Source organism: Zingiber officinale, chromosome 4A, assembly GCF_018446385.1.
Source record: "Zingiber officinale cultivar Zhangliang chromosome 4A, Zo_v1.1, whole genome shotgun sequence".
Lineage (NCBI taxonomy): Eukaryota > Viridiplantae > Streptophyta > Magnoliopsida > Zingiberales > Zingiberaceae > Zingiber > Zingiber officinale.
The window spans coordinates 88,421,218-88,493,306 of record NC_055992.1 but is presented as its reverse complement, the minus strand read 5'-3'; the positions used below and the strand labels follow the sequence as shown (position 1 = coordinate 88,493,306).

General features: G+C 40.2%; 3 protein-coding genes across 3 annotated transcripts; 2 read left to right on the top strand and 1 right to left on the bottom strand.

The window, feature by feature from the left end:
- Positions 1-31,943: 31,943 nt before the first annotated feature.
- On the top strand, positions 31,944-40,962 carry LOC121970102. The gene is made up of 4 exons (XM_042520554.1): positions 31,944-32,316; positions 38,422-38,683; positions 40,257-40,324; positions 40,522-40,962. The coding sequence occupies exons 1-4, from the start codon at positions 32,182-32,184 to the stop codon at positions 40,795-40,797; spliced, it is 741 nt and encodes a 246-aa protein (XP_042376488.1). The 5' UTR covers positions 31,944-32,181; the 3' UTR covers positions 40,798-40,962.
- Positions 40,963-41,531: 569 nt separating this feature from the next.
- On the top strand, positions 41,532-42,356 carry LOC121972482 (zinc finger protein ZAT3-like). The gene has a single exon (XM_042524146.1). The coding sequence runs from the start codon at positions 41,532-41,534 to the stop codon at positions 42,354-42,356; it is 825 nt and encodes a 274-aa protein (XP_042380080.1).
- A 4,369-nt stretch (positions 42,357-46,725) lies between these two features.
- LOC121973423 (40S ribosomal protein S5-like) lies at positions 46,726-47,947 on the bottom strand. The gene is made up of 2 exons (XM_042524861.1): positions 47,880-47,947; positions 46,726-47,238 (listed from the first exon to the last, which is right to left on the bottom strand). Exons 1-2 carry the CDS (start codon positions 47,937-47,939, stop codon positions 46,963-46,965), a joined length of 336 nt encoding a protein of 111 aa, XP_042380795.1. The 5' UTR covers positions 47,940-47,947; the 3' UTR covers positions 46,726-46,962.
- Positions 47,948-72,089: the final 24,142 nt, after the last annotated feature.

Genomic DNA, 72,089 nt, shown 5'->3' with positions numbered 1-72,089 from the left:
ATTACCTAGTGGCATGAAGGAAGTTGAGGCTATGGGAATTAGCCTAACTTAAATGAGGTATTGTCAAACATCAAAAAAGGGGAGATTGTTGGTGCAATATCCCTCAGGTCAAGGTTGACCTGGTTGACCTGGTTGACCAAGCTTGAGTCTTGATTTGGGTTTCGATGTTTGACAATAGAAGGTTGATTGAAGAAGAGTCAAATAGGTTAAGGATTAACCGGATACTTGACTGGGAAGTCCTAACTGGGATGTTAGGCGAAAAGAGAAGTCCTGGTGAGTGAAGCCAGGTAGAAGAGAAGTCCTAGTGAGTGAAGCAAGGCAGATTGGAAGTCCTGGTGAGTGAAGCCAGGCATGATGAAGAAAAGTCCAAGTAGGTCAAAGGGATTGACCGGATACTTGGCACAAAGAAAAGTCCAAGTAGGTCAAAGGGATTGACCGAATACTTGGCACAAAGAAAAGTCCAAGTAGGTCAAAGGGATTGACCGGATACTTGGCACAAAGAAAAGTCCAAGTGGGTCAAAGGGATTGACCGGACACTTGGTGAGCGAGTCCTAGCAGGTCAAGGAAGTGACTAGATGCTAGGCATGACGTACCGACAGGTTAAGGTTGACCGAATGTTGGTTTGGGAGACTTGGGACTTGGTTTTAGGTAAAAATCAAGAGCTGGATCGATCAATGGATCGATCAGTGGATCGATCCAGGCAGTTTACCAACACACAGAAAGCCTCTAGATCGATCAGTAGATCGATCCAGAGGTCCCAATCGATCAGTGGATCGATTGGGACGCTGCTGCTTCACGCGATAAGCGCTGGATCGATCCGTGGATCGATCCAGGCGTTTTTCCAGAGCACAGAGGTGCTCTGGATCGATCCAGAGCCTCCCCGATCGATTGGGAGCATTCCAATCGATCGGGATTCGACCGTTAGCGTCGATTTAAGCCGCAGGCGTTCATTTCCTTCGGCATCGCTTCCACGACAGACCTCAGATCTTCACCAGCGACTCCACAGAGCTCTCCACGCCAGTTCTTGAAGTTCTTGGAGGTTCTTCCAAGTCAAGAGGTGGATCTATTGCAAGAGGAAGAAAGCTAGGGTTAGGGTTTTCTTGTACTCATTGTAAGCTTTGTGCTTGTATTTTGTATCCTTTCCCCTTCTTCTTGTAGTGTGAACTTGTAGGGCTTCTCCGCCTTCAGTAGTTACCGAAAATGAGAGTTTTATTAGTGGAGGGTGCGTGAGTAGGTGTGGATCCTTGGACTAGTCACCTCTTGTGAGGTGGATACCAAGTAAACCAACCTTGTTAGCGTTGTGTGGTTTGTTTCTTGTGTTTCCGCTGTGCATCTTTGAAGAAACAAGCAACGCCAATCACGAAGCACGCGACGAGCTATTCACCCCCCCCCCCCTCTAGCTACTTTTCGGTCCCAACACTTTGGACGTCACCTAGGAGGTTAGAGGTTGCCCGTTAGACTTTGACAACATGATACTTACGGTAGATCTTTTAGTATGATAAATGGTCGAGTTCGATATTATTCTTGGCATGGATTGGTTGTCAGCATATCATGCCACTGTTGATTGCCAGACGAGGGTGGTCACATTTCGGCCTCCGAACCAACCCCATGGAATTTCACTGGCATCAGAGATGACGGTATATCAACTATTTCGGTGGCTCAGGCTCAGAAGCTGTCGTCACATGGCTGTCAGGGTTTTATATTATCTTTGATTCATACTAAAGATGACAATAGTTCTCAACTCTCTGACGTTCCAGTAGTCTGAGAGTATCCGGATGTATTTCCAGAGGAGCTATCAGGTTTGCCTCCCAAAAGGTAAGTGGAGGTTGCTATTGAGTTGATTCTAGGAACCGTGCCGGCATCGAAAGCTCCTTACCATATGACATCAAAAGAGTTGAACGAACTGAAGGTTCAACTCTAAGAGCTTTTAGATAGGGAATTTATACGCCCTAGTGCTTCTCCGTGGGGTTCTCCAGTATTATTTGTCAAGAAAAAAGATGGTACTCTAAGATTGTGCATAGATTATAGACAGCTGAATGCAGTGACCGTCAGAAATAAGTACCCCTTACCTCGAATTGAGGATTTATTTGATCGGCTCAGAGGTACATCAGTGTATTCTAAGATTGATCTATGGTCCGTATATCATCAGCTGAGAGTCAAAGAATCTGATATTCATAAGACAGTATTCCGTACCAGATACGGCCATATGAGTTTTTGGTAATGTCGTTTGGGCTTACCAATGCTCCCACGGTATTTATGGATTTGATGAACCGCGTCTTCCTGGAGTATCTTGATTAGTTTGTTATCATTTCCATTGATGACATATTAGTCTACTCGCGTTCTGAGGAGGAACATGCACAGCATCTTCGCACAGTCTTGAAGACTCTTCGATGACATCAGCTATACGCGAAGTTCAGTAAGTGTGCTTTCTGACTATCTTCAGTCGGTTTTCTGGGACACGTGGTCTCTAGATGAGGTATTTTAGTATACCCTCAAAAGATCGAGGTTGTCACCAGCTGGGAGCAACCGAAATCAGTACAGAAGATCCGTAGTTTTTTGGGACTGGCAGGATATTACAGACGTTTTGTCGAGGGTTTCTCTCTCATAGCTATGCCACTGACACGCCTAACTAGGAAAGGCATGAAGTTCACGTGGTTCGAGGCCTGTGAGACCAGCTTCTAGGAGCTGAAGCGGAGATTAGTGTCGGCTCCAGTTTTGGTTTTGCCCGTTGGAGAGGATGGATTCGTACTTTACGTTGACACATCTCTTCAGGGTTTGGGCGTTGTTCTGATGCAGCACGGCAGAGTAGTCTCTTATGCTTCTCGTCAGTTGAAGGACCATGAGAAGAACTACCCAGTGCATGATCTGGAGCTAGCTGTCATCATCTTTGCTTTAAAGATTTGGCGGCATCATCTGTACGACATTATCTTTGAGATTCTCACGGATCATAAGAGTCTTAAATATATTTTCACCCAGAAGGAACTTAATCTCCGACAGAGGAGATGGATGGAGTTCCTGAAGGATTATGATTGTATCATTAGCTATCACCTAGGGAAAGCTAATGTGGTTGCCGATGCGCTTAGCCGGAAGTCCAAAGGGACTTTAGCTTGTCACAGGGTTTTAGTCACGGACTTGATTCAGGATTTATTCAAATTAGGCCTTGAGGAGCAGGGACAGACATAGCAGAGTATTCTTGTTACCATGGTTGCTCAGTCGTCGATCAGGACGAGGATCCGAGGGGCCCAGGCTGGTGATTAGCATTTTCAGTTCATTGGAAGCCAAATAGCTTCCGGGCAGCAGACAGGGTTCACCCAAGATGATGTGGGCATTATATATTTCCGAGGTCGATTATGTGTACCTCCATCTCACCCGGTCAGGGAGGGGTTACTTCAGGAGGCTCATCGCTCCCGATTTGCTATCCACCTAGGCGGGACTCGTATGTATCGAGATTTGAGGCGTTCTTACTGGTGGAACGATATGAAGAAAGACATCGCGGAATTCGTAGCAAGATTTCTTGTTTGTTAGCAGGTGAAGGCGGAGCACCAGAGACCTGTCCGATTACTTCAGTGGATTCCTATTCCTGAGTGGAAATGGGAACACATTACCATGGATTTTGTGGTGGGTTTGCCTAGGACACGACGAGGTCATAACGCGATTTGGGTAATCGTTGATCGATTAACCCAATTCGCTCACTTCTTAACAATCCAGAAGGCTGATTCCCTGGATCGATTGACAGATCTGTATTGCCGAGAGATCATCATATTACATGGTGTTCCTTTGAGTATTATTTCGGATAGAGACCCTCGGATCACATCCCGATTCTGGCAAAGTCTGCAGCAGGCTTTGGGTACTCAGCTCCGTTTTAGTACAGCTTTCCATCCGCAGACAGATGAACAGTCAGAGCGGACCATTCAGACTCTAGAGGACTTGTTGAGGTCTTGTGTATTAGATTTCGGAAGTAGTTGGGAGGACCATTTGTCATTGGTAGAGTTCGCCTACAACAACAACTTTCATTCGGTTATCCAGATGGCACCATTTGAAGCGTTGTATGGTAAGCCTTGTCAGACACCCACCCTCTGGGAGGAGGTTGGGGAGGCCCAACTGCTAGAACCTCATAGAGCTCAGCAGGAGGCAGAGTTGGTCCATACTATTAGACGGACGATGTTAGAGGCGCAGGACCGCCAGAAGAGTTTTGCTGATCAGAGACGGAGACCCCTGGAGTTCTCTACTGGTGACCATGTTTTTCTGCGAGTCTCACCCACGAAAGGGGTGAGGATATTTAGCCTCAAAGGTAAGCTAGCTCCGCGATACATTGGACCTTTCTAGATCTTCGAGAGGATTGGAGCGGTAGCTTATCGTCTGACACTACCACCATCCCTGGCAGGCGTTCACGACATATTCCATGTGTCTATGCTAAGGAGATATATATCCGACCCGGCACATGTGCTGACAGATATCTCAGTTTCTATTTAGCCTGACGTTACCTACAAGAAGGTTCCGGTAAGGATTCTGGACCAGAAAGAGTGTCAGCTACGGAACAAGACTATCGGACTGGTTAAAGTCGGATGACAGTATCATTCCGACGAGGAGGCGACCTGCGAGCTCGAGGATATGATTCGAGCTCGATACCCCCATCTTTTCACTTGAGGTATGTGGGTTAAATTTACCGTTCAACATTTATATTCTTTATCTGTTGCTAATATTTGCTGATGGTAATAACGAAATTTGGGGATCAGATTTTTATTAGTGCGGGAGAATGTAAAATACCAAAAATGGGTGAATCACCATAACAAAATTTTTTGAAATTTTTAGAAATTTGCTGAGAATTTTTCGGAAATTGTATGGTGTTTGTTATGGGGATAAATATTGGGCCCCGGGAAAGCCTGTTTAGGCTACCCCATTTAAGCGAGGAAAAGTTTGCTTTTTCTTTTCTTTTTCCTTTTCTTTTTTGTATTTTCCTCCACCGAACCTGTGCCCTAGCCCTTCAAGCCGTCTCCCCTCTTCCTCGCGCCAAGCCTCCTCTCCGCCTGATCTTTACCATTTCTCCCCAAACTGCATGCGACGGTTTCGCCCCCTTGCAATTAAAGCCATCGGCCAACGGAAGCTTCGCCTCTTCCTCTTGCCTCTGCCCAACATCGTTAATCGCCTCTCGCGTTGCCCCGGTCGCCACAGCCAACGCCGCTTCGATCTCCGACGCCATTGATCGTCGGGTGCTGCTCCTCCTCAGCCCTAGCCCCGACCGATTTCTCCTCTTCCCTAGATTTGTCCCTCTCTACCACCCCTCTGCACAGCGTCGCCCGCCTCCACACTGTGCCCTAGTTTCCAGATGCTGAGTTCTTCCTCTCACTGATCTGGAATAGAGGTAGGTCATGATCTCGTTTTTAGTTTCTGTTGTGGAGGGATTATTACTTACTTAGTTTTGGTTTATATGGCAGATTAGAGTTTTTAATCTATTGTGACTGATCTTGATTCAGCCGAGAGTTTTTAAGGAGGCGTTGACTTAGTTTAAGTGGTTGGCATTTGGATAGATAATGTTGCTGCTAGATTGTGATAGTAAATAAACTTCATGGTTGCTTCCTTGATCCTCTTTTACCAGGGCAGTGCGGAGGTATCCAACAAGAATAGTGGTGTTTTTTCGAGGATTTTCGTTAAGTTTTTACTATTATACTGCGTGGTTGTTGTATGGTTATGTTGTAGGAAAGTTTCAGATTGTCATCCGTACAGGGGAGATGCTGCCGAAATTTCTTCTGACAGGGACTCCCCCGGGATGTGACACCCCATGCATTTGTTCACGTCATCAATGCATGTGAATTAATATAAATCAACCAATATGCCTTGAAATTTTCAATGTGGGACTAATGTCTTATTCTCAATGAAGCTTCATGCCTCTTCCACCTCTTCTCCATTCACATATATCTAACAATCCTTTTACTTTTATAAATATGTTTGGCAGACCTTTTTAAAATTTGTTTGATAACTATTTGGAAAATGTTTCCAAAATTATTTTGCTTAGATAAATTTCTTTGAAAATACTTTAAAAATATTTTAAAAAGATAATTTGTAGAACTTTTTAAAAGTTGTCTTGAACAATTGATACTCTAAAAATTACTTTGCAACAAATTTTTTTTTTTGAAAAGTGTTTTGAAATCTATCTTAAAAAATAGTTTGTAAAATTCGGCTTTGCAAAATGGTTTGTTTATGCAAATTCAAGTTTCAAAATTTTGAAAACCTCTTGTAAATTTTGAAAATTCTTTTCAAAATATTTTAGAAATTTTTCTTAACTCCTCCCTACGATAAACCTATAAGTTTTTATGCTTACTTTAAAAAATCTATTACTTAACTTGTGTATTTACATTTTTCGTACTTTGATACTTATATGCATGTTTTTTGATGAATGCTAAAGGGAGAGGGTTAGAGTTTAAGTAAAAAAAGCTAGAGAAAATCTAAAAAACTTAAACCTAAAAATTATTAAGAGAATAAACCTTAACTATTTTATTTTAGATTTATCTTAAAATCATTTTATATATATATATATATATATATATGTGTGTGTGTGTGTGTGCATGTTTTTTTCTAACTTTAACCCAAGTTGTCATTACATCAAAAAAGGAGAGATTGTTGATGCAATTAATACCAATGATCAAACCTGAGTTTTGATGAATAACAAGATTAAAGTTAGATGTGTCATTGATCTAACCTTATTACCGAGTGTGCAGGATTGACTAACTTGATGGGTCAAGAGGACCAGACACCAAGCAGGAAGTCCAGATGTGAGATTCTGACAGAAGGTAAGGATGTTCGATTCTCGATGGGTTGAAGTCCGGATGTTCAATTCTGGCAGGAGATCGGGATGTTCGATTCCCTATTGGCAAAATACAGATGTGTGATTATGGCAGGAAGACCTAGTGGGTCAAATTGGACGTCAGGAGATAACTCGACACTTAGTAAGTGAAGGTAAGTTACTGGAGGAGAGTGATTCAGTGAAGACGCGTCTTGGTTAAGAGGACAGTAGACATCAGTCCAATTTATGTCCATTTCAAAAACTTAAATTGAGACCCTGACTCGATCCTAATCTTAAGGAGACAGGATCTAATTGCTAATTAATACTATTTTTATTGTGCTAACTCTATTTTACAAGTTATTATTTATTTTGAGCTAACATGAACTTGCAGGACAAAAGGAGCACAAGTTGTCTCGAGTGAACAGAAACTGAGGCGCCTTCCAGGCAACGGAAGGAGCCTTCCAAGCGACAGAAGGCACCTTGAGTACTGTTTATGGAAGGCGCCTTCAGTCGGATAACGCAAAAAAGCTCATCGACGATAAGATCCGGCTTTTAAGGGATAGAAGTTGTAGTTGAAGGAGCATTCAGTTCTATGGAAGTCGCCTTCCATCCCTTATAAAAGAGGCATTCAACCAAGGCTTTCATAACACTCTTCTACAAGCTTCTACACGTCCATTTGGCATCCCAACTACTCCGAATTTCTACTGCTGCCCTACTATGACTCTACTATGCCTAACTACTACTAAGGAGCTGTCCAACACCTAGTTTGAGCTGACTGTCTACAAAGAGTGTTGGGTAACGAAGTTTAATTTATGTACTTAATTACTGCAGAAAAGGAAAGTGTAGCTTGTTACAATTTTTCTATTTTTTATTTTGTACTCAATCCCCTCTTCCAGCAGTTCCAAAAGAGGTTATTAGTGGATTACCCATCGATAGGTGTGCGGGACCTATGTCTTGGAATAGGAGTTGGCAAAGGCTTTGAACTAAGTAAAATCGACCGAGTTTCTATTTTCGTACTTAGTTTTTTTGTTGCACACTTTATTTTCAAAACCGAAAAGAAAAAATTTTAAAACCACGTGATTCACCTCCCTCTCATGTGCATCTCGATCCAACAGACTTCTTGCCCGGTTTCACGATCTACTGAAACTTCTCTTGCCTAGTATCGGGTCCAACTGACCTACTAGGACTTTCTAAGTTGAGCATCCTGCACACTGGATCTCTGGGCGTTTGATGTCCTAAACTCGCTATCTCATTTCGACAGCGAATTTTCCACCCTTCGGACAACGGTTACAAGGCGGTTGTTCTCTTCGTATTGTACCATTTGGTTGCGTAAGTCGACAAATACCGAAGTGATTTGTTTACCTCCGCGTTTGGTATCGTCTAGTTGCTAACGTTGTCGGATACTGAACCATCGGAGTGGTCTCTCTCAGAAGACTTGTCTCTGTATGTCAGCTAGTACCAAAGATGAACTTGAGGCTTGTGACTTGGTGAAGTTGTCTCAACGATCGCTTAACGTGGATACAGATAGAGGTGAGACTCGATAGTGTCACTTGGTTGATGTCATTTCCTCTTTGTATCATCTGTCTGGTATAACTAGAATAAATGTTATTCCATAAAATTTCATATTATGATTATGTCTGCACAAATGTAACTTTATATACGTGTGATGTATGTGATATAATAATTAGTTATTATATTTGTTTTTTTTTTTTGCTTCCGTTGCATGTTTACGAAATTTGTTTTAGCACACACCGACCGCATTGGGCTCTCTATTCCCCAACACCAAGCGTCGAGGTTGTCCGAATGAATCAGCAAGTGCTAGGGATGGACGCTAGAGCCTAAGAGCAAGATTTGTGAGTTGCATCGCTTGATTAATAAAAATGTCGAGTTCTACAACAAAGTAATCTTCTTAAAATAAATTCATTCCCTCCAGGAGTAATACGAGGTCACGTTAGACGTCTATTTCCTAAGATAAAATGGCAAAACAATAATCACAATATAGCGTAGGTTGTCATGACAGACTGAACATATACCTGAACACTATCAAAGATGTTTGTCAGGCAAAAGATTGCACGATATAGAGAAAGAAAAAAGAAACGAGGGAATCAAAAGTGGAAGGATCTCCTCTTTTGCTTATATCAGAATTCTCTTCGAATTCCTCTCGAAACTACTCTCTTTACTCAAGATCAACCCTCCTATATATAGAGCTTCAACCTTCCTTGAGCTTCAGCCCTTTGAGGGGTCTCTTGACTGAGATATTGTCTTGGCAGACCTCTTATTAATATAGTGGTACCGTGCCTCTAAAAAATCCGTTAGGGGGTTTTTTGATATAAGACAGTTTTGGCGGTAGGGCCAGTCACTATAAAAATTTTATCTGAACAATTTTAGTAGTCGAAGTGACTTATCCCAAGTGGTAAGCATGGAGACATGTGTTGCCTGGGTTCCGAGTTTGAATTCCCTTAGCAACAAATAAATCCTCCTTTGAAGGGATCTATTAACTGAGGTGTTATCTTGACTCAACACAGTAGTACCGTGCCTAAAAAAAATCCCTTAGGGGTTTTCTGATATGGGGTTGTTTTGGCGATGGGGCCGGTCACTATAAAAAGTTTACCCGGACAGTTTTAGTCCCCGGGGCCATAGTACCGCAGTAGGATATCCAGGTTGTCATCTAAACACTCACGGTTCGAACCCCAGCTACAACGTATTTGCAGGAATGAATTTTTCCTCTAAATGAGGGGCGTAACCAAAGGATGTTGGGCTTCTGGGCTGACCACCAATGCGCTTCCTGATTTACCTTGGTGGCCAGTGGGAAACTTTTGTAAGACCGGACCGGTCATTCTTATAATAATCAATGAGATTAATTGGAATTATTATTTTCTTAAGATGAATTGGCAGGATGTTAAGGGCAAGTATAGTTGCCTTTTACCACCTTTGTAGTAAGTAAAAACACGTGGCAAAACACTAGCTGAGCCATATGTGTTTGAGCACCTAAAAGAAAATAGTGGTAAACACTGGTTTATACATATGAACCCACTGTAAAGAGAGCAGATCTCCTGGACTATTTTTTTGTGATCCAGAGGACGGACCACTCATATTTACGGTCAGATCGTGATCGCGATCCAGTCACAATTAATTGCGATTCATTCCTGGGTTCACCGTCCCCATCAGGTTATAGTTTGGTTCAGAGTGGGCGGTCGGAGGCCACCCGGTGGCCACCCTCGCTCGGTGCCTAGCAACCTGACCACTTGTCCACCACCGATGGCCTCCGAGCGGCCTCCAGGCAACCTTCGGGCGGCCTCTGGCCGTCCGCTCCGAACCAAACTATAACCTGGTGGGGACGATGAACCCAGAAAGGGATTGCAACTAATTGTGACCAGATCTTGGCTACGATCTAGTCATAAATATGAGTGGTTCATCTCCTAAACCACAAAAAGTGGTCCAAGAAATCCTGCCTCATGTTCCGACTAGTCCACTACAAATAATACCGTTCACATCAAAATCATTTGGATAGGTGCAATCCATATCTTGAATCCACACTTCTCCCCTTTCTAAATTATCAATTTTAATGTGACTCAACTCCTAATATAAGACTTATGTTACACTGGAGTCTATTTTTCATTCACCATTATTTTTTATTCATATTTTTTTTCTAACACCAATGACATATATATAAAGAAAAAAAAAATTAAGATTTAATAAATGAATGCTCTTGCCGATTGAGGAAACATGTTAGGTTTGTAAAAATTATCTTCATCAAAATATATAGAATATTTTGATGGTCTCCGATCAAAAAAAAATGTGGAAGAAGAAAATTAAAGATGTAAATTGCCTCAATGATGAAGACACGATTAAAAAAACAAAAACCTTTCCTTTATAGTTATAAATGTTTCGAATTCGTCCTCTTAAATACAATTCATAAAAATAATCTAAATGCTCCTATAAATTGACTCATTGACGCCGTTTGTATTTATATGGATATGTATTATAATGAATTTATTTTGGAGTTAATTCCCGGCCAATATTAAAATACCTCGTTGGTACTTAACATTCGTATAAAAAGTTATTATGTTAGGATAAATACCTCTGCAACTTATTTTTTTTTTTTTTATATGTAACGTCGTTCTAAAGGGACGTTAAAACGATGACTTTCACTTTTTTAAAGAATATATAATTTAGGCTTTTTTTTTTAATGAAGTAGTTAATAATTGAAAATATAAACTATAAAAAAAGTAAAAAATATTCAATTTTATTAAAGTTTCAATTGTGGTAAAAGATGAATATGTTCGTCAGTGCCCTTGTCAATCTATTCCAGGATCAACACGGAGAAAATAAATCACTGACGATTTCAAATAAATACAAGGTGATGCATTTGAAAAGTTATTAAGCCGAAAAATTAACATTGGTAAGGGTAGTTTATAGCCAAGTCATGAAAAGATTCTATTAAGAGCTCAATGGAGAATGCTTTCGAATTGAGAAGATAATCATGAAAAAAAAATGATTAATGGTAACGTCGACCTTAAAGTGATTAATTCAGTTCTATGAAAATTTCTGACTGAAATTACTCATGGCGGACGGTCTAAAAGCTCAGTATCCCTTAGTTGTAAGTTTTATTTGGAGGAAAAATCCTTATAAATACGTTATAGCTGAGAATCAAACTATCGACAACTAAAAGACAATTGGATACTCTTATCACTATACCATAACCTCGAGAACTGAGAAGATAATCATGAAAGACTAGCTGCAGAGTGTTTATAATGAATTGTTTGAAAGAATTAGATTTCTAGATTAAAAAAACCTTCTGAATTGATTCCACTCAATTTATATTTTATTATATTTTATTATATTTTCAAATTTGTGATATAAACATCAAAATGAACTATAAATCACATAATCCCCAACGCTCTTATTCTACTAATAAAGAATATAATATTTTTAACTGTAAAAATTGGATGGCAAATTTTTAAAGGGCATACTTCAAATTTGGTTTTGACAAAAAAAAAAAATAACACACGAATCCAAGTTTTATTATTCCTAAAAGACATGGATGGCAAATTTTTAAAGGGCATACTTCAAATTTGGTTTTGACCAAAAAAAACCCTAAAAGACATGATTGATTACAATTTTACCCCCTCCATTCACTTTTTATATTTTATTTTTTCTCTTTCATTTACATTTCATTTACATGCAACATTTAATTAATCCATTCTCTTTCCTCTCTCCTAATTTTTCTTTATTCTCTTTCTTTTAAAATTAATTTAAACATTCTAAATTTATTTATTTTTTTATTTTAAAACTTTAAAAATAATTAATAAAACATCGAAAATATTTTTTAATATTTAAGTATAAAATAATAATAAAATAAAATTAATAAAGCTGATTCTATTAATTAAAATAACAAAAAAAATAAAATTAAAATTACTTTGATACTAATTGATATGGGTAAGGTTTCGTGGGTCCCCGATAAGAAAAAGAAAGGAGGGGATGAAACCAAGGAGATAAGCTAATATCGGTCGGGACATACCTCAATAAGAGGTAAGGCTATATCGACCGAAATATACTTCCCAGAAGGAAGATCTATATACCTCAAAGGAGGTAGGCTAATATCGGTCGGGACATACCTCAATAAGAGGTAAGGCTATATCGACCGAAATATACTTCCCAGGAGGAGGATCTATATACCTCAAAGGAGGTAGGCTAACATCGGTCGGGACATACCTCGATAAGATGTAAGGCTATATCGACCGAAATATACTTCCCAGGAGGAAGATCTATATACCTCAAAGGAGGTAAGCTAATATCGGCCGGGACATACCTCGATAAGAGGTAAGGCTATATCGACCGAAATATACTTCCCAGGAGGAAGATCTATATACCTCCGAAGCTAACGGTCGGGACATACCTCGATAAGAGGTAAGGCTATATCGACCGAAATATACTTCCCAGGAGGAAGATCTATATACCTCAAAGGAGGAATGCTAATATCGGTCGGGACATACCTCAATAAGAGGTAAGGCTATATCGACCGAAATATACTTCCCAGGAGGAAGATCTATATACCTCAAAGGAGGTAGACTAAAATCGGCCGGGAGATACTTCTGAAAGCATGTAGAATAGTATCGATTGCGACATGCCCTGAAGAAAGAAGATTAATATCAGCCAGGTCGACCAACACCTTGGAAAAATACCTGATAAAATATGACTTATTGCTAGGTAGGATAAATAACATAGAAGGGCGCAGACAGAAGCCTCATGAGGAATAATAGAGATAAATATTTCAAATAAGTTAATTAATAAAGATATCCACAATACATGACTCTAGTGTTATATATTTTGGCGGGAAATGTGTTGTTATATTATTTTCAGGTACTAAATGACAAAGAAGGTACATCTGGGGTACAAAAAAGATTCCTTAAAAGTCATTTACCACAAGTACATAGCTGATGTCATCTCATAACAAACTCTAACAAACCGGGGTCCACTTCATGACTACGGAGGTTATATGAAGTGGTATAAAAAGGGAAATCCTCTCCGTTGGCAGGGTAAGTTCACATTATCGCGCACACTCATAACCCTATTTTTTGCGGACTACTTCTTCTTCCTTCTTCCACACTTAGAGAGATCACTGACTTGAGCGTCGGAGGGCCTAGCCAGGGATTCCCACCCCGGTCTTAGGTCACTGACGATAGTGTTGGTTGGTCTCTTATGCGCAGGAAGTCTTGGAAGCTTCAAATCTGGGTTTCTTCTCTTCAGATTTAGATTTCTTCTTCGTCATCGGGTCTTCGTGCGAGGAAAACCTCCGATGACTCTATTTTTTTCCCGATCCGCTTTGGATTTCTCGGATCGGTATTCTGCGGACATTATTCTTCATCAGCAAGGTGGGTTTCTTTCTTCCGGATCTTCGTCGTGTCCAGCTTCTCAGACAGGATCAAATTTGGCGCCGTCTGTGGGAACTTCACCTGAATCTGAGACTACAGGATGGAAGAAGCCGGAAAATCAAACCTACTCACTATCAGTCGTGAGGATTGGATTTCCTCATCAATTCTCATGTTTAGAAAGCCTTACAACAGCAGCAACAACAACTTCAAGCCCACACCAGAGCTACTCTACCAACAGCTCATCATCCAGCAATATCGACCACCGAGCATCGGAAAGGAAAGGAGCTGGAAGAAGAAGAACATGCGTATTTTCCTCCAGCTGCTGCTTCTCCGACAAGGCGTCCACGAGCCTTTCTTCGCACTCCCATGGATCAAGGGGGCAAGAGGCCCGTGTTCCAAGAGTCCTCTGGTGAAGCACCAAATAGAGAAAAGCGTAAGATCAAAATGATAACTAGTGATAGCTCACCAGAGAAGGTCATCTCCCCATTATCTCAAAGTGTACTAGATGATCCGCTTCCTAAGCGATATCAAAATCTTCAGATCGGGGAATACACTGGAACAACAGATCCAGAAGATCATCTATTGAAATTCGAGAACGTAGCATTATTACAACAATTCTCTGACGGGGTGAAGTGTCGGATGTTTCTCACTACCCTTGGAGGAGCTGCACACCGCTGGTTCAAGAGATTGCCAGAGAAGTCTATTCGGAAATTTAAAGACTTCAAGAAAGTCTTTCTACACCATTTCTCCAGCAACAAAAGGTATCATAAGACTCCTTGGAGCTTGTTTTCAATTAAGCAAGCATCTAAAGAATCTATCCGAGCATACATCAAAAGATTCAATCAGGTAGCTATTGATGTACCTAATGCTACCACTGAAATATTAGTTAGCGCTTTCTCTCAAGGTTTAAATGCTAATGATTTCTTTAAAGATTTAGTGAGGAATCCTCCTGTTAATTTTGATTCCTTGATTGAGCGTGCCACCGAGTTCATTAATGTGGAAGAAGCTCAAGCTGCTCGTAGAAAGGAGGGTGTTACCTCTTCTCCTACCCAGGTTAAGGAGAAAGCTCCGGCCCCTGTGCCTCCACCAAGAGGTCCTAGAATAACTCATCCCCCCCCCCATCGACAACCAGAGTATCGTCCACAAGCTGTACAACATGTGGAGATACAGTCAGAGGCACCAAGGAGATGGTGCACTTATCATAAAACTAGCAGTCATCATACTGAAGACTGTTTTGTTTTAAGAAATAAACGAGCTAATCGGGAGCGTTATCAGAGGCAGAACTATTATCGACAGCAGTACCCCAGGCAGCAAAGTCCACTCAAACTGGAATATCGCCCGGTCGAGCCTCGGCAGGAGGCAATACCAGTCCCGGTCGGTACCAGCCAAGTGTCAGAGAAAGCACCTTCTGAAGCTGTGACGACTCGGCAGGAAGAAAACAGGAGCAATGCTACTCGGGGCAATATCAATATGATTACGGGCGGACTCGCTGATGGGGATTCTAATAGAGCCAGAAAGGCACATGCCCGAAGACTGGAAATCCATGCTGTGGGATGTAGTAGGGAACGAGCGGCCGGTCCCGAAATAAGTTTCGGGCCCAGAGATCTCGAGGGGGTAGAAATACCCCATGATGATGCCCTGATCATCAAATCTGTGATAGCCAACTACGCCATTGCTCGTACCTTCATAGACACGGGTAGTTCTGTCAATATTATATTCAAGAAGGCTTTCGATCAACTGCAAATTGATCCGAGTGAACTTCAACAGATCGTTACTCCTCTATATGGATTCACAGGCAACGAAGTACAACCGTTAGGTAAAAATAAAGTTGGCCATATCTCTGGGAGAAAAGCATCTGATGAGAACAAGAAGATCTTATTTCATGGTAGTAGATGCTCCGCCTCTTATAACGTGATACTGGGTCAACCCGCCTTAAACGAGTTTAGGGCGGTCGTTTCTACTTTTTGTCAGAAGATTAAATTTTCGGTAGATGACCAAGTCGGGGAGGTGCGAGGTGATCAGAAGACAGCCCAAAAATGTTACGTAGAAGTAATTCGAACTGAAGCTAACACCGCCTGAAAGATTCAAAGAATGGAGGTTAATGTCATTCGGGAAAAGCAGCCCGTCTTGGTTTATAAGAGAAGGAAGAAGTTCAGATCCAGGCCGGTCGACCTGAAGCTACTACATATATTGCGGCTGATCTTGAGCCTGCTCTGAAAGCCGAATTAGTGCAATACCTGAAGAAGAATAATGATGTATTTGCCTAGACTCCCAAAGAAGTCTCGGGCGTTTCTCCTACAGTCATGGAGCATTCCTTGCATGTCTTCCCAGATGCCCGCCCGGTCATGCAAAGAAAAAGGAGTTTTAGCGCGGAACAAAACCAGATCATCAATGAAGAAATAACTAAACTCATGGAAGCCGGTTACATCAGGGAAGTACAATTTCCAAGCTGGCTAGCTAATGTGGTGTTAGTCTCCAAGCCTGGAAACAAATGGCAAGTATGTATTGATTTCCAGGATCTCAACAAAGCTTGCCCAAAAGACTATTATCCATTACCCAGGATCGATCAATTGGTAGACTCCATTGCGGGATGCGAATACATCTCTATGCTGGACGCTTATTAAGGCTATCATCAGGTTCCCTTAGCCAAAGAAGATCAAGAAAATGTCAGTTTTATAACATCTGAAGGTACTTATTGTTATAATGTTATGCCTTTCGGACTAAAAAATACAGGAGCAACCTATCAAAGGCTTATGAATAAGGTCTTCTAAAAGCAGATTGGTAGAAATATGGAAGTATATGTTGATGACATCTTAATTAAGTCTCTTCAAACTGCTGATCTATGCAAGGATGTAGAAGAGACCTGCAAAACATTAAGGCAATATGGGCTCAAATTAAATCCGAGCAAATGTTTATTCGGCGCGAAAGGGGAGAAGTTCCTGGGATATATGGTATCCGAACGAGGGATAGAGGCTAACCCGAGCAAGGTCAAAGCACTGCAAACATGGAGCCACCACGCAACATGAGAGAAGCTCAGAGACTGACGGGCCGAATTATAGCCTTGTCTAGATTAATTTCTAGGTCGGCTGATCGTAGCTTCCATTTCTTTAAAATACTTAGAAGGGCCAATAAATTTCAGTGGAATGAGGAATGTGATAAGGCTTTCCAAGAATTGAAAAATTATTTGTTTACTCTCCCTGTATTGGCTAAACCTATAGTAGGAGAAACTCTTTGGGTATAATTGTCGGCTAATGAAAACGCTGTGGGCTCTGTATTAGTCAGACAAGAAGGAAAGGAACAATAACTTGTATATTTTTCTAGCCATTTATTAAAAGGAGCTGAGTGTAGATACACTACACTAGAAAAATTAGCTTATGCCCTAGTGTTGACCGCTCGAAGGTTGCGCCCATATTTCTTAGCAGATGAGATTATTGTATTAACCAACAGTACTCTTGGACGGGTGTTACTCAATCCATAGGCGTCAAGTCGGCTGATCAAATGGACAATTGAACTTGGGGAATATGACATTCAATATCAACCTCACTCAACTATTAAAGCACAAGCCCTAGCAGACTTCATCATAGAAGTTCAAAGCCCTGAGGAAGAAGACATTTGGAAAGTTTATATAGATGGTTCTTCAACTAGACAAGACAGCGGAATTGGTGTTCTTCTTATATCTCCAAGGGAAGACAGACTTCAACTCTCCATCAGATTGAACTACAGAGCTACCAACAATGAAGCAGAATATGAAGCCCTGATAGCAGGATTGCAGACCGCTCGACATATAGGGGTGGCTCGAGTCCTTATCTATTCTGATTCTCAGTTAGCAGCTCAACAACTATCAGGTAATTTTGAAATTAATAATGACAGACTTAAGTTATATACTGAAGCATTTGATAAGTTGAAGTCCCAGTTTCAAGAAGTAAATATACAAAAGGTTCCTAGATCTGAAAATCAAGTAGCAGATGAATTGGCTAAATTGGCCTCTGCTATAGTGCCATGGAGTCTAGATCGGCCCGTAGAACAAACTCTGTTAGTATCTTGTATTGAAAGACATGCTGAAGCAGAAATTCAAAGTGATTGGAGGGCTCAAATCATATTATATTTGCAGCAAGGTATTCTTCCCAGTGATATAGAACAGGCAAGGGTATTTAAGAAGAGAGCTGCTCAATACACTATGGTAGGAGAACATTTATATAAAAGAGTTTTTTCTAGACCTTTGCTCAAGTGTATTGTCACAGAAGATATACAGTTTATTTTACGAGAAGTTCATCAAGGTTCATGTGGTAGTCATATAAGAGGGAGATCTTTGGCTCGCAAAATTCTGCTAGCAGGATATTTTTAGTCTACTTTACATGAAGATGCTAACAAGTTGGTAAGAACTTGTATTTCTTGTCAAAAATATCAAAATATCTTACATCATCCTACACAGTTATTGAGAACCTCTATAGTTGCATGTCTCTTCGATCAATGGGGCATGGACATAGTAGGTCCATTTCCTATGGCAGCTGCACAGAGAAGGTTTTTATTGGTAGCGGTGGATTATTTTTCTAAATGGGTGGAGGCAGAACCACTTGCTCGAATTACTGAAGATGCAGTTATTAAATTTTTATGAAAAAATATAATCTGCAGATTTGGCATCCCTCATAAATTAGTCTCTGATAATGAAAGACAATTCCAAGGGGATAGAATCTTAGACTGGTGCAACAGTTACGACATTACTCAGGCCTTCACCTCTGTGGCTTATCCGCAGAGTAATGGTCATGCAGAAGTAACCAATAAGGAAATCATAAGAGGTTTAAAGACCAAACTGGATCATGTCAGCGGTAGCTGAGTAGATGAATTACCCAGCGTTCTTTGGGCATATCGTACTACGCCTCGAGAGGCTATAGGAATCACTTCCTTTCAATTAGTTTATGGAGGAGAAGCAATAATTCCCATCGAAGTGGGAGTAGAATCTGACAGAAGACAATTATATGATGGGGACAATGAAGGTCGGCGACTCATGGAGCTAGATTTAATAGAGGAGATTAGAGATAAAGCTGCTACTCGTCTGGCATCATATCGACAACGGATGAGACAAAACTATAACAAAAGAGTCATTCCCAGATTTTTCCAAGTAGGAGATTTGGTATGGAAGCGAATTAAATCTGTCGGAGATGTCAGTAAGTTAGCACCACAATGGGGAGGACCTTACAAAGTAATAGAAAAACTCACATCAGGTTCATATTATCTCCAAGATACTGAAGGAAGAATTCTAGAGCGTCCCTGGAGTGCAAATCACTTACAGCCTTATCGAACCTAATTGCATCATACTACTCAAGAATGTGTCTGGAGAAACAAATCACAATTATTTGAGGTCCTTGGTGACTGAGGACAAGTATACCTACAGCTTATGTACTCTATTTCTTTTAATAAAAGTCAAGCGAGACAAATACCGCCACGGAAATAAGTATGATTCATACAGATTGATAAATATCAAGAGGACTTTCATTATCTATTTCAAGCAATCTACAAGGGGGAACCCTAAAGGCCTACACAGCTCCCCTCAAGAACCTAGAAACTTTAAAAAACTGTCACAAGGTTAGTACAAACCTCATATTTTTACATAAAATGCAGTCGATTGGGAAATCCCATGAAATAACTCGGACGGGTCTTCATGGGAGGAACCGGAGACTCTAAACCATCACAGAACATAAGTCGATCAGGAAATCCCATAAAGTAACTCGGAAGGGTCTTCATGAGAGGAACCGAAGACTCTAAACCATCACAGAACATAAGTCGATCGGGAAATCCCATGAAGTAACTCGGACGGGTCTTCATGGGAGGAACCGAAGACTCTAAACCATCACAGAACATAAGTCGATCGGGAAATCCCATGAAGTAACTCGGAAGGGTCTTCATGGGAGGAACTGGAGACTCTAAACCATCACAGAACATAAGTCGATCGGAAAATCCCATGAAGTAACTCGGACGGGTCTTCATGGGAGGAACCGGAGACTCTAAACCATCACAGAACATAAGTCGATCGGGAAATCCCATGAAGTAACTCGGACGGGTCTTCATGGGAGGAACCGGTTGACTCTAAACCATCACAGAACATGAGTTGATCGGGAAATCCCATGAAATAACTCGGACGGGTCTTCATGGGAGGAACCGGAGACTCTAAACCATCACAGAACATCAATCGATCGGGAAATCCATGAAGTAACTCGGACAGGTCTTCATGGGAGGAACCGGAGACTCTAAACCATCACAAGACACAATTGATCAAGAAATCTCATAATTTCAAAGACTAATCGACCGGGGTTATACAGACATGAAGCCAGGATTCAAAAGGGGATTCTATGCATATGATACATTATTCATCTGGAAACTCATCTATTTGGAAGTCTTCACTTAAAAATCGCCTGGAGTAGTGCATTCAGCTCGGAACTCAGGAATTTTATACAGTTCTTTGTCTAGAAATCAATTGAAATTATATATTTTTTTTAGAAATATGAAGCACACTAGATGCTATCTGCAGAAGGATTCATCAAGACGAGGCTTAACTTCACGAGATGAGCAAGGAATTCTTGAATAAAGTTTATACTTAATGCTCGAAAGCATTTCAAATGGAGTGTTCTTAAATCAACATAGCAAAGAAGCAAGTAAGTATCAACAATTTCTTATACATCGCAAATACTTAATTACCAAGCTTTAATTACACTTCTTTTCATTACTAGTTTTTCTATTACAAGTCTTTTATGAACAAATCTCTTTAGACATTTGGAAAAGGACCTTTTAAATCGGCGGACAGTTCTTCGTTAAGCCTGCGTCAATTTATAAAAGAAAGAGGAGGTTCCTTGGGTAGATAGCCACCCTCTCTTAATTATCGAAGAACTCCCGATACGGAATGATTCAAAGCACCCACTATCCTGCGGACAAATTCTTGGGCAAAGGCTGAAGACTTTAAATAAGCCAGTCGCCACTCTTCCCATTGACTCTTCTCTTGCTCCTTATAGCTTTGGAAATCAGCTTGCAGCTTTGTGTTTTGATCTTTCAAAGCATCCTTCTCTGATTTAAGCTGCTCCAATTCCTTCTGTAGCAGTGACAATTCGACATCTTGAGCTTTCCTTTGTTCTTATTCCTGTAGGATAGTGAAATCATGAGAAGCTAGGTCTTGAGCTTGGTCATAAAGACAGGCATTATGAAGCTTCTCTACTTTCTCTAAAAGGAGACTTTTATGAGAAGCATCCGAGATAACTTTCTCTTTTAAAGCCATCTCTAGTCGAAGACCAGAATGTAGCCGATCCACCTGTAATTCTAAAGTTCTTCTGGCAAGCTCTTTATCTTTCAATAATTGCTGACACTCCTCCAATTCTTGTTTCAAGGTCCCCAACTATTGATTTTGTAAGGCCACTTTCTCTTGCAACTGAGTCATATCGCTGTTGGAAGAAGGTGAAGTAGCCTTCAATGTCTCCAGTTGAGCTTGTAATTTATTGTTCTCATGGTCCTTAGCTGTAAGTAGCTGGTCGATATGTAGACTTGAGGTAAGAAACTAAACAAAAGGATGATGTAAGTTAAAGATGAAGGTACAAAGTTGATAATATATAACTAGAAATACTTACAGCCACTGCTTGACGATTATGGTGATCAGCTCGAAGTGGAAGACTAAGGCCTCTTAGTTGTTCGTAACCCCACATCCAAGATTCAGCTAATAGACCTTGTAATTGCAGAGAGCCATAGCTAGGTGGACTCGAGGGTTGTCCCAATTGAGAAGGTAAACCCGCAGCCTGTTTAAATAAAGGACGAGGAAGGGAGGAGGAAGGAGGCGAAGAAGAAGAAGATGCAATAGAAGGGAAAGGAATAGTAGAAACAAGAGGAGCAGAGGAAGAGCTAGATGGAATAGAAGGTGATAGTGTAAGGGGAGCTGATGCAGTTGTGGGAACACTAACAGTCGAGGGAATGACACCTGGAGAAGATCTCCGGCAAGGTGTCTGTTTTGCTCGAGGCCTAGAAGCCAAGGGAGGCAAGGCCAATGGCAAAGATGCAGAGGACACAGAAGGGATAACGGCCGTCTCAGAAGTAGAGGCAGAGGGAGCTGAAATAATAGAAGAAGAAGGGATAAGTAGACCGGGTCTCATCATCCTAAGAGCAGGATTAGAGATAATATGGGTTGGAGTTATCGGTGCCTTACCTCTCTCGAAAGAAATGGGCGCCGGGACAAGAGGAGCTTGCACAAAAGTACCAAAGAAATCACTAAAGGGAGAAGCCTCAGTAAGATTTGGCTTTTTAACTAAGGTAACAAAGGGTTCTTCTTCTTCCTCTTCCATGGCTGCAACAGCCTCTGCCCGTCGTTCTTCTTCAGATAATAAACCCAAGGTGGAAAAATTAGGATCCGATCGGTGGTCGCGTAACCATTCTTCTCTAAGGTTATTCACAAAAGACTTAGTCATGGCAGGATTCTTGTACATAAAGGCTGGAAGAAGAACATCAGCTGAAACATAGGAATTAAACACCGTTATAAAAGAGATGTATTAATCAGTAAATATGGATTGAGATGTTTTTTACATACCAAAGGATCCATCCAAAGGGGTGTCAATCTTGCCTATGCCAAAAGGAAACATTAAACCCTCCACAATTAGATGCGGCAAGCTGAATTTTACTCCCCTCAGTTTAGGTAGAGCAGAAGCAACAGAGGGATCGTCAAGAAGATCATGGGTGCTAAGAAGTGGAGGTAAGTCATGTATCAATTGAATAGGAAACGGAGGGGGAGAAGGGAGATGCATATAGAAAAATGAGGAGGAATGCGGTTGAACAAAATAGCCTTGGGACGAGATTGAAATTTAAAAACACCAACATCCACTCGATGAGGAATGAAGAAGTGATGAAAAAGACGTGGAGACAAGGGGAAATCTAACAGTTTAGATACCCCAATAAAACCCATAAGAATGGAAAAGGATTGAGGGACAAACTGGTTGAGTGGGATATTAAAATAACGACTGATATTACAGAAAAAAGGGTGAAGAGGAAAGCGAAAACCCTGTAGGACTTGGTCTCGAAAGATAGATATACACCCTAAAGGAGGAAGATGCGGACCCTCATGAGGAGCGGGACGGATTATATAAGAAGGAAAACCATAGGTCGCCTGCAAGTCCACTTCTTCTGTATCTATAAGGTTGGAAACACACGAGAGAAACCATGCGGGAGGAGAAACGGCCATAGAGTGATGATAAAATGAAAGAGGAATCAAGGAAGAGGGCAATAGATGAAGGAAAGCGGAAGAAAACTTCGTAAACCCTTGTTTCTCTTTTGGCCTTGTGCTAAAACCCCCAAACAGAAACAACAGAAGGAAAAAGGAAAGTAAAAGGTACTTAGAATGCCAATAGTCATAAATGAGTAATAATATTAAAGAATAAAATCAAGAGGAAGAAATAAAGTTAAGTAATCTACCTCGAAAAATGTGTGAAATTTCCCTAGAAGTAATTCTTAAGAGAGCCTGACAAGTACAGAGAAAAATTAGTCCAGTAATTATAAGTTTAGGGTATGAGTGTAATAAAATAAAAGTTGAGCACCAGATATTAGTTAACAGACGAGACTTGGTTAAAGGATACCTGATGAGGTCTGTAGATATGAATCGGACGGTTCTGATAGATCGACCGAGACAAAGATCACCTAAATGTATTGACCAAAGGCTTATCATAATGAGTCAAATAATATACACTATGATAAAACCATATAAGACTCGATTAATACGTAAAAAGGACATATGAAGACATAGGGGTAAACCGATCAAATGAAATAAATCGACTGATATTAGGGACATCATGATAAAACTGTGTCAAATTAGGCGAGACATAACTACGCTATGAAATATCGGGTGATATTTATCAATCTTGATATATATCGTCCGGTCATAAGGAAACGATCTAAGACGTGACAACCTGTTGGGAAAAGGTTGTATGGTGACAAACCGAGCAACATTGGACACATTTATATAAAACAGATAACTATCATGAGAAAGAGTAAAATTAACAACAAAAAAGAGAATAATCAGCGTTACGTGAGATCGTCATTACATAGTTTCTGCCCCCTCTTTACAAGAATTTGAATTTAAGTCAAAGTCAGCTTAGGGTACAGATCAGGGGGTTTGTTCTCAATGAGTCTGCGTCGATTTAAGAAATTGGGAGGAGGGTCACGAGATAAGTAGCTCTCCTCTCTTAATTGCTGAATCGCCCCTTGAGCTCCCGCAGTAAAAGCTGACAAGATGGACTTCACGATCGGCCTATTGAATTCAGGAGATTAGATCATGGCAGTGGCCCACTCCCTGTAACGAGTATCTTCGTTATCCTTGTAAACCACCAAAGCCATTTGAGAAGTCTTCAATTCAGCTTCTTTTGTAGAAACCTCGGTCTTGACTGAGTTAAGGGAGGTGTTCAAGGAAGTTATTTCATCTTCCTTCAGCTGCAGGGCTTTGAGTTTTTCAGTTAATTCTGCTTCATAATTATCCTTTAGTTCGCCAAGTTTGGAAGTCAATTCTTGGTTAACGTCCGTAGCCGATTTAAATTTTGTCTGAAGACTTTCAATTTGTGCTTCGAGTTGTTTCTTGGCAGCAGCAGAAAACGCAACAGAAGATAACTCAGCAACATCTTGTTTTAGCTTATCATTTTCAGATCTCAACCTCTTGTTCTCAGTATATAAGTTGTGCAGTAGTCGAGAAAAACTCATATTTTCTATCCATCGCTGGAAGTATAATGAAAAGCCATAAGATAACAGTTGAGAAATAGAAAGCAGACATTAGTAAGCACACCTAATTCTCCTTATGAGAGAAGCGATCAACTGCCTCAGGAATAGAGAGTTCTTCAAAAAGGGGACGAATTTCATCCCAAGCGCCAGCAAAGGAACCTCCTAGAAGTATGGGGAGAACAGGAATAGTAGAAGAACCAGTAGAAAAGGAGGAAGTAGGAATAGATGGAGGAGCAAAGACTAAATAAGAAGAAGGTGAGGAAGGCAAAGACCCAAAAGTTGGAATAGATAGGGGAAAAGTGAAAGATACATCACCGGAAGCGCTGGCATTAGAGAAGGGTGAGACAGGAAAACTAAGGGAAGGATAGAGTTCCGCCAATGTCGGCTCATCAGAAGGAAGGTCAGCCGAAGCAAAACCTTCTGAAACTAGCTCGTCAGCAGGGAGGGTGAGCCTCCTTTTTGATGGGGGAGCTCTAGTAAGTTTGCGCCCTGGGCGTTTATCCTTAGAAAGTTCAGTTATCGATTGACCAGAGCTACCAGGAGACATGAGCTCAATGAGGGGAAGAGGGGCAGATGAGGAGACAGCAGCAGCCGCTGGAGAAGTAACAGCGGGTAAAGAACTGGCAAGGATCTCTGCGGAAGGACCTTCAGGAGCTTCAAGAATGCCCAAAGAACTGGGTGCTTCAGCTAAAGGGGCTGGTTCTTCGATTAGAGGGGGAAGAACAATAGCAGCCAGAAGTTCGGCTTCTTTGGCGCGAATAACATCCTCTTCCAGATGTAGTTCTTCGTCAATCAAAGCATCATAGAAGCTATCCACTACATAGAGAAGAAAAATAGTTTAGTTAGTTAAAAATAAGAAAGAAATAAATAAGGTGTTACCTAAAGGAACACGAGTATCAGGTCTGACAGGGCTTAAGCCAAACAGGTATAGGAGATCAACCCGTAGCCACTTAAGAATAGAAAGTCGATGATTTAACAATTTCTCACAATAGATAGGGAAAGAAGGATGAAGATGAAACTCCTTGACGTCGGACAAGGGGGGCAAGAAAGATTTTCAAGCATGAGACCAAGGAATGGGTCCTGGAAACTTTAAGAAGAAAAAATGAGATTTCTAAGCTTTGAGAGACGAGGGCATATCCTCAAAAAGAACCATTTTAGTCCGTGAATGAAATAAGAAAACACCCGGTTCTGAACATTTGGGATAAGAGAACATGAAGAAATTTTGAGGAGTAGGAGGAATATCCCGCAAACGAAACAGCATGTAAGTATCGCATAGGTAACGAAATGCGTTGGGGGCAAACTGTTGCAAAGGAATATCAAAATACTGACTTATTTCAATCAAGAAAGGAGGAATAGGAAACCTTAAACCTCTTATCAACTGATCCTTAAAAAAGGTTACACAATTATCAGGGGGACGATGAGGACGATCAGTTGATTTTGGGATTATGATACCGTATTCCCGGGGGATTTCATACTGACGACGGATAGCTAGCCTCGCATTTTTATCAAAGGAAGAAGACATATGGACATACCAAGGAGCAATTGCTTCCTCAGCCATGGACAAAAGTATAGGCTAGTGAAGTAATAGATTACTTACTGAAGACAAGAAAGGAGATCGTCGAGAAACGGTGAGCCCAGGGTTTGGTTGAAGGCAGCAACAAAAAAAAGAACTCTAGAGAAGAAAAAAGAAGGGACAAAGTTTAAAAGGAGACGAAGGGTTTAGGGTTTGAAAAGCACACAACTGTCGTCAGATCAAAACACTTTTATCTCAGCAGACGCTGAGGATCACAATAGAAAGGCAAAAGACCTACGTGACGTGGCGGTCAGAAAAAGTATGTGTCATACCATCATAAAAATATTTATATCGGATGTGATAGGTCGGATCACGCTGGGGTTGGTAGCATCTCGGGGTACGCTTCTAACATTCTCTCACCTGAAGAAGAGCCAATCACTAGCTAGGAAGCTTCGAAAGAAGACGTAATTAACTGGACATGATAAAGTGAAAAGGACTGATTTTCTTGACTAAAGTCCAAGCTAAGGACAAAAACATTTAAGGATGGAGATTTAGGCGAATGACAGATTTTGAATTAACGTCCTTATGAAATACAAACTAATATTGATCAAAATAATTTTATATTAGTCGATATAACTTTGGTTATGCTAGGTAGGTATAATATTGATGTCAATCAATGAAATAATGTTGGCTGGCATAATATTAGCCATGATATAGAAGTATGCCAACAGTTAAGATAGCCTCAGCCATGATAAATGACACGTAGGATATGTAGAGAGGTAATGAATACAACATCACATTTATTCTTGTAAATTACAGAAGGACTCCATAGAATCATTTAATTCAATATAAGAGTTTGTTGTTACACTTAGAATCTGATCAAGTACATAATATTACATTTTGCCTCAGAACAGTAAACCTCAGATAGATAACAAAGTTTACAAACACAAGCTCTTGAAACGCTTAGAAAATTTTAATCCCACTGGATTCAAACTTACCATGGAGCAGAGATGGAAACATTTTACCTTGCCCAAGCTTGTCAAGGCACATAATTGGCAATATTCTGCCCGGGATGAAGAAAGCAACAAAGTAGAAAAACTCAAGGGTAGGGGGAAGGAGAAAGGTCCATACAGACCATAATAGAAAAGTAAATGTAAAAACCACTTCCCCTCTCAAACCCTAGAGCTCTACAAGTGGAGCAACCAAGCATAACCCAAGGGTAACATGTGTTGTGCCCTTCACACAGCACCCATGGGTCATTTGGCTGCCCCTCTATGAGTAGCAAAAATCTCTCTGAAGTTTCTTGAGTCCTTCAGAGCATCGACATCTTTGGATGAAAAGTCTGAATTGTGAAGCTTCATCTCTTAAGACAATCCCTTGAACCCTAGAGGTAGCCGGAGCAAAAATCCCAATAAACTCATATATAGATATCACCTTGTCCGAAAAAAGTCGCCCCCAAAGAGGAGGATCCGAGACCATAACCTTAGCAATAAAAGGTGGCAAGGAAGGAAAAGAACTGAGATGGGTGGTGGATGAAGAGAGGGTTGTAACCCTATTTAAAGGATCAAAAGACTCACAGGATCACTATACTTGGTTTAGTGGGACAGTTGTACACAAAATCTGTGAGGTCATTTCAATATCTGGAGCAGAGTCACGGGTAGGAAAAGACAAAACCAGGCTTATGTCTAGTCAGTAGTTTACACCTCCTTCGACTAGACTTGAAGGGAAGGCTAGTGATATGGGTAAGGTTTCATGGGTCCCCGATAAGGAAAGGAAAGGAGGGGATGAAACCAAGGAGATAGGTTAATATCGGCCGGGACATACCTCAATAAGAGGTAAGGCTATATCGACCGAAATATACTTCCCAGGAGGAAGATCTATATACCTCAAAGGAGGTAGGCTAATATCGGCCGGGACATACCTCAATAAGAGGTAAGGCTATATCGACCGAAATATACTTCCCAGGAGGAAGATCTATATACCTCAAAGGAGGTAGGCTAATATCGGCCGGGACATACCTCGATAAGAGGTAAGGCTATATCGACCGAAATATACTTCCCAGGAGTAAGATCTATATACCTCAAAGGAGGTAGGCTAATATCGGTCGGGACATACCTCGATAAGAGGTAAGGCTATATCGACCGAAATATACTTCCCAGGAGGAAGATCTATATACCTCAAAGGAGGTAGGCTAATATCGGCCGGGACATACCTTGATAAGAGGTAAGGTTATATCGACCAAAATATACTTCCTAGGAGGAAGATCTATATACCTCAAATGAGGTAGGCTAATATCGGCCGGGACATACCTCAATAAGAGGTAAGGCTATATCGACCGAAATATACTTCCTAGGAGGAAGATCTATATACCTCAAAGGAGGTAGACTAATATCGGCCGGGACATACCTCGATAAAAGGTAAGGCTTTATCGACTGAAATATACTTCCCAGGAGGAAGATCTATATACCTCAAAGGAGGAAGACTAATATCGGTCGGGACATACCTCAATAAGAGGTAAGGCTATATCGACCGAAATATACTTCCCAGGAGGAAGATCTATATACCTCAAAGGAGGTAGGCTAAAATCGACCGGGAGATACTTCTGAAAGCATGTAGAATAGTATCGATTGCGACATGCCCTGAAGAAAGAAGATTAATATCAGCCAGGTCGACCAACACCTTGGAAAAATACCTGATAAAATATGGCTTATTGTTAGGTAGGCTAAATAACATAGAAGGGCGCAGACAGAAGCCTCATAAGGAAGAATAGAGATAAATATTTCAAATAAGTTAATTAATAAAGATATCCACAATACATGACTCTATGACAGGTATTATATATTTTGGCAGGAAATGTGTTGTTATATTGTTTTCAGGTACTAAACGACAAAGAAGGTACATCTGGGGTACAAAAAAGATTTCTTAAAAGTCATTTACCACAAGTACATAGCTGATGTCATCTCATAACAAACTCTAACAAACCGGGGTCCACTTCATGACTACAGAGGTTATATAAAGTGGTATAAAAAGGGGAATCCTCTCCGTTGGCAGGGTAAGTTCACATTATCGCGCACACTCATAACCCTATTTTTTGCGGACTACTTCTTCTTCCTTCTTCCACACTTAGACAGATCACTGACTTGAGCATCGGAGGGCCTAGCCAGGGATTCCCACCCCGGTCTTAGGTCACTGACGATAGTGTTGGTTGGTCTCTTGTGCACAGGAAGTCTTGGAAGCTTCGGATCTGGATTTCTTCTCTTCAGATTTGGATTTTTTCTTCATCATCGGGTCTTCGTGCGAGGAAAACCTCTAGTGACTCTATTTTTTCCCGATCCGCTTTGGATTTCTCGGATCGGTATTCTGCGGACATTATTCTTCATCAGCACGGTGAGTTTCTTTCTTCCGAATATCCGTTGTGTCCAGCTTCTTAGACAGGATCACTAATCTTCAAAAACTAGCACCATAGCTTCAATACAAACATCACTATGCTATCGAAAATCAACACCATAGTGTTACGAAAGTTTTAAATCATTTTAAACATTGTTGGGAGGATCTTAAAATAGTAAACGATGGTTTATTTAGAGTCAAATTCATCTAATAAACACATAGGAGTTGGAATGACTTCGATTAGAGCTCTCTAAGTACATCAATGAGTTTTGACTAAAATTTATTAATGAAGCTAGGGGACTCAGATTTCTAAAAACTTGAAAATGAGATGGAAGAGATAAGTGTGTAGAAAGGAGATATGGTGAGAAATCATAGTATTGAGTCTCTTACATGAAGTTATAGACCCGTGCCAATTGACACAATGTTTAAAACTTTCTAAACCTTCTTAGCAATATTGGGAATCTTTTACGATGATAACGAAGGGTGCCCTTGAACTCTAGGGCACTGCAAAAACTCATAGGAGTTGGAATGAGTCCGATCAAAGCTCTCTAGCTAGGTCCATCAATAAATTTTAACCAAAATACATTAATAGATCTAAATGACTTGGATTTCTGAATTTTTATAATGAGATAAAAGTGTGAAGTATCCAGAAGGTAAATATGGTGAGAAATTTTAGTTTTGAGCCTCTTATATAAAGTTATAGGCCCATGTCATTTAGTATAGTTTGAAACTTTCTAAATCTTCTGAGCAATATTGAGAATCTTTTACGATGATAATGGAAAACACCCTTGGACTCCAAGGAATTGTAGAAACCTACAAAAGTTGGAATGAGTCTAATCAAAACTCTCTAAATCTATCAATGAGTTTTGATCGAAACTCATTACTGAACTAGACGACTTAGATTTTTAAAATTTTACAATGATATGGAAGTATGAAGTGTGTAGAATATATATATGATGTCCAATCTTGGTCCTAATACACGTAGGTGAAGTTATGATCGCATGTCAGCTAACATAAATTGTGGTGTTGGTTTCTCAAGAACTACACCATAGTGATGCTGATTCGAAGACCAGCGCCATAGTGTTGCTGATTTCTAAAGACCAACACTATGGTGTGGGTTTCTGAAGACTAGCACCACTATGGTGTTGGTCTTTTGAAACTAACACCATATTCTATGCTAGTTGGTATATGATCATAACTTTACCTACGTATATTAGGACCACAATTAAACAATATATATACCTTCTACATACTCCACACTTCTATCTCATTGTAAAATTTTAAAAATCAAAGTCATCTAGGTCCATTAATAGATTTTGGTCAAAATCTATTGATAGACTTGGAGAGCTCTGATCAGACTCATTCCATTTCTTATAGGTTTCTATAGCTCTTTGGAGTCCAAGGGTGCTCTGTGTTATCATCGTAAAGGATTTTTAACATTACTTAGAATGTTTAGAAAGTTTCAGACTTTGTGTCAATTGACACGAGCCTATAATTTCATGTAGGAAACTCAGAACCAATATTTCTCACTATATCTATCTTCTGCACACTTCACACTTCCATCTCATTACAAAAATTTAGAATTCAAGTCATCTAGGTCTATCAATGGATTTTGATCAAAACTCATTGATGGACCTAGAAAATTCTGATCGAACTCTTTCCAACTCCTGTAGCTTTTTGTAATGCTCTAGAGTTCAAAGGTGCCCTCATTATCATCATAAAAGATTCTCAACATTAGTCGGAAGGTTTAAAAAGTTCCAGACTTTGTATCAATTGATACAGATCTATAACTTCGTGTAAGAGATTCAAAATCATTATTTTTCACCATATCTCCCTTCTAGACACACATTTCTTTTATTTCATTTTAATTTTTTAAAAATCCGAATCCCCTATGTCCATCAATGAATTTTGGACAACACCCAATGATTAACTTAGAGAGCACTGATCAAACTCATTCTAACTCCTATGTATTCATTAGGTGAACCTACGCCTAAATAAATCATCATTTACTATTTTAAGGTTCTTCCACTAATGCTTAAAATGGTTTGAAGCTTTCATAATATTATAGTACTGATCTTCAAAAACTATCACTATAGCGATGTTGGTATTTAAGCTATAGTATTAATTTTTGGAGATCCGCACCAAAATAAATTTTATTTTATTATTTCTATTAATAAAATCAGCTTTATTTATTTTATTATTCTTTTATAATTATATATTAAACAATTGAAAAAATATTTTTGATGTTTTATTAATGTTATTTTATATTTTTTAAATTTTTATTAAAGTTTTAAAAATAAAAAAATAAATAAAGTGTTTAAATTAATTTTAGAGGAAAGAGAAGGGGAGAAGGGGGGAAAATCAGAAGAGGGCGAAGAAAGTGAATAGATTAATTAGATGTATATAGTTGTCTGGGTAAAATTGAAATTAAGTGTTTTGGGGAAGAATAAAAATTTAGATGCGTCTGTTGGACAAAATCAAAATTGAAGTGATAAATAAAAAATAGTATGAAATATATATATTTTTAATTTCATCATTTATTTTACTGTTTTTTCTTTCCAAAAGTGCCAACCAACGAATCATTTGCAGCTTATATTTAATTTTTAAAAGAAAATAAAATAATAAAAATACAAGGAAAGGCGTCACCGCTCCCAGCGTTGTTGTTGCTGCTTCGGATTGCTTCAATACTTCTTCTTCCCGTCGCGCTTCGATCCTCTTCCTCCTTCTCCCCTGTTGCTTCTCGGAGCGGAAGGGAAGGGAGGGGAAGGGGAAGGGGTAGGGGTAAGGGAAGGTCGACTTATGTGTCTTGGTAGAGAAAGGAGAGGGCAAGAGAGAAAGGAAAGGAGGCTTGCGGAAAAAGGAAAACAAAGAGGGAAGAGAAGCGTGAATTTTGTAGGATGAAGGAGGTAGTGCTGCACGTTTACGACGTGACCAACAGCGGATCGGAGAAGACGAACAACACCATCCTCCAGATTAACCGCATCTTTAAGGATCGTATCGGACTGGGAGGCATCTTCCACAGCGCCATTCAGGTCCCTTTCTTCTTTTCCCCCTCGTTTGTTGTTCTCGCTCTTCTTTACCTTCTGGCACCTTTGGTTAGGCAAACCAAGAAAGTGTTTTCTGGATTCGAACTCTCAAGATCTGGAAGGGTTTTAGCCTCTTAGGTCCTTCAGTACTTTGATTGATTCTCAGTTATTGGGTATTATTTTTTTTTAACTGAATTTCTATTTCCTGGCCGCTTCGGAGGAGCCCTAAAATGCGTGCAAATTTGATCGACAACTTCAGATGTGAAAGTGACTAACTTTAGCTTCTTTCTATGTGTTTGAAGTCGAACCATACGAGAATGAAACTGATTGCTCGGTGCAGAGACTATTCCTGTGATATTTTTGGTGATGTTTAGAATGTGATTTAGCAGAATTTTTATTTTCTCAAGTTAGGAGTTTCAGCACAAATTGATAGTGTTCATCCAGGTTAAGTATCATACATCTTTGTGTTGGTGGAAGTTCTGCCTCCAAAAATTAAAATAGAACTCCTAAAATGATCACTATTCATAAGAAACTTGGAAGCTTAGTGCAAATCATGGGTATGATTGCAAGAGATCTCTATCACATATGCCATTGATCAGCAGGAATTTAAAAGGGTATTATATTTAATGGGTCATAAGAAAATGACAGCTAAATTGCTAGAGATCTATGTCATGTTCTAAGTCACATAAACTAATTGGTTTTCTCAACTGATTGGACTTTTAGTCTATAGTAGGGCTGTTGATGAAAGAGTAACACTACTATTGATGGTTCATCGAATCCTCTCTGGTGGCTTTGAGCGATCAGATTTCTTCCTTTAAGAGCATGTAATATACCTAATCATTATGGACTTACGCATAGTTACCCAACTTTTATATGGGGAAGAAACTTGAAGCTCTCCAGGGTTCATTTTCTCAATATAAATGCTTTTCTTATTTTAAACATAAGTAAAAAAAAATTTCTGAACTCCTCTCATTTATCATGAAACTTGCTAATCTTTATTTAGTGTGTCAACTTAATGTAATCTGATGTTTGGGTTATTCACTGACAGGATTTCTTCTTGTTACTGATGAGAAAGTTCATTGAAAAATCAGAGTTACTCTTGGAATCTTGCTATTTTTTAGTCAACCAAATAGATGTTCTTATATCTGCGCTCAGTAAATGCTCATTTATGGTCACTTTTGTCTTTTCAACTGATCAATGTTTCTTAAAATGCAAATTCACGTCATGCATAGTTTGGATAGGAAAAAATTAGAGACAGGAAAAGAGAAGAATACAATCCTTTCCTTGTTTGCTTTTGGTCAGAAAATATGAAAAAGGTTTGCAAAGTTTTCTTGTTTGGGTAAATAACATGGGAAGGAAAGGGCGGAGGAGGAGATAATTCACTTGCCTGCATATTCAGAAGTTTTTCTTCTGAAATTCCGATGGAAGGGGAGACAAAAGACTAAATAGAGATGATAAGTGATAACAAATTACTATTCCAATATGATCCTACCGCCACATTCAACTGGTGGCTGGGTGATCTTCTAGCTGTTAGGATGATAAGTTTAAATTCACCTCATGTTGCATTGGTTGTTCAGTTCAATATATTTAACGTGACCAAGGTAAATTCTCAAATAAGTAGAGCTGGAAGTCTAATGGCATTAAATGCCAGAACAATGTTTCTTCCTTTCCTTTCTATTCTTAACCAAATAAGTGAAAAACTATTGTTTCTTCTCATCTGCTACATACAAACATGTGAACTGGAAAAAGAAAGCTACTTATGCACTTCCCTTCCTTTCTTTTTCTTTTATTTTTTTTTTCTTTCTAAACTACTACACTCTTTCTACCCTCTTCACTTTTCATATGCAAAGATAGCCTTAGCGTTTAGTTATAGCTCAAAATAAGTAAGGAATCCCTATGATCTTATTACTTCACTTTACTTCACTTTTGTCATCACATCGGGATGTGATTGCTTGATTAACTCTTAAATTTCATATCTATTGGGTGTTAGCTATGTTCTTTTTAGTAGAGTTTCCACATACTGTGCAATTACTTCACAAGTTTAGTCACCAACAACATACTGGGCCAGCGATGCCTTTCTGATTCTGTTGAAGAAATTGGACATCCTATGATAGCATTCACTTGAGAGACTAAAGTGGATAGAACCAGCACAGGTCTGTTTGAATGAACATTCTATGTCAATCATAGGGCAGTTAAAACTGACATAGATTATCTTATTGGCTGCTTTTCTGAAATTTTAGTTGCTCTAGTAATTTTCTAGTGAATTATAGTGTGATGTTTTCAAACTAAACAAAAAGAGATGCAAAGATGGTGAAATAGGTAGAATAGTGGAAAGCAGAAAAGTGGAGAATGAAAAATTAGGAAGAAGAGTGGAAGGTAAGTGAGAGAATAGATGTATAGCACCGAGACAATCCATGACTACCCTTGACATTGTTAGTTTCTCACTGTCACTATTGTCTCTTTGTTTAATGCTATCAAATTCTTGCATGATCTTCTTAGGATTTGAGTAAGAAGACTCTCTGAAGCATTAAGTTCTCTGATGTTGATATTTGTATTTAGTAGGTAAAAATTCATATCAGAGCATCAGCAAGATAGTCTAGAATAACAGGTTGTCATGACGTTAGGGATAGCAATAATAGGTAATCCAAATAAATAATAAGTAAGATGTATGAAATAATTGCTAAGAATGTAAGGTACCTCATTCTTAGTCATCTACAGAAAAATGGGCAAATCCAACCAATCTTACTTACACAATGGAAAGAGTCACCAGCTAAAGGCTTCTCTCTCCGTCTATCAAATTAGCCAAAGGTGTGCATTCATGACCCTTGCCAAAGTTCTAATTAGTTCCCATCAATATTCATGCCAAGAAATTATGAACATAAATCCAGTAGTCCAAAGGACCAGATGTCCAAAATCCAAATAAGAACATCCAAACCCATATGGATAAACTATTAATTCCAAAAGGCTATTATTAAAGTACTATAAAATATAGATAATTGTTAAATACTACTTTCATATGGCTTCTTATGAAATAATATATCATATGTGCTGTTATTTTATGGACAAAAGTGTGGCACATAATGAAAATATTTTGCTAATTTAACTACTTGGGAACAAACACATGATTAGACCTTTTTTGCGGGTTGCTTAGCAACAATTTTTAGTAAGACATTTAACCTTGATTTAAGTTAATACTGCTTAGTTATAAAAAATATTAATGTACTTAAGAGAGATTGTACAAGAAAATTGAGAACAAAAGATAGTAAAGAAATCAATATCGAACATAAATTTACTATGAATAGGTTATAATAGTTTAACTTCATATAACATTAGGCTTAATTACTATAAAAAATTTCAGTATTAACATATTATCATAACCTTTCATTTTAGATATATATCATATCCTATTGATTTTATAACATCAATTTTGTTGCCATCCAATTGTTGTGAAATGGATGGCCTGAATCCAAAATTACAACTCAAGCCAAAACTCCTAAATTCTCATTTATGTTTTTGTTTTATTTTTAAATCTTTGTTGTTATTTTGTTTTTTGGCATGATACATAACATGGATTTGTATTTGGGATCCATTAACAGTTGGATGGAAAAGTTAAATAAAGATATATCTGTGAAAACAAAGAGAATAGGTTTGGATAAATTTGTTATGTCAGAATAGATATATTAAAATTGAAAGGATTATTTTTGTTAAAACTCTGAGCAAACATAATATTTTCATTAAATAAACCTAGATGGCAAATATAAATGTTGAGATTTTTGACAGATAAAGAAATTGAACACAAGCAAACAAGTGAATTCAAGAAATATACTTTATATTTGGAATTTTGCAATATATGTATATGAAAGATATTATAATAAACATATATACTTCTAAGAATGTTTAGCAAAGTATAGATCATGAATCATATATTATTAGATTTAGACATTTAGTAGCGTAAATGTTAATGTAGCGTGCAAAGAAAATAATATAGTATCTAGCAATATAACTGCTTTATACTAATACTCTTGTGGATTGCTTCATTTTTTAAGTTTTGTATCTTTGATTTAAAAGTGTATGGCTGTTCTAATTCCTTTCTTTATTAAGAGTATTTGCTTGATTTTGTATTTTAATTGCGAAAAATATTATTCCTATTAGCAGGACAGCCCATAAAGCCCTGTTCTGTGATTTACTTTTGGTCTCTCATTCTTATATTTGGAAACAAGTGACCTTACATTTTATTGTATGATTGTATCTTGATCACTAAATACTGGAGCTAATTTGTGTGCTGAACTAGGTTGTTCACCATCTGTATCCAATCTTTGTGTTCCTGGACTGGAACACATATTAATCAATTACATCAGGTATGGACTACAGTGACATGCCAACTAGAATGAAGGGATTAGCTCCTTGCTCAAGGATGTACACTTACCTCCTCATTTGACTTCTAGTTGTCATTCTGGTTTGACATTAATGCCTGCTGCAGTATTTGTCAAATGACTGGTTTGCTCCAATAAGACATAGGAACTGGATAAGGCTAATGAGGCAAGCCTTGTACTGCATTGCAGGGAGTAGCAATGGTATCCCTCAGGGGATACCACTTTTTCTGAGATATAGTGCATTTCTCTTTCTTGAATTTCCCTTCCACTTGCTTTCGACCCTGCATATCCAGGCAACCTGGTTGCTGATACTGAGCTAGAGACTTGCCATTCCTGAGATAAATACTAAATTTCTGAACCATACAATGGATCATGATTTTTAAAAGTGGCTGATACTACTGCCGATCACCTAAGTTGGATAGGTATCGGCTACGGCCAATCCAATGTTTCCTAAAAAATTGATCATCTTATGTAGATTGACGAAGAAGTTTAAGGAACATAGAAACTCAAAGAAGTTTCCTAAAAATGAATTAATTTTATTAGAAAATAACTGAAATTGATTGATAGCTCATCAAATCATGAAGGAGACGATGGAATCATTTGCCCCTAGGGCAATGGTGCAACGGCAGGACTCCTTTTTCCCAGGCATCTAAGGATTGAGTCCCAACCTTGGTGAATTAACGGATGGATTTTCCTTAATGAGCGATTAACCTAAGAACACTAGACTGATGAGTCACCCGCTGTGAGCACTTCCCGATTTACCTGGGTGGCCGATGATAAATTTCCGTGGAGTCGGGCCGGTCATCTTAGGATTAGTCAGCGTAAGCTGGACACTTGGTGCCAACTAAAAAAAAAAAATTAAATGAAGGAAACGATGGAAGCTGTTAGAGTTTTGTCAAACTAAATTCTTATTTAGTAACTTCTTTAATAATAAATGCAATAGTATTTGTTGATCTATTTTGGATTATTGATTTTAATAAAATATGATTTATTATCCAATAGATATTTAAGTAATAATATAGTATTATATGATATTCTAGAATAATATTTTATAATATTATATGAAATCAAACCCTTTTTTTTTTTTTTGAAATGATAGCTATGAGAGGCCTCAAGCACTCACATTTAGGCGAAGTTGGGTCTCAAACCCAAACCTTGGCAACAACTTTAGAGTCCTTACCAGCTGAGCTAGTTGGCACCCTCAACCAAACTAATTTAAGTAATTAATTCTGTGAATCTATATTGGGTTACCATGCTATTTCATGACACACATCATTTGTCATCTTTGTTATCAAATTATACAATTTTCACTTTTTTTTCCTCGACAAGTCCGATTTCACCAGTTTTGCTGATCTGATACAAGTATACAATCAATACTGTAGATTTTTTTTGAGCATCTGATTCTGATAACCATGCTATGCAAGCATGATGTTGGAATATGAGTGATTTTTTTTCTTGAAGCAACAAGAATATAATTATTGCTGTCATTTGATCCTAATTTAGTAATTTGGTCTAATTTAAAATATTGCTTGTTCCTAGACAGTTTTTTTTACAGTTGGAAGAATGCTTAATCAGGAATTGAAACTTTTCTATCTCTCTTTTATATTGTATTAATTTTATTTTTACCCCTATCCGTACACAGTATTTCTGTGTTCCTAAACTCATCATTGTATCTTAACTCAGGAGAAACTGCAATTTGAATCTTGCTTAGTTAATCATGTTATTGTTATTCTGACAGGTTTATGGAGATGAGGAATGGTCATTTGGATTTTGTGAACAAGGCTCTGGAGTTTTCAGTTGTCCACCATCTAGAAATCCTATGTATACCTACCGTGAGAGAATTGTTCTGGGGGAAACAGATTGCTCCATTTTTGATGTAAATATGATGCTGAGAGAGCTTAGTCAAGCATGGCCTGGGCAGTCATATGACCTTTTAGCAAAGAATTGCAATCACTTCTGTGACACATTTTGTGAAAGGCTAGGTGTCCCAAAACTTCCTGGTAATATGATTATCCTTTTTGTGACAGCAAAATTTTTAATTTTTGGAATTGTTATTCTTTGATGAGAGTTTCTTCAAGAATAGCTTCAGAAAGCATAATTTGAATTGTAGAGATAAGTGTAAGAATCAAAGCTTTAAGCTGAACAAAACTATGATTGAATACTGGAAATATGATTTCAAATTTGAGCACTAGAAAATAAAGTTGGAAAGATTGAGAACTCTGGCAAGCATTTTTAAGTCAAATGTTTTGGTATTCTGGATATGTTATATATTGGTTGTTTCTTCATAGGTCAAAGGAGCAACTTTATAAGATTGTGCTACTGTAATCCACAAAATTAAGAAACCATAGAGTTTATAGGTGAGATGATTGAGATGATTACATGGGATTACTAGATAAAACAAGAAATGTTACTATCAATAAGAATGTGGGTACAAGGTTTAAAGCATTTTTGTGTCAAAATTTCATGCTTGATTGGATCAGTATGGTGTTGGTATTATAGGATGCCAACACACACGTGTTTTGGCATGCTCAAGAGTGTGCTAAGTTGGTTATGTGGGACTAGGTTCCAACCTCTAATTTGCTTTCACCTGGCTTGTTTGCTTTAAAAACTAATCCAATAATTTGATAAATGAATTGAAATTTGTATGTTTAATTGTTTTAAATATTTAATATTAATTCAGAAGTTAATTAATATATACTTAAATTTAACTATAATAGATTTTTCATTATCTACACACCACATAATATATGGCTTAACAAATTAACTAATATTATTTAACCATAGATTTAAAAAGTATATCGTATATAATTCTAGTTATTTAAATTCAACCATAATTAACTTAAGCCAATGATAACTTATAAAGAATTAAAATGTTGATATTAAATTTAAGAAAGCATGTCCTGGTACTTAATGTTTGGGTTGGCCTGCGGAATTAAAAGTTTCGTTTGGTTTTATTCTGTTGGCTGACCTAAATAGCATGAAAATATAAATCATGGCTAGGTATAGCTCTAGTTGATGGGAAAAATGAGAAAATAAGTTAAAATATGCGTCCTATATATACAAGAGAAATTGATTAAACTTATTTGTGTTTGAGATGTAAAGGAGTCCATTGAAAACTCTTGTTCTCTATTTATTGAACCAGTGTAGAGACAACAATCTTGAGACTGTAAAGAAAAGTTTTTAGCCAAAACTGAATTTATGCTCCAATCATCATCAGTTCAGTAAACTGCATCTGCTCCATCCATTATTTGAACAAGCCAGAGCATTAAAAGAAAAAAGAACTCACTCTAATAAGCATTTAATTCTTAGTTTTCAAATAAACATATCAATATAAACATATGTTCTCCGGCATGTGCCATGTGTCTAAATATCTAAAAGAAAATTCTTCTCTATGGCCTTTTGGTACGGGGAGTATGACATTTCTAGTTCTGTTTCTCTTGTAAATTGGGATAGTTATCAATGGCAATGCTAATTGTTCTTGTTGCTAGGATGAGTTGGATTAACATATACTGATCCTATTTTGTCCGCATTGAAGTTTATCTATTGAGTATTTCTCCTAATTGTGTATAACAGGCTGGGTTAATCGCTTTGCCAATGCTGGTGATACTGCTGTTGTAGTTGCAGGAAATGCGGCATTCAGGGTACTAAGGCATTTGCTATTTATTTATTTATATTTCTCATTCTGCCTCACATGAAATCACATGTTTCTCAGTAGTATATGTGAGTCACTGAGCTTCTCGGTTCTTGGCTTCTGAAACTACATCTGTTTCATTTTATTTCAAGATGAGTTAGTTTCACCTAATGGTTTTTCTGTTTTCCAATATATCCACTTTTGCAGCTGCGGCAAGCCAAACAAGAAATCGTAACCGCAAGCAAAGTTGCATACAGATTTATGTCTGGCCTAGCTTCAAATCCAAATTCAGAAGGCACACCAGAATCCCCAAGCAATTCTAACAGAGGCACCCCTAAATTTCAAGGTGCATGGTTTAAAAACTTGATGTCCATGGGTGCCAAACCTTCGACTAGCACATCAGAGCTTTTGGAAGAGTCTGGCGTCATTCCTACCCGCCCCCAACAGCATTCAGAAGTGGCAACACAGCTCGAAACAAAATAGTTGTCGAAAAGTAGTTGAGTCCATGTTGTACAACTAGAATCTTTGATTCCTACGATCACGACTGCAAAGAGTACTCATTGTTAAGAGAATTGCTATGTGTCAAGTATTCATTCGACTGTCATCCTTGGATCGGCTAAAATGATCAGGATCTATGCGAGTTGTGTTCATCGGGAAATTACATCATTTTGCCTAGCAAAGTGGCGATTAATTATGATCCTTTATTGTTTATACTTTTTAAACAGGCACCGCATTGAAGTTTATGCTTCTTAAAACTGATCCTTTCCACGCTTAGAACTTGGGAGGGAAAACAGAAAAAATAATAGAAATCGAAAGTTAAAAGGGTTTTCTTTTTTATTAGAATTGTCCAAAGTAAATTTTTATTTATTATTTAAATAATATTTTATTGTATCCTAATTTATTTTATTTTTTTTATTTTTGACAATGGGATTTAGACCGTTATAACATTTGTGATATAATTATTATAATATAACATAAGTCAGAAATATCTATATTTATTATTATTATTATTATTATTATTTGTTTTTTAATTAATTTGCTGCTGTCACGATTAGTTTAGAAAAAAAAAAAAATCACTTGCTTCGCTAAATTCCGTTTCTCGCTTCTCTAAATTCCGTCCGTCTATAAATAGAGCCGCTACTCACTGTCTCTTCATTTGAAATCCTACGTCGTCTTCTGTCTCTCGCTCTAGGGTTCAAGAAGAGCGACATTGGAGCATGGCCGGCAGATTCCTCCGATGCACTCTGCCAGCTGCCTCGTGGGGGATAAAGCGCCAGCGAACGGAGGGCCGTCGCCCTTCGCATCCGCCCTCGGTTTTCGTCAGTCGAGATGAGGAGGACTGCATCCTCGGTCTCCTCATGCTGTCGGGTGCCCTGCTCGACCTTCGCCGCGGGGTTCCGCCGCCGCAAGCACCAAAGCAGCTGCTGATGCTTCCTTCCCGATCGTCGCCTCCACCGGCGGAGACGCGGGAGCAAGAATCGCCTTATCTGATCTCATTCCCTGGGCTAATGCCGCTTCTGCCTCCGCCGAAGGAAAATCAGTCTCCGGCTCTGAAACAACAACAACAGCAACGGCAGAACGAGACGCTTTCCCCTGCGACGCCTTCAACGGCCGATCTGCGCCGTTACGAGTGCCCAGAATGTGGAAAGGCATTCTTTTCGTACCAGGCCCTCGGCGGCCACAAAAGCAGCCACCGGAAGCGCCGCTGGGCGCAGGAGCAAGAATCGCCGTATCTGATCTCATTCCCTGGGCTAATGCTGCCGCTTCTGCCTCCGCCGGAGGAAAAGCAGTCTTCGCTTTCGTCCCCGGCGCTGAAACAAGAACAGCAGCGGCAGAACGAGACGCTTTCTCCTGCGACGCCTTCAACGGCCGATCTGCGCCGCTACGAGTGCCCAGAATGCGGAAAAGCATTCTCTTCGTACCAGGCACTCGGCGGCCACAAAAGCATCCACCGGAAGCGGCGGTCGCCCAGCGCCTCCCAGACAGAAAAGCAGAGACGCGTCAAGGCGAGAAGAGCAATGCTATGCCATCGATTTCACTGACGGAGTGCTCGCCGATGAATTGGGGACTAGGCGTCGACCTCAACCAGCCGGCGATAGAAAAGGATTAATTAGGTCACGGAGGAGGAGGAGGCGGTGGTGGGAGTTGGCTGCCGATCAATTTCTCCTCTCCTCTGTTTTAATTTCATTTTAGGATAATGAAATTTCTTGTTAATTAATCTCTTGTTGTACATAATTCATTTGAAATGTTATGAAAGTAATTAAAACCATTTTTACTAAGAATGTCAACTGCTACAATATACTATTACCAGTGTGGATTATAATTGAAGTATTTATATTATGGTAGTTATAATCTAATAACTTCTAAAATAAGAGTATCTTGAAAATAAAAATGTTAGAATGTTATTTTAATAACAAATAAAAAAGGAGTGCAATTTGAATAAAAAAGATGATTCTTTTATTTTATTTATATTTTTAAATTAATTAATTTATTGTATTAGTTATAATCCACGGTCAACCTAAATAGTTATGAATCTTGATTATGCCCCAATTCGTCCGAAGTTGCATAGGAGATGTTTTATCCGAACGAGTTTCTTAGGATACATTACATGTCTCCCCTCTAAATCAAACATCAAAATTGAATAGAGTCTATTTTTTTTTCTTTAAAAAATGAATGATTTCCAAACATGCGAAGGTTGAGAAACCTCCTTCCTAGGAGTACCCCTAATTAGACAAGCAAGTAGGGCGTCAAACCACGTAGGGATGGAGAAGAGGGTGATCAGGTTCTTCGACTACTTCATGTTGTTTTTGATTTCTTATAATTGAACTGCCTTCAACCTCCAAGTTGAACTTTCAAGAAGTAAATGGTGGAAGGAGAGATTGTTACGTCAATTCTTAGTATTCCACCTCTATCTTGGATTCTGCACCTTAACCGTCTCCAACCATCTAGAGGAACCAATGCGGAGACAATGAAGGAGGGAGCAGTGCATCATGATACTGATCACACAAGGATAACTCTCTCATCCAGTCAAACCACTGTACTAGCGGCGTGAATCTTACTTTTGAATCGTTTGCAACCGCTAGGAATAAAAGGGAGTTTTTTTCTTCCTTTTTACGGCCTACTTTTCTTTACTTCAGCACTTTGCTTTTATATTTTTGTTTCATACTTTGTGTCTTGTTAGGTCTATATTCCATTTGATTTTGAATAAATATCTCCTTGTGTGTTTTCTAGTAATATTTTGAGAATGGGAAAAGTTTTTTAAGTTTGACCAAAGTTTTAGGTCATTGGACATACTTGAATGCTCTACTTGCATACTATTGGTTAGTGTTATGATAAATTATATTTGGATTAATTGAGTTTGATTTCAAATTACCTAGAGAGGACTACTACATTCCTAATCTTTTCAAAATTACAATATCATATATGTGCACGAATATGATGAAGGATATCTCTTTGCTTATTCTTTGATTTCTTTTCCTTTTACATTTTAATTGAATAACTCACTCAACAAATTTTATCTTCCACCTTTATTTTGCTATTCTTTCATTGAGAGTTTTGGTTGATGTCTTTATGAGTTAGAATGTTAAAATTTTAAGAGTGGGAGAAAGAGAGGCATATGTTTGAGTTCATGGAGGTTCCACACTGCAAATTGATTGGAAATTTTGAAATGGGAGATCAATTCAAGAGTCAATTTGTTGGAGGGTTTTTAAGGCAGAATTCTCATTGAGATTTCTTATTTTGGATTTGTACTAAGTTTGTGGAATCCAGCTAGTTAGTTAATTGAATGTCACATCAGTTTAGTAGGACAATTTGAGATCATTTTCAAGTCCTGGTGTGGCTGTTAGCCTTGGATGATGCTGCTGAAAAATGTCCACAGCCATTCTTATCTCAAAAACTAAAAAAAATCTGTACAAGAGTTGGAAGGTTTGTCAAAAGCTGATGGAATGATGCAAGATCTTGTTGCTGGAAAAGGTTTCCAAGAAATAGGAAAGTTTCAGGGATTGCAGAAAGCTAAAGAAGTTGCTAAATTCAAATCCTTAACTTTCTAAATTGATGTTGTTGCTGTATTTCCAAAAATGATTTTTGAATTTGAGTCTAGAAACTGAAATTCATTGCTGTAATTTTGCATTTTTTCGGAGCCACATCATTCTCAGCTGGTGTGGAGTAGCCATGAACCTGAAAGAGAATTTTAGTTGTTGTGTAGAAATTTATCAAAGTTGCTGATTTCAGATGTGCTGGAAATAATTGCCCACAGCAGGTTGTAATTCAAGGGTTGCTGATTGGTAATGTTTAAGCCTTGTTTTGGCTCTTGTTGATGTAGTATCAATGCAGCATCAAGAAATGCAGAAGATAAATGTCATCTACAAGTAATTTGAAACTGCATTATAGCCTCATTTGCACATGTGCTAGCCATCATACCATATAGGCTTCATAATCAGAAACAACTTCAATTGAAACTCTTACTAATCCAGTGCTAGTTGGTTCCCTCTTCCTTCCACGGGTTCCAGAATCAGAATTATGAAACTAACATTCAAAAAGCTTATTTTTAAAACTGAATTCAGGAAACTTAAAACCTGTAGCTCCTGGAGTGTTGCAACTAGGTAAAGGCTGTAAAAAATAAGAAAGGAAACCAGCAAGGAAGATTTTTGCAATTAGTATATCAGTTTCGATATGTTGTGTGCCAAATTTTCTTTACAAGCTCTGATCATTGGAAATTTTAAGTTGAGCCTAAGATCTCTAATTGTCATTTGGCGTTATGTTCTTCTCAATTTTTAGTGATCAGAATTCTGAAACTTTGGGAAATCTAGAATCTGAAACTCAAGTGCTGAAATTCAGGATTTTGAAAAGGAATGCAGGGGGCTGTTGTTGGAGTTATTGAACTTTGTTTTGGTTCTTTACGTAGGAAATAAGATGTTCAGATAACAAGTGCCAATTGCAACAAAGAAAAGCTGAAAATTATCTTGAATATGAGATTTCAGGATGATAACTGAATTTGGTGAGAAGTTGAATTGTGAATTAGATTTAAATTGCAGTGTGCCAATTTCTATTTCATTTTCTGGCCACCAATAGTTTGAATTTGATCTCCTATCATTTTAGTGCTACATGAGACCTTTGTATGAACTGAATTCTTCATTGTCAAACCTTGAAATTCCCTTGAATCTAGATTCTGAAACTAAAGTTAAAAAAAAAAACAGAATTCAAGATTTAGCTGCATTTGATGTTTGAATTCATACACTACAAGAAAAAGCTAATAGACAACGCTTTTAAAGCGTTGTCTTTGTGTCTGAAAAAGCGTTGTTAAAGGCACTGTTGTTAAAAGTCTGCTCAACGACAACACTTTTAAAGCGTTGTCGTTTGTAGCGAAGACAACGCTTTTAAAGCGTTGTCGTTTTTAGCGAAGACAACGCTATTACAACGCTTTAAAAGCGTTGTCGTTTTAAAGAAAAATATTTAAAAAAATTATTTTAAAATCATTATTTTTATATTTACGAAACTATTATTTTTCTTTTACCATGTCTAGATTCGAATTTTACATATAATCAACTCAGCTAATGATTTCAAACTCATACCAAAATAATAGAATTCTGACATTGAAGTAATATTAGTATTTAATTACATAAGAAGCTAGTAAATATCAAAATTAACACTAATTCTGTTTCAAAGTAGATAGTGATATTCCTCTAACTCTTCCTAAATCCAGCTTCAGTTCCACACTGATGGAAACCATCTGCTTCTCTGTGAACTTGGAGACAGACTCTGCATCAAATTCAGCAAATGCCACCCTGCCACACAACATTTCTTTCAAGATTCTAAATTGTTCGAAACAAGTACTTTCCTCTAAATAAAAACTGTTTCTAGCATTAGTTCTAACCTGAATTCATTCCTCTTCTTCAGTATAGTAGTCCAGTCCATCCCCACTTGAGCTCTTGTTAGAACAAGCAACTCAAACAACACCCTGCAAGTTTATCCATCTGAATCTTGTGAGCATGTAAATTTAGTTGAAATTTGTGTAGATAAGATGAAGAAATTTATGGAAGTAATCACCTGTCATCATGAACTGGAACTCCCCATTCCTCATCATGATAAGCAACATACACAGATCTGTGTATACATTAGTAAGAGGATGGAACAATTAGTAATTTGCCCTAATCTTTCTTTGAGTTTATTGTAATTTGTAAAAGCCCTCTTTTGGTACCTGAACTCAGTGTTATGAAGCTGCACTTCTTCTCTTCTTGGGAGGCGCTCATGGCAATGCTGGGACACTCAATAGAACCCGCCAACTCCTCGATCTTGGCCGGAGTCCTCCCGTAGTGGGCGATCTAAAACTTCCTCTGGGCTTGCATGAGAGCGGCGTGCTCCCTCTGCGCACCGACGACACTCAAGTGAGATTAACATAATATAATGTTTATGCTATTAAAAATAATATACAAGTTTCAAGCACACTCAAGTGAGATTAACATGCAATCCTGAAATCAAAGCAAAAAAAATCATTTTGATATGCATAACTAGTACACAATGTTTCCATCTTTATTTATTAGATAGTTGCCTTGGGTTAGTCTTAAAAGTTTTTATGAAACAAGGTTGAGAAGTGAAATGTAGTATGCCTCATTACCCATCCTTGCAATGAGATTCAAGTTTAAAATTCAATTACTTGTTAATGGTCGCATCAACCACAATTTGGATTGGATTTGCATCAGTAAGCAAATGAATAATTTCCATAGCATGTTTAATTATGCAGACAACCATAAGCTTCTTTCCATTGTTCCGGCCATGCATCATCAAAGAATTGGTAAGTCTTTCAATAATTGGGCACTGAGCCTTGCGGAACCTCTTAGCAGAATATCTTCCAGCAGTTTGAGGAAGGTATGTAGCATGTTTTGGAGGAGTCACAGCGATGTAATTAGCAAGAGACATGTCACTGACCTGGAGTTAGCAGAAGATTAATCTAATCTTGCTGGAGTAAATAATAGGAGAACATCTCCATTTTATGACTATGTGGATTGAAAGATGTGTTGCATACTATAATTCAACTAAAAAGTGTGCAAATAAATTTAAACAAACATAATTTATCCAGTATTTGCTCTTTATAGGCATATTGCAATTCAGATACAGTATGATGATAAATCAAAGTTCACTGTTTGCTCGATCATGGAGCCATGTTTGGTCGGCTACTATAATCTTATCTCTGTGCAATCTGTTGCTGGTAAAATAAAGCATAGGAAAAGTTGGGTAATCAGCGCTTGTACAAGCTATTGTCGGTAAATCAATAAGTACTCCACAAAAATTTGTGAACTGATAGATAATAAAGGCCGTATTTTTCATTTGTGCATACTGAAAAATCCTAGCTCTCTCTCAAAGCATGAACTGGTTATCTAAAATTCCAAGTATTACTAACACATCATGCAAAGATTATATTTAAAAAAAATGGCAGATAAGGCCTAAAAATATCGAAAATCAACCTTAAAGCAGATCATATGTGCTAAATAACATCATGAGATTCACATGGTCAACGCAGGTGCTAAGAGCAATAGGCTGCGGAAACACCACGGAGTGAGAGTTCTAACCTCGACATCGTCGAACGACCAGCGATTAAAGAGCTTAACCTCCTGTTGCTGGATCACCATCGATGCAGAGTAAGGATTGTAGAGATGTGCGGGCTAGTCCACCAACGGCGGAAAGAAAAATCACCACGTCAAACCCAACTCCAACGGGCAAACGTAAACGCCACTATGGTTGTAACCGGAGCCAAAAGCTACAGCACGAGGCTCAAACAGCAATAGGAAAAAAAACAGAAGAGATCCAGAAAAAAAACAGAAGCAAACCAGAACGGAAGGCAAATCTCTAGAAAAGGATCGATCTGAACAGGTTCAGAAGGGATCCAGAAGCGAGATCTAAATTCTAAAACAAATCGAGGACAAAAAAACTTAGAGACCTCTCTAGCAGAACCACGAAGCGATCCAGAGGGCTTCAGATATCGAGTACCTTGCATGAATGAAGGCTGGAAGCCGGAGATCGGACTGGATACCCACGAATAGAAGCAACGTTCTCGCGGGATGCTCGCGTTCCATCGGAGAGTTCAAAAGGAAACCTTTTCGCCTTCGCCCGTTGAAGCAAAAGGAAGAACTGCTCGATATCGGACGGGTAAGAGATTAATCCCACGAATCAAAGAGATTCGGCAGTGTGAAGGAAGCATGAATGAGGCGACGGAGGCGAAGAGATTAATCCCGCGGTCTTGACGGAGAGGAGTTTGGAGGAGTGGTTCGTGGAGAGGGGTTCGCCAGAGAGGGGTTTGCCGGAGAGGAGTTGGATGGAGAAGGCCGCGTGAGATGAGGAGTTGGGAGAAGGGTTCGGGATCAAAAACGATCGGAAGATAGGAGTTGGGAGAAGGGTTCGGGCTCTTTACTTAGATCCAACGGTTTATATTAATCAAGATTTAGATGAGAATTTAACAATAGACAATACTTTTTAAAAAGCGTTGTCGTAGATGTTGATACAGTCTGACCTGGATATTGTTTTGCTGTTGACACTGATTTAAGCTTGTATCAGATATTTAACTCAGATTAATTACTAATCTAGGTTGACTAGGTTGACCTGATTGAGAAAGTCCTAACTGGGATGTTAGGCAGTTGGAAAGTCCTGGTGAGTGAAGCCAGGCAGATTGGAAATCCTGGTGAGTGAAGCCAGGTGAAAACCCTAGTGAGTGAAGCTAGGTGCAAGTCCTGGTGAGTGAAGCCAGGCAAGGGAAAATCCAGATGGATCAAGGGTGATCGGACATCTGGTGTTGAAAAGTCCAAGAAGGAAACTTGGCATGCGAAGTCAGAGAGGGCTCGGTAGCTCGTTCTCTAGGACCAGATGAAGTCGGAGAGGGCTAGGGAGCTCGTTTCTCCGGACTAGGTCAGAGAGGGCTCGACCCGGACTGAGTCAAGAAGCTGGATCGGTCGACAGACCGATCGGTGAAGCTGGACACTGATCGGTCCGACGACCGATCGGGAATCGATCGATGGCTGCGATCGATCTTGTCGATCTGCAGACCGATCATCGATCGATAGCCTCAGTGATTTTCTTGATCGGTCTAGAGACCGATCAGGAGGGCTTACAACGCTTGGGAAGAGCGACATCTGATCGGTCTCGGGACCGATCAGATTAGTGCCTGATCGGTCCGCAGACCGATCAGAAGCTGTGTGCAGCGACATCTGATCGGTCTGGAGACCGATCAGATTAGTTCCTGATCGATCGCCAGACCGATCAGCATGATCCAGAAATTGTGGATCGGTCTGCTGACCGACCCACGGTATTGATTGTTCTGCATGCACTTTTTTTTCTTGCCGTATTTGTTTTCACCCGTTTGTTTTTAACCATCTGCTGTGAGTCTTTTTAGCTTGCAGGTTGCAGGTCACACTCTCATGGTTGAATTCAAATTAAGCTTCATTAAGAGAAGAAGACAAGTGCTCTTTTCACTATGATTTGCTGCAACAGATGCATTTGAGGCATCAACGTTCACTGGCGAATCTGATTGCGATTGGGCTGCGCTCAGTTTGACCTCTACTTATTGGTTCGTATCCAGAGACGCCAGTGATGACTGTGATTTCATTGGTGTGAGTTCAGAGAACCAGGTAAGGAGAAAGAGGGATTGGCTGCAGCACTGATTCGTGCAGTCTGACCATGATCGGGAACAGGGTTTCAGAAGTAGTAAAAACAGCGAGAGGAAAGAAGAACACAACAACAAGAAAGCTGAAAGAAAAGTCTGTTGGGTGTGAAAACTTCTTGAGCTCTCGGGTGAACTGCGATCTCTGTTTTCCTTCACTGATCCTCGCGTGGTTGTAAGCATTTTTCATTCTTCTCTGCCACCGAGCTTCTGTAAGTCTTGTGCTTTAACTTAGATATTTCTTGAGACTTTGTGGGAAGGTTACTCCACCTAGAAGGAGGATCTTTAGCCGGAATTCTTCCGGGGTGCGATCTACCGAAGATCAAGGAGTCGTCCACCTTACGGACACGCCGAGGAGTAGGGGCAAGTTATCCCCGAACCTCGTAAATCTGTGTATCAGTGTTTGTGTGCTGGTTTTCGTTTTGTTTTAGTTTGCTTATTCCGCTGCGCTAACTAGTTTCTGTGTAGAACTCTCTGCTTAAGTTTTTAAAGAGGCTATTCACCCCCCCTCTAGCAATCTAAGATCCCAACAAGTGGTATCAGAGCAAGGGGCTCTTTGATTCAGATTAACACCCAAAAGAGCAAACAAGGATGGCTATGAAGGAAGGCTTTAGCACAAATCGACCACCCTACTTTGAAGGAGCAGATTTTCAATATTGGAAGGGCCGCATGGAGTATTACCTCAAGACCGACATTGCCATGTGGTTCTCAGTCAAGGAAGGTTTCACACCACCAAAGGATGAAGAAGGTAAGGAACTCGATTCATCAAGGTGGTCTACCGAACAACTCCGCAAAGCACAAGCCGATGCCAAGGCTATGGTCACCTTGCAATGTGGAATTGCCAAGGACCAACTCGTCAAGGTAGGTCCGTTCTCGAGTGCAAGAGACCTATGGAACAAACTCATCGAGCTCCAAGAGGGAACTCGAGATTCTCGAATTGCCAAGAGGGACCTATTCTTGAATCAACTCCAAAATCTAACCATGAAGGACAATGAAACGGTAAGTGAACTTCATGGGAGATTCAAGGAGATCATCAACGGTCTACACTCTGTGGACGAACGAGTGGAGAATCGCGATCTAGTAAGGTACGCTCTTAAATCTTTTCCTAGGAATGCCTTGTGGTCATCTATGGTAGATGCCTACAAGGTATCCAAAGATCTTTCCATTGTTAAACTAGATGAATTTTTCTGTGAGATGGAACTTCATGAGCTTGCTAACAAAGGTCAAAAAGAGAAGGGTATTGCTTTATTTGCAGGACCAAAGAGCAAGGATGGAAGAAGGAAGAAGGAAAAGAAGAAGGAAAAGGAGATTTCCTCATCCACCTCTTCCTCCGAATTCGATGATGAAAGTGGATCATCATCAAGTGAGATGGCGAACTTCGTAAGAAGGATTATGAGAAGAAGCCGAAGATACAAAGGAAAAGGTAAAACAAATGATCAAAATTTTGATAAATCTAATGTTATATGTTATGAGTGTAGCAAGAAAGGACACATTCGGAGCGAGTGTCCGAAATTAAAGAGGAAGGAGGAACGAGCCAAAAAGAAGGAGGAAAGAGCCAAGAAGAAGAAGGCTCTCAAGGCCACTTGGGATGAGTCCTCATCAAGCTCATCGGAGGAAGAAGAGAAGATGGAAAAGAGCACACGACAATTAGCACTCATGGCAAGGGAGGTTTCGGACTCCGGAAGTGAGGGAGATTCGAGCGATGCTTCGACCGCGGCTTCATCATCATCGGATGATGAAGAGGTAACCTCTTCTCATATAGAAAAGTGTTATAAGACTATCACTCACTTATCTACATTGCTTAAAAAGTCAAAAATAGAAAAAAAATTGTTAAAAGAAGAAGTAAAAATCTTAAGGACCCTTAGGGAAGATGAGGTCGATGACCTACATCTAGAAGTCCTTGAGGATGAGAACAAGGCATTAAAGGGTGAGGTTGAGAAACTCAAGAAAATGCTTGAGAAGTTCTCAACTAGCTCTAAGACTCTAGACATGATTCTAAATGCCCAAAGGGCAGTCTACAACAAGGCCGGGCTAGGGTATCAACCCAAGGAGTCGAGTTTCATTTCTCTAATGTCTAGAACTCAAAATAGTAGATCACATGTTTCTAGGGCTCATGGAACTAGGAAAGGTATGACCAAGGCATGGATTCCTAGGTCTTTCGTTGTAGAAGCATTAGGTCCCAAGATTTGGGTACCTAAAACCTCTATCTTCCGTGTCTTGTAGGCATTGGTCGAGGGGGAGCATCTATCAACTTGGTTTGTTGATAGTGGATGCTCCAAGCACATGACCGGGGACAAATCACTGTTTACAACCATTCAAAACAAAAGTAGAGGTAATGTGTCTTTTGGTAATAATGGTAGCCTTAAGGTTGTAGGAGTTGGAGACATTCATATATCCGAATGTTTCCATATCAAGAATGTCCTTCTAGTCAAGGGGATGACTTTTAATCTCCTAAGTGTCAGTCAATTGTGTGATACGGGTTACACAATTGAATTTCATTCAAGTCAATGTTTGGTTAAACACATTGACACACTTGACACGGTACTAGTAGGCACAAGGGTTGATAATATTTATCAAGTATCGTTTAAAGTGCTACTAATGCTTTGATTAAGTGTTTCATGTCGAAAGAAGAAGAGTCTTGGCTATGGCATAGAAGGTTGGCACATGTAAACATGAAGAACATCCGGAAGTTGGCCAACCAAGGATTAGTGCGAGACTTACCCAGCATCAAGTACCACAAGACCAAACTATGTGATGCATGTCAAAAGGGTAAGCAAACAAAAGTTGTTCATAAAGGTAAAAGCACTGTAAGTACATCTACTGCTTTAGATTTATTGCACATGGACCTATTTGATTGCAGTAGTGTAATATCATTGAATGGAAGTAGATATTGCTTGGTAATCGTTGATGATTTTACTAGATACACATGGACTTTCTTTTTGAAACATAAGGACCAAACTATAGATATTTTTATTTCCTTTTGTAGAAGAACTGAAAATGAAAAATCGACAACAATTAAAACCATTAGAAGTGATCATGGTAGGGAATTTCAAAATCATAGGTTTTTAGAGTTTTGTCAAGAAAAGGGATATAGGCATGAGTTCTCTACTCCAAGGACCCCACAGCAAAATGGGGTTGTGGAGAGAAAGAACCGAGTCCTACAAGAGGCTGCACGAAGCATGCTTAATGAGTACTCACTACCGAGCTACTTATGGGCTGAAGCTGTGAATACAGCTTGCTATGTGCAAAATCGAGTTTTAATACATAGGTTTTTAGGAAAGACTCCTCATGAACTTTAGTTTGGGAAACCGCCTACAATTAAACATCTTAGGGTGTTTGGTTGTAAGGTGTTTATCTTGAACACCAAGGATCATCTTGGGAAGTTCACGGCTAAGGCTGATCAAGGGATACTGGTCGGGTACTCTCTTACCAGCAAAGCCTATCGAGTCTACAATGAGAGGACTAAATTGATTGAAGAGTCCTCGGATGTAGCTTTCGAAGAAATCCCTGATAATCAATCAAGGAATGTAGAAGAAGTTCAATTCGAACTTAGAAGGCTAGGTTTGAATGATCCAAACATGGAAAGAGTCGAAATTGACTCTGATGATGATGAGCAAGGGCAACAAAGAACTCAGGAGGACCCGTTGCCTGATACTGAGTCCTCGCCTGTGCCGAGTGAGACCACTCATGAGGCACCGCCAACACCAAGGCAGTCTAGGTTAGCCTCTAGTCATCCCCAAGACCAAATTGTGGGAGACATCAAACAAGGGGTTAGGACTAGATCATTCTTTAGAAATGAGTCCAATGAGGTTGCCTTAATCTCAGAAATTGAACCAAGACTAGTTGATGAAGCATTGCACGATCCTGATTGGATCATAGCTATGCAAGACGAATTAGGTCAATTTGAAAGGAGCCAAGTATGGGATTTAGTTCCTAGACCTAGGAAGACTACCATTATTGGAACCAAATGGGTCTTCAAAAATAAATTAAATCAAAAGGGTGAAGTTGTAAGAAACAAGGCAAGACTTGTAGCCAAAGGCTATAGCCAAGTCGAAGGTCTTGATTATGATGAGACATATGCTCCCGTGGCCCGATTAGAGTCCATTCGCCTGATGCTAGCTTTTGCTGCACATAGAGGTTTCAAGCTCTATCAAATGGACGTTAAATCGGCTTTCTTAAACGGTCTCATCAAAGAAGAGGTCTATGTTGAGCAACCACCGGGGTTTGTGAGTACCGAAGCTCCAAACCACGTATACAAGCTCAAGAAAGCTCTTTATGGGCTTAAACAAGCACCTCGAGCTTGGTACGAAAGGCTGTCAACTTATTTACTAGAGAAGGAATTTGTAAGAGGTCAAATAGACCCAACACTATTTCTACGTAGAGATGGTGAAAACATTTTTGTAGCCCAAGTATATGTCGATGACATAATTTGTGGCTCAAATAACAAGGGCTATTTGAATGAATTCATTTCTCACATGGAAAGTGAGTTTGAGATGAGTCTAGTAGGAGAGTTGACATTCTTCCTCGGACTTGAAATCAAACAAACTCGAGATGAAATTTATGTCCATCAGACAAAATACACTCAAGAGATGCTTAGAAAATTCAATATGAGTGACTCTAAGGAAGTGTCCACTCCAATGGCGACAAACACTCGCCTTGACAATGATGAGAGTGAAAAACCAATTGATCTAACGCAATATAGAAGCATGATTGGTAGTCTTCTATATCTCACAGCTAGTCGACCAGACATACTTTTTGCTGTGGGCATGTGCGCTAGATATCAAGTCTGTGCCAAGGAATCTCATTTAATTGCAGTTAAGAGAATATTGAGATACCTTAAGGGCACAATTCGAGTAGGTCTATGGTACCCTCGTACAGAGTCTTTTGACTTGATAGGCTATACCGATTCTGATTATGCTGGGTGCAAATTGGATCGGAAAAGTACTAGTGGGGGCTGCCAATTTTTAGGTTCATCTTTAGTTAGTTGGTCAAGTCGGAAGCAACATTGTGTTGCTCTCTCCACGACCGAGGCCGAATATATTGCCATGGGAGAGAGTGTATCACAGTTGTTGTGGATGATACACACCCTAGAGGATTATGGACTTTCTTATAAGGGTGTACAAGTGCTATGTGACAACGTTAGCACGATCAACCTAACTAAAAATCCAGTCCATCATTCGAGGACCAAACACATTGAAGTGCGTCATCACTTCATAAGAGATCATGTAGCTAGGGGAGACATTGCACTCACATATGTTGAGTCAAAGTCAAACCTAGCTGATATTTTCACCAAACCCCTTCTGGAGAATGAATTTAGTCATTTAAGGAGGGAGTTGGGAATGTGTTTGGCTCCTTAGGTCATTAGAACTTCACCATGATCAATAAGGACTATTAAAATGACAAGAGTAATTGGGACAATAATTTGGGCAACTTGGGAACATCTCACACAATCTATAAGGTTTAACAAAATATTTTTGTTTGCTAGAAATGGGGTGAGATGCTAGGAACAACCAAATTATTCAAAATGTATCATGCATCTCTTGAATAATTAGGTTGAAGAGACATTAATTGAGTATGGGGAACACCATTACATAATTCATGTGTAATTGGTTCCTAGATCTTACTCATATATTCCAACCAAGGAAACTTGGTTGGGCCTTTGCCTAGATTTGATCTGATTTTGATTAATGGGTTGTTTGATATGGCTGTTCATGATTTTGAATGAAAAATAAGACAGGCTATTGAAGTAATTCTAGCATTTTGAATATATTTTGACAAACTTGAAACTGTACATAACAAAGGTGAAAATTTTCAATTTTCAGGCCTTAAGTTGTTTGTTTTCTAAATATCTGCAACCTTAAGGCTATAAACAAGTTCAGACCATAACTTTTAGGTAAGAGTTATGCTTGTAGATCCTCCAGGTTCTAGGCTCTGAACTTGGAAGTTTTCCTAGAGAAACTTCCACGAATTATCGAACACGAGTTACTGAAATTACTATTTTCAGTTACTGAAATTACGGGAGATACTAGTATCAGACACTGATCGGTCTACGGACCGATCAGGTCAGCCTGGAACGCTCGAGCCCGCTACTGATCCCTTTCTGATCGGTCTACAGACCGATCAGAGAGTTCCCTGATCGGTCCGGAGACCGATCAGATCAACTCGGCATAAAAGCCACTGATCAATCTCTGATCGGTCTACCGACCGATCAGGAATCTCGCTGATCGGTCAAGGGACCGATCAGTGAGTACTGATCGTCTCCTGATCGGTCCGTGGACCGATCAGGATGTTCCTGGATCGGTCCAGGGACCGATCAGGAGGCTTCTGATACCTTCTGATCGGACAACCGTCCGATCATTTCTTCACTGTACACCCATCTAAACCCTTAAAACCTCCCGATCCCTTCTTTTCCTCGTTCACGCGAAACCCTAGCCGACTCTTCCCACCAGCTCACCCTTTCTCTTCTCTTTGCACGCCAAACCCTAGCCGAAGCTCTAGCCCTCGGAAGCCCTAGCCTAAAGTTCAAATGGCACCAAGGTAACTTCTTACCTCTCTAGAACTTGGCATTGTGTTTTCATTTCTCACTGAATCTTCTGTTGTTCTGTTGTCTCGGTTCTTGATTGTTGGTGGCTCCGGTGCTCACTCATTGCCCCATTTTACCACATTGCTAACCCCTTAGGAAGAAACCAGTAGGTGAGGGTACTTCCAAGTCCAAAGATAAATCCAAGTCCAAAGAAACCTCCCGACCTCAACCGTCCAGTTCGGGGAGATTCCTCAACCAACAGTTTGAAAAATCCTTTAAGGAAAGGACCTTCAAGTTGCTCCCATGTAGATCAGTCGATAAAAACTACATGAATGAGTTTTGTCCAGCGATTACGGAGACCATAGCCTACTATAAACTTGATTCCTTGGTATATTTAGAGAGGGATATCAACTTTGACCTAGTTTCTGAATTCTATAACAACCTTCATTAGACTATTGATGGTAGTTATAGATCAAGAGTGGCTAAGCAAAACGTTGATTTCAGCTTAATTGCCTTCTTTGATTATTTAGGCTGTCGTATGTGTTCGGGGACGGTGTTCTCATTCTATCCTGCTTTGCCTGAACCCGTGCCTCATCCTCTTGATGTCTCATCTGACTCGATTTATGAGTACTTCTTTGGACATCTGAGACCGGATGGATTAGATGAGTTAGATGTCGATTTTCCTACATTTGCAGCCCTTGGCCTTTCTGCTCCTGATTACATTCTTTTCAAAATTGTCACAAACTGTCTTCTACCTATTACCTCTAAACCATTGGCAGAGATTCGACCGTATCATTGTCTGATGCTTTATGGGTTACGTAGGCGTCTTGACTTTGATATCATGTCGAGTGTCTATACTTCTATCATATCCCATAGCGAGCCAAGCGGTTACACCATCTATATGCCTTATGGGCATGTAATTACTGACTGGCTTGAGACCCTGGGTATTGACGTCTCTAAGGGGAGGATAGTAAAGATGGTTAGGCAGGATTGTCGACTTGGGAAACGTGCGTTTTCTAAGTCTGGAATCTTAGGACAGGCTCGGGCGGTTAGGTGGAAGGATGGGAGGGCACTAGGTGAGTTACCTCGACGACAGGTTGCTGCTGCTGCTGCATATGGCGAGGCGGATCCAGATCTGCGCTGGCAGATCGCTGAGTTGGAGAGCCGATTTGATCGCCACGAGGAGATGATGGCTGCTGAGTTCGATGGGCTACACGTCCAGATTGACCAGCGCGACGATGATTTGCGCAGTCAGCAGCTGGCGACCCATCAGACGATTATGGACTGGATGGCCAGATATCCACCTCCGCAGGATTTCCCGGGCTATCCATCTTCGAGCAGCGGCTTGCCACCTCAGGGAACCTTTCCTCCCGCTGATATTGCTGATGCTCCTCATGATGAGGAGGCTGACTGAGACACACTGTTTTATGATATCATATTGATTGTATGTTTTGGATGATGGTTGCTAGATACTTATGTCTAACCTGGTTGTCTGCTACTTACTGTTACGCTACTCATTCTTCTTTATATATTTGCTGTTCTTTTCTTGGTTGTTACTATACTCTTCATATGTCTTTTATTTCTTTATTCATTTACTGTCCTAAAATACACTTAGAAGGAACTCTAGGGGGATTAAGCAGAGGACAGTATGGATTAAGGGGGAGCTCTTTAAGTTATCTTACCTTGTTCGCTCCTTTTTGGTGTTTGACAAAGGGGGAGAAGATAACTAAGTTTAGTAATGAATGAAAGGTTGATTTAAGGGGAGAGGATGACTTTGAGTCTTTTTGAATCCTCTTACCCAATTCGCACCTATTCGACTAAGTTAAGTGATGAATTGACTTCATCAAGTCAATATGAAAAAGGGGGAGAAGATAACTAAGGTATATCCGTCTTAGGGGGAGGATCCTGATTTCCCTAAAATTATGGGTATATGAGCATTTCTGATCTAAACTTAAATCGTGTTGTCAAACAACAAAAAGGGGGAGATTGTTGATACAGTCTGACCTGGATGTTGTTTTGCTGTTGACACTGATTTAAGTTTGTATCAGATATTTAACTCAGATTAATTACTAATCTAGGTTGACTAGGTTGACCTGATTGAGAAAGTCCTAACTGGGATGTTAGGCAGTTGGAAAGTCCTGGTGAGTGAAGCCAGGCAGATTGGAAATCTTGGTGAGTGAAGCCAGGTGAAAACCCTAGTGAGTGAAGCTAGGTGCAAGTCCTGGTGAGTGAAGCCAGGCAAGGGAAAATCCAGATGGATCAAGGGTGATCGGACATCTGGTGTTGAAAAGTCCAAGAAGGAAACTTGGCATGCGAAGTCAGAGAGGGTTCGATAGCTCGTTCTCTAGGACCAGATGAAGTCGGAGAGGGCTAGGGAGCTCGTTTCTCGGGACTAGGTCGAGAGGGCTCGACCGGTGACACATAAGACAGTGGATCGGTCGGTGACCGATCTAGTGAAATTTGGGACACTGATCGGTCGGCGACCGATCGGGGAATCGTCGATGGCTCGATCGACTTCGGTCGATGGGACCCGATCGAAATCGATAGCCCATCAGGATTTTACCTGATCGGTGCGGAGATCGATCAGGAGTCGCGCGCACAAGCCTGATCGGTCTCGGGACCGATCAGATTAGTCTGACCGGTCCCGAGACCGGTCAGTATCGATGACAGTAGCATCACTGAGATTCGATTGAGTTCTCGATCGGTCGCCGGACCGATCAGTGATAACAGATGCTGAGTGTCTGATCGGCCCATGGTATTGATTGTTCTGCATGCACTTTTTCTTCTTGCCGTATTTGTTTTCACCCGTCTGTTTTTAACCATCTGCTGTGAGTCTTTTTAGCTTGCAGGTTGCAGGTCACACTCTCATGGTTGAATTCAAATTAAGCTTCGTTAAGAGAAGAAGACAAGTGCTCTTTTCACTATGATTTGCTGCAACAGATGCATTTGAGGCATCAACGTTCACTGGCGAATCTGATTGCGATTGGGCTGCGCTCAGTTTGACCTCTACTTATTGGTTCGTATCCAGAGACGCCAGTGATGAGTGTGATTTCATTGGCGTGAGTTCAGAGAACCAGGTAAGGAGAAAGAGGGATTGGCTGCAGCACTGATTCGTGCAGTCTGACCATGATCGGGAACAGGGCTTCAGAAGCAGTAAAAACAGCGAGAGGAAAGAAGAACACAACAACAAGAAAGCTGAAAGAAAAGTCTGTTGGGTGTGAAAACTTCTTGAGCTCTCGGGTGAACTGCGATCTCTGTTTCCTTCACTGATCCTCGCGTGGTTGTAAGCATTTTTCATTCTTCTCTGCCACCGAGCTTCTGTAAGTCTTGTGCTTTAACTTAGATATTTCTTGAGACTTTGTGGGAAGGTTACTCCACCTAGAAGGAGGATCTTTAGCCGGAATTCTTCCGGGGTGCGATCTACCGAAGATCAAGGAGTCGTCCACCTTACGGACACGCCGAGGAGTAGGGGTAAGTTATCCCCGAACCTCGTAAATCTGTGTATCAGTGTTTGTGTGCTGATTTTCATTTTGTTTTAGTTTGCTTATTCCGCTGCGCTAACTAGTTTCTGTGTAGAACTCTCTGCTTAAGTTTTTAAAGAGGCTATTCACCCCCCCTCTAGCCATCTAAGATCCCAACAGTAGATACTAAAAAAAAGGCTAATAGACAACGCTTTTTATGAAGCGTTGTCTTTGACCCGTAAAAATCACTAATAGACAACGGTTTTTAGAAAAGCGTTGTCTATTAATAAGAAAATAATGAAATAGACAACGCTTTTCACTAAAAGCGTTGTTAAAAAAAAATAGACAACGTTTTTTATAAAAAGCGTTGTCGTTTAAGTGTTGTAGAATCCCAATTTTCTTGTAGTGATAAGTTGCAGGGATTAATCCTATTCGAGAGGCTTTCTAGCTGATGTGTTTATGTAGTGCCCTGGTGTGTGATGCACACACTTCTCTCGAGATGTGAGCACGTTCTCTAATTGATCGTGTGTATGTTCTCTAATTTGTCGTATGAAAGGACATGTCAAGAGGGAAAGAGATAAGAGGGAAGGGTATTTCAGACATTGGACACGAATTAGGTTTGGTTTAAGTGGAAGCACTGTTCACTCTTGAAAAGGGGTCGGGTTCCTTGGGAGGCAGGGGGGACGAAATGGAGGAGGCACCGAGGCAGGGGGGTTTTCTTGGTAGGGGGAAAAAGGCCGCCGTCAAGGAGAGAAAGGGGGAAGCTCGCAGGGTTCGTTGTCACCGTCGCCATCTCTGCTCCCTCCTTGGCTGCCATCCTCGAGCATCGGTTGCAGGTCACAGTCCTCCTTCTTCCTCCTCCTCTCCTGCTGCTCATCGACTCCATCGCCGACCGCCACTGTTTTCACCGTCTCTGTCATAGCGTGCATAGCCCGCCGCTGGTGGCTTCCTCACGAGCTGCGCCGCCGCCTCACGCACGCAGTCGCGCTGGGCCTCGCTTTCCTTCTCCTCTCTCCCTTCTATACGCCAGTCTCACCCAGGAGCACAACCGCGACCTCCTGTAGCCACCACCGACGCCCCCAGCGGTCGACATCGCTCTCTGCGGCCATAGCCACCTCTTCTCGTGTCTGGAGCCTCCTACAGCGGCCACCGCCGCTTACAGGGTTCGCCGCTGCCTTTGCCAGCCGCTGCCGCCTCTTCCGGCGGTTCTACAGCCGACTTCGACGGCTGTACATTTGTTGTCTCCCCTACTTTTGGTGTAGATTCGGCCCACCGCTATATTTCCGGACATTTGTTGTGTTTTCCGGCCATCGAGCCGTGATGTTCTGCTCTTTGTATTACCACTATGATGGTGAGACGTTTTACCAGCCGGCCTATGAGCCGTCAGTGCGTATTGTATTCCGGCCTGCGAGGCAAGGACATATTCCGGCTTCATGCCGCCTTGCGGATAAAGGGTACACCGGATTCCACATCGCTGCTCCTAGATCCGGTTCCTCTGCTGACTCACACTCATCCATCCGTCAGGGCCGCGACGACTCGATCACCACCGCGATCAACTCACCGAGCCATCCGAGGGGGCCCCCCGGGGCCAGGGTACGTTCTCGTACTTGTTGCTTATTTCATTGTGCCACTATTTATTCGACTGCTTATGTATTCGTGGGATCCGCCTCGAGCACCGAGATACTAGAGACCGGAGCAACCTGGTCGTTGGTTGTAGGTACGGTTGATCGGAGGATTTCTGACGACTTGGTCAACACAGGAGACAGCTCTTCAGCCGGGTCATAGGGATGCGGTCAATCTTCCAGACACGTCGTTCCAGCGGGTCCGTCTTCTCAGCTTCCCGACAGGATCAAATTGGCGCTGTCTGTGGGAACGCACCTGGTCTAGAACGTGAAGACGGACGACCCGAAAAGTTCTGCCATCCTCATGGCCTTGATGGGTTTCGATGAGTATATCGTATCTTCCTCACTCTACGGGTATTCGGCAGTCGAGAAATTGAGTCAGATCCTCTGCTGGTCGGCAGGTTAGTTTTTTAGCTACTCTTTTGGTCATAGAATTTATCATGGTTTCTCGAGCGAGTACTCCCGTGCCGATCGACCGGGTTTCCATCATATCCGAGCCACGGGCTCAATGCCGAAGACCCCGTGCCGATCGGTCAGGCGTATATTATCCGAGCCACAGGCTCGATGCCGAAGACCCCGTGCCGATCTGCCGGGCGTATATTATCCAAGCCATGGGCTCGAGGCCGAAGACCCCGTGCCGATCGGCCGGGCGTATATTATCCGAGCCACGGGCTCGATGCCGAAGACCCCGTGGCGATCGTTCGGGCATATATTATCCGAGCCACGGGCTCGAGGCTGAAGACCCCGTGCCGATCGGCTGGGCGTATATTATCCGAGCCACGGGCTCAAGGTCTGATCGACCGGGCGTATATTATCCGAACCACAGGCTCGAGGGCGAAGACTCCGTGCCGATCGGCCGGGCGTATATTATCCGAGCCACAGGCTCGAGGGCGAAGACTCCGTGCCGATCGGCCGGGCGTATATTATCCGAGCCACGGGCTCGATGCCGAAGACCCCGTGCCGATCGGCCGGGCGTATATTATCTGAGCTACGGGCTCGATGCCGAAGACCCCATTCCAATCGGCCGGGCGTATATTATCCGAGCCACAGGCTCGAGGCCGAACACCCCGTGCCGATCGGCCGGGCGTATATTATCCGAGCCACTGGCTCAATGCCGAAGGCCCCATGCTGATCGACCGAGTTTGAGTTATGCTTGAAGACCGTCAAGCGGCGACGTTAAACTCTAGAGTCGAACCGGCGACTATAAAAACCCCGGCTTGAAGACCGTCGAGCGGCGACGTTAAACTCTAGAGTTGAACCGGCGACTATAAAAACCCCGGCTTGAAGACTGTCGAGCGGCGACGTTAAACTCTAGAGTCGAACCGGCGACTATAAAAACCCCGGCTTGAAAACCGTCGAGTGGCGACGTTAAACTCTAGAGTCGAACCGGCGACTATAAAAACCCCGGCTTATATACCGTCAAGCGGCGACGTTAAACTCTAGAGTTGAACCGGCGACTATAAAAACCCCGGCTTGAAGACCACTTCATGGACCAATTCCTCGGATGTCCTTTCTCTCCCGTTCAGGTTCGAGCTTATCAGAGCATGTATCTCCCCCGTTCGGGGTTGAGTGACCGGCTTATCAGATATTTTATCTCCCCCATTCAGGGTCGAGTGATTATCATTGATATCAGACCAGTTTCGGATCTTCTATCTCCCCCGTTCGGGGTCGAGCGGTCGTCACTGGTCTCGGACCAGCTTATCGGGTCTTCTATCTCCCCCGTTCGGGGTCGAGCGGTTGTCACTGGTCTCAGACCAACTTATCAGATATCTTATCTCCCCCGTTCGGGGTCGAGCGATCGTCACTGGTCTCGGGCCAGTTTCAGTTATTTCATCTCCCCCGTTCGGGGCTGAGCGATTATTACTAGTCTTGATCGGCTTATCAGTTATTTCATCTCCCCCGTTCGGGGTCGAGCGACCGTCACTGGTTTCAGACCAGCTTCAGTTATTTCATCTCCCCCGTTCGGGGTCGAGCGATTATTACTGGTCTCGGACCATCTTATCAGTTATTTAATCTCCCTCGTTCGGGGTCGAGCGATCGTCACTGGTCTCGGGCCAGTTTCAGTTATTTCATCTCCCCCGTTCGGGGCCGAGCGATTATTACTGGTCTCGGACTAGCTTATCAGTTATTTAATCTCCCCCGTTCAGGGTCGAGCGATTATTACTGGTCTCCGACTAGCTTTAGTTATTTCATCTCCCCCGTTCGGGGTCAAGCTCATCATAGCAGTTATCTCCCTTATTTAGGGTAGAGCTTATCAGATATATTCTATCTCTCCCGTTCGGGGTTGAACAACCTTCACTGGTCTCGGACCAGCTTATCAGATATATTCTATCTCCCCCGTTCGGGGTCGAGTGATCGTCACTGGGCTCGGGTCAGCTTATTAGATTTCTTATCTCACCTCTTCGGGGTCGAACATCTTTAATGATCGCGGGCGAGAGTAGGTGGTTGCACGATCGGCATCTTCTCGATCACGCGCTCGGCTCGATCGCTCGTCTTTCTACCTGATCAACATTATCTCCGTTGCCTGGATAGCATTATTTCTCGTCACTGACTCGATACTACTTAAGTCACTTGCTCGGCGTCGTCGTAGCTACTCGTTCGACGTGATAAGACGAGCCCAGTGATATGATTTCGCATGCGACAGCTGTTGGTTGCTACTCAGAAAACCTAATGGTTCTACTGTACAAAAATTTTGTACAAAGATCTGAACCTTTTCCTAGCTACCATGTGTTCTTTTAAATTAAACTTGGATCGCTTGCGGAACTTAACACGTTTGATCCAAAATTTAATCTATTTGTTCTTTTAGGTTTAGACTTGGATCTCCTGTGGAACTTAACACGTTCGATCCAAATCACCTAGGTTATTAATTTCATTAAATATTAATTTCCAAAATTGGCTTCCAGGACTGCATGGCGAGACACATGACCTTCTTGGATATGGGAACAACCACCACCGCCTAGACAAAGCCTTTTAAGGAAAGCTAATATTTAATTTTCTTAAATAACTTTAGGTCAACCGAAAAGAACAATCAAATCACAAGGAAAAGAAAAACAAAGAACACAACATCGAAAACAAATTAGAAATACTAGAATCGCATGCCTCTTATATTTGGTATTTTTTACATGAAGATAAAACTAGTATGATGCGAAAATTAAATACTAGTATACCTTTTCTTTTGCAAGCAAAAACCTCTAGGTCTTCTACCGTATTCCTCTTCTAACCTCGGACGTTGTGTGGGCAACGGTCTTCCGAGATGAGAAACCACCAAAGCACCTTCTTCTCCTCCTTGCAAGGTTCGGCCAAATCAAGTGCACCTCCAAGGAAGAAGAGAAACCACCACCAATGCTCCAAGGGATGAAAGCTTTCTCTCCTTCTTCTCCAAGCTAGAAACCGACCATCACTTGATCTCCAAGATGAAGGAAGTTTCGGCCACAAGGATGGAGAGAAGAGAAAGGATGAAACCGGCCACACCAAGGAAGAAAAGAGGGAGAAAATAATAGAGGTTGTTTTCCTTGAAGGCTCCCAAAATCCCCTCTTTTATAATCCTTAGCTTTGGCAAATAAGGAAATTTAATTACAATAAAATTTCCTTAACTTTCCTTGACATGAATTAATTAAGAAAAATTAAACAAAAATTTCCTAAACCTTCATGTCATGGCCGACCACATCAATAAGAGCAAACAAGGCAATTTCAATCAACAATTAAAATTCCTTATTTGTCTTCAGAAATTTTAAAAAATAAAATTTCCCTTTAAAATCCCTTTATGGTTGATAAAAAGAAATTTCTAAATTTTAATTTTTCAACATGTGAATAATTTACAAAAAAGAAAAATAAAATATCTTTCCAATCTACAAATAAGGAAAGAGATCTAATCTCTTTCTTTAATCTTTTGTAGATCCTTTTAAAAGAGATATTTTAATTTTTAATCTCTCCAATAAATTATATCTTTCACATAAAAAAAATTTAAAATAAAAATTCTTTTTAATTTAATGGGGGCCGGCCACCTAAGCTTGGGTTCAAGCTAGGGCCGGCCACCCATGAACCAAGGCTTGGCCGGCCCTAGCTTGATCCACAAGCTAGCTTGGCCGGCCCCTACATCATGGGTATGAAGGTGGATATAGGTGAGTATAGTACTCTATAAATAAGAGGCTACGATAGGGACCGAGAGGAGGAATTGGTTTTGGTCTCCCGATAAAATTAAGCATCCCGTGTTCGCCCCGAACACACAACTTAATTTTATCAATAATAATTCATTCCACTAGAGAACTATTATTGAACTACCGCACCAATCCCAAATTACATTTTTGGGCTCCTTCTTATTATGAGTGTGTTAGTCTCCCTGTGTTTAAGATGTCGAATGCCCACTAATTAAGTGAGTTACTGACAACTCATTTATTAATATCTTAGTCCAAGAATAGTACCACTCAACCTTATCGTCATGTCGGACTAAGTCCACCTACAGGGTTTAACATGACAATTCTTATGAGCTCTTCTTGGGGGCATTATCAACCTAGATCACTAGGACACAGTTTCCTTCTATAATCAACAACACACACTATAAGTGATATCATTTCCCAACTTATCGGGCTTATTGATTTATCGAACTAAATCTCACCCATTGATAAATTAAAGAAATAAATATCAAATATATGTGCTTGTTATTATATTAGGATTAAGAGCATACACTTCCATAATAACTGAGGTCTTTGTTCCTTTATAAAGTCAGTATAAAAGAAACGACCTCTAATGGTCCTACTCAATACACTCTAAGTGTACTAGTGTAATTATATAGTTAAGATAAACTAATTCCTAATTACACTACGACCTTCCAATGGTTTGTTCATTTTCATTTTGGTCGTGAGCTGCTGTTTATAATTTATAAGGTATTGATAACATCATCTTCTGTATGTGACACCACATACTATGTTATCTACAATATAAATTAATTGAACAACTACAAACAAATGTAGATAATTTGACCAAATGTGTTTCTTTATTCAAAATAAATGTTTACAAAAGCTTAGGCTTTCAGTATACACTCTAACAATCTCCCACTTATACTAACGACTAAGCTGCCATATCTTCTGCCATATATCTGATTCCCATTCCCTCCACATGCCCATCGAAAGCTTTTGCCGGAAGGGCCTTAGTGAAAGGATCTGCCAGGTTATCTGCTGATGTAATATTGGCGATGACAACTTCTCCTCACTTCACGATATCTCGTATCAGGTGGTACTTGCGCTCTATATGTTTACTTGCCTTATGGGCTCGTGGTTCCTTTGAGTTTGCAACTGTACCGCTATTATCACAATAAATTGTGATGATTTTAGGCAAACCAGGAATCACATCTAAGTCCATTAGAAAGTTCCTGAGCCATACTGCTTCTTTAGCTGCCTCAGAGGTTGCTACATACTTAGCTTCCATAGTTGAGTCCGAAATGTATTTCTGCTTAACACTCCTCCATGCAATGGCTCCACCTCCTAAAGTAAACACATAGCCTAATGTAGACTTACTATTGTCCCTATCTGATTGGAAATCTGAATCTGTGTAACCCACAGGGAGCAAATCGTCTGCTTGGTAAACTAGCATATAATCTCTAGTCCTTCTCAGGTACTTTAATATATACTTTACCGCAGTCCAATGTCCTTGTCCAGGGTTACTCTGATATCTGCTAACCATGCCCACGACAAAACAGATATCAGGTCTCATATATAGCATTGCATACATTAGGCTTCCTACAGCCGAAGCATAAGGAACTGCTTTCATGTCCTCTATCTCCTTTGATGTCTTCGGAGACATCTCTTTAGATAGAGCTACTCCATGTCTAAAAGGTAAGAAACCTTTCTTGGAATCCTGCATGCTAAAACGAGCAAGGATTGTATCTATATATGAAGCTTGGGACAGACACAACATTCTTTTCTTGCGATCCCTTATAACTTTGATCCCAAGAATGTGTGCACAATCTCCTAAGTCCTTCATATCAAATTGTTTTGACAACCATATCCTTACGTCCGATAATACCTTGACATTGTTGCCAATTAACAAAATATCATCTACGTATAGTACAAGAAATACCACGACGTTTCCGTTACACTTCTTATATACACAAGACTCATCCGGACACTGAATAAATCCATATGACTAGATTACTTCATTAAACCGGATGTTTCAAGACCTTGAAGCTTGCTTCAGTCCATAAATGGACCGATTGAGCTTGCACACTAGATGCTCTTTGCCTTTTTCAATGAACCCTTCTGGTTGCTTCATATGGATGTTCTCTTCAAGACTTCCATTAAGGAAAGCTGTCTTGACATCCATTTGCCAAATCTCATAATCCATATGAGCAGCAATGGATAAGAGTATCTGGATAGACTTAAGCATGGCTACCGGTGAAAAGGTCTCCTCATAATCGATTCCCTCTTTCTGAGTGTACCCTTTCGCAACAAGCCTAGCTTTGAAGGTTTCTACCTTCCCGTCTATCCCTCTTTTCCTTTTGTAAATCCACTTGCATCTAACTGCTTTTACACCATCGGGTGGTTCTACAAGCTCCCAGACCTTATTAGAGTACATAGACTCTATTTCAAAATTCATTGCTTTTTGCCAAGATACTGCATCTATATCTTGGAGTGCTTCGTCATATGTACGGGGATCAAGTTCATGTTTACCCGGGATCAAGTCCGAAGACTCTCCCAAAAACATGAATCTCTCAGGTTCCCTCACCACTCTCCCACTACGACGAGGCACCGTCTATGATTGTGTATCATGTGTGACACGTGTTGCAGTCTCTTGTGGTACTTCATCTTGTACTGTTGGTAATAAAGTAGACATGTCATCTCTAAGTTCTTCTAGAACAACTTTTCTACTGGGCTTGTGATCCATTATATAGTCTTCTTATAAAATCTGGACATTGGTGCTAACAATGACCTTTTGCTCTTTAGGACTATAAAATAAACCACCTTTCGTTCCTCTGGGATAACCCAAAAACACGCGAACTTTTGTACAAGATTCTAACTTATCAGCATCTGGTTTCAGCACATGTGCTCCACTACCCCAAATCCGAATATGTCTTAGACTGGGTTTTCGCCCATTCCACAATTCTATGGGAGTAGAAGAAACTGATTTAGAAGGTACTAAGTTCAGAATGTACACTGCTGTTTCCAGAGCATATCCCCAAAATGAATTTGGTAATTCTGAATAACTCATCATCGATCTAACCATCTCTAGAAGAGTCCAATTCCTTCGTTCTGCCACACCATTCTATTGGGGTGTACCAGGTGCAGACAGTTGGGATTGAATCCCGGCCTCTGATAAGTAATTCCTAAACTCTCCTAAGAGGTATTCGCCACCACGATCAGACCGTAGTGTCTTGATACTTTTACCTAGTCGTTTCTCCACATCAGCCTTGTATTCTTTGAACTTATCAAAGCACTCGGACTTGTGGCGCATTAAGTAAATGTATCCGTATCTTGAATAATCATCTATAAAAGAGACAAAATATTCAAAACCACCTCTTGCCTGGACAGACATAGGACCACACAAATCAGAATGAACCAATTCTAATACTTCTTTGGCTCTATACCCCTTGGCCTTGAAAGACCTCTTGGTCATTTTACCTTCCAAGCAAGATTCACAAGTTGAAAAATTTTCCAACTCTAATGAACCCAAGAGTCCATCGGCTATAAGCCTCTGAATCCTACTTAAGTTAATATGACCAAGCCTTAGATGCCAAAGATATGCTTGGTTCATTTCCGAAGGTTCTTTTCTCTTATTTGAGTTAGAAGATGTGTTATTAATTTCCATATTATGCTTTGTGAGAGAAATTGGATTTAAAGTATACAAATTGTCAACTAATGTACCAGAACAGATAATCACTTACTAAAGGAAACTGAATATCCATCTAAAAATAGTTTAGAAACTGAAATTAAATTCTTTTTAAAACTGGGTACATAAAGACAATTTCTTAAAAGTAAATTTCTAATCCTATTAAAAGATAAGTAGACATCTCCCACTGCAATAGCCGCCACCTTAGTAGCATTGCCTATGTAGACTGTAATCTCTCCTTTAATTAGTCGTCGGGTTTCCTGGAACCCCTGCAAGGAATTGCAGACATGATCAGTGGATCCCGTATCTACACACCAGGTGCTGGTAGATAACACCGCTAAACATGTTTCAACAACTAGAGCATGAGATATACCTTTGTTGTTCTGATTCCTACAAGGATAGTCCGCCTTCCAATGCCCTGACTGCTTGCAGATGAAGCACTTGCCCTTTGGCTTCTTCATTCCAGCTTTAGGTCCTGTACTCTGAGATTTATTCACCTTCTTTGCTGAGCTAACTTGTTTCTTCTTCTTCTTTCCTTTCGGTTTAGAAGTAGAACTATTTTCAGCATAGTGAATATGAGAATTATGACGGAACAAACCTTCTGCTGCCTGAAGTTCTGTCAGTAGTTCCGCTAATGAATATACCCTTTTAAAGAATCATTATGAATGTATACTTTAAAGAATCATTAGTTCCGCTAATGACTCACCCTTTTGGAGTGTATACTGAAAGCCTAAGCTTTGTAAACATTCATTATGAATAAAGAATCACATTTGGTCAAATTGTCTACATTTGTTTGTAGTTGTTCAATTAATTTATATTGTAGATAACATAGCATGTGGTGTCATATGCAGAAGATAATGTTATCAGTACCTTATAAATTATAAACAGTAGCTCACGACCAAAATGGAAAGGAACAAACCATTAGAAGGTCGTAGTGTAGTTAGGTATCAGTTTATCTTGACTGTATAATTACACTAGTACACTTAGAGTGTATTGAGTAGGACCATTTGAGGTCGTTTCTTTTATACTGATTTTATAAAGAAACAAAGACCTCGGTTATTATGGAAGTGTGTGCTCTTAATCCTAATATAATAACAAGCACATATATTTGATATTTATTTCTTTAATTTATCAATGGGTGAGATTTAGTTCGATGAATCAATAAGCCCGATAAGTTGGGAAATGGTATCACTTATAGTGTGTGTTGTTGATTATAGAAGGAAACTGTGTCCTAGAGATACTAGGTTGAGAATGTCCCCAAGAGGAGCTCATAAGGATTGTCATGTTAAACCCTGCAGGTGGACTTAGTCCGACATGACGATAAGGTTGAGTGGTACTACTCTTGGACTAAGATATTAATTAAATGAGTTGTCAGTAACTCACTTAATTAGTGGACATTCGATATCTTAAACACAGGGAGACTAACACACTCATAATAAGAAGGAGCCCAAAAATGTAATTTGGGATTGGTGCGGTAGTTCAATGATAGTTCTCTAGTGGAATGAATTATCATTGATAAAATTAAGTTGTGTGTTCGGAGCGAACACGGGATGCTTAATTTTATCAGGAGACCAAAACCAATTCCTCCTCTCAGTCCCTATCGTAGCCTCTTATTTATAGAGTTCTATACTCACCTATACCCACCTTCTATTCCCACCCAATTGGGGCCGGCCAAGCTAGCTTGGGAACAAGCTAGGGCCGGCCTAGGTATGAATTTGGGTGGCCGGCCATAGCTTGAACCCAAGCTAGTGGGGGCCGGCCAAATTAAATTAAAAAAGAAATTTAATTTTAATTTTTATTATTATGTGGAAGATATAATTTAAAGAGAATTAAAATTAAAATATCTCTCTTGTAAAAGATCTACAAAAGATTAAAGAAAGAGATTAGATCTCTTTCCTTATTTGTAGATTGGAGAGATGTTTTATTTTCTCTTTAAAAATTATTCACATGTTGATAAAATTAAAATTATAGAAATTTCCTTTTATTAACCATGAAGAGATTTTTAAAGAGAAATTTTATTTTTTAAAATTTCCGGAAACAAATTAGGAAGTTTTAATTTGTTGATTGAAACTCTCCTAATTTGCTCTTTTGATTGTGGCCGGCCATCACAAGTTGATTGGGAAATTTTATTTTATTTTTCTCAATTAATTCATGTCAAGGAAAATTGAGGAAATTTTATTGTAATTAAATTTCCTAATTTGCCTAGGCCAAGGAATATAAAAGAAGGGGTGAAGGTGCCTTCATGAGATACAACCTCTATTATTTTCTCTCCCTCTTTTGTTCCTTGGTGTGGCCGGCCATCCTCTCCCTCTCTTCCTCTTGTGGTGGCCGAACCTCTCTCCCTTTCTTGGAGCTCTTGTGGTGGCCGGATACTACTTGGAGAAGAAGAAGAAGAAGGAGAGAAAGCTAGCATCTCTTGGAGCTTGGTTAATATTTTGGTTTTCTTCTTTGGTGAAGTTCTTCCTTTGTGGCCGAACCTTGCTTGGAGGAGAAGAAGGTGGTTGGTGGTTTCTCATCTCGGTAGATCATTGCCCACACAACGTCCGAGGTTAGAAGAGGAATACGGTAGAAGATCAAGAGGTTTTTCTACAAGGTATAACTAGTAATTTTTATTTCCGCATCATGCTAGTTATTTATGGAAATAATACCAAATACAAGAGGCTTACGTTCTAGAATTTCGAATATGTTTTTCGATATTGTGT

Excerpts from the sequence above, each read along its gene's own strand:
- LOC121970102 (XM_042520554.1), top strand. The coding sequence starts at position 32,182 with ATGAAGGAGGTAGTGCTGCACGTTTACGACGTGACCAACAGCGGATCG. Across the intron at positions 38,684-40,256 it reads AGGTGTCCCAAAACTTCCTG|GCTGGGTTAATCGCTTTGCC; the intron begins GTAATATGATTA and ends TGTGTATAACAG. Across the intron at positions 40,325-40,521 it reads CAGGAAATGCGGCATTCAGG|CTGCGGCAAGCCAAACAAGA; the intron begins GTACTAAGGCAT and ends CCACTTTTGCAG.
- LOC121972482 (XM_042524146.1), top strand. The coding sequence starts at position 41,532 with ATGGCCGGCAGATTCCTCCGATGCACTCTGCCAGCTGCCTCGTGGGGG.
- LOC121973423 (XM_042524861.1), bottom strand. The coding sequence starts at position 47,939 with ATGGTGATCCAGCAACAGGAGGTTAAGCTCTTTAATCGCTGGTCGTTC. Across the intron at positions 47,239-47,879 it reads GGTCGTTCGACGATGTCGAG|GTCAGTGACATGTCTCTTGC; the intron begins GTTAGAACTCTC and ends TGCTAACTCCAG.